This window comes from Oncorhynchus keta, unplaced genomic scaffold, assembly GCF_023373465.1.
Source record: "Oncorhynchus keta strain PuntledgeMale-10-30-2019 unplaced genomic scaffold, Oket_V2 Un_contig_1748_pilon_pilon, whole genome shotgun sequence".
Taxonomy (NCBI): Eukaryota; Metazoa; Chordata; class Actinopteri; order Salmoniformes; family Salmonidae; genus Oncorhynchus; species Oncorhynchus keta.
The window spans coordinates 238,434-310,522 of NW_026280454.1; the positions used below are offsets into that span (position 1 = coordinate 238,434).

At 45.7% G+C, this 72,089-nt stretch overlaps 1 long non-coding RNA gene and 1 pseudogene across 1 annotated transcript; both read right to left on the reverse strand.

Annotated features, from left to right (window-relative positions):
- Positions 1-14,077: 14,077 nt before the first annotated feature.
- On the reverse strand, positions 14,078-57,289 carry LOC127919784 (ubiquitin thioesterase ZRANB1-like; annotated as a pseudogene).
- Positions 21,478-23,983, reverse strand: LOC127919781 (uncharacterized). The gene is made up of 4 exons (XR_008104036.1): positions 23,921-23,983; positions 22,623-22,746; positions 21,971-22,156; positions 21,478-21,660 (listed from the first exon to the last, which is right to left on the reverse strand). It is a non-coding gene; the product is annotated as an uncharacterized LOC127919781 (long non-coding RNA).
- Positions 57,290-72,089: the final 14,800 nt, after the last annotated feature.

Here is a 72,089-nt window from a genome sequence, read left to right on the forward strand (position 1 = left end):
ACCCGGGTCTCACCAATGAGTTCGTACCTGGGTCTCAACAATGAGTTCGTACCACCCCAATCTTAGTTGAGTATTTATTTACTAGAAAGCTAAAATGATGATAAAAGATATACATACACAAAAACACATTTTAGGCTATTGATTAGAACTTAGTATAACGGACCAACACACTATGGCGCATGTCACCCAAAATGGGATTTAAAAGAGAGAGAAAAAGAGAAAGTACACGAGAAATATTCATTTGGGTGAATTTGTCAGCTATGCTTATTCTAACCCTAGCTGTGCCCCAAACTGCCGCTCTTATGGGTCAGAATATAATGACGTAGGGAAGGTCTCCGTGGATTCTCCGCGTGGACCGTTCAGGCTGCTCAATGACGCACTTCTCCGGCGCAACTCTCTGGTCGTCCTCACGATGTCAGTGTCCTTTTGGCTTAGTGGTCTGATTCCTCGCCCTTGTTCTGGAAGGGCTCTTCTGAGGACAGACAGCTGTGTAGCTCAGCGCTCACAGCGTAGGAATGAAACAGTGTAGATACCCCGATTCGATGAGGAGTGGAGGCTAGGTGGCTCGACTTGAATTCACCCGTAGCTTGGGTAGAAAAATATTTCTTTGTCTTTAAACTTGTGTTGCGTTTTGGGTTCGTTGACTTTTTTAGACCTCGGCTGCAGCTCGGGTCACGTAGTCTTATCTGTAAATTCTTCACTCACAGTTTTTATACCCTCGGGTCAGAAGTGGGCGTAACCGCCTTTAGGGCAATTCTCTGGGCGTACCAAGTTAAGAGGCAAGGTCTAGATTTGACTCAAATCCAATTTTAGACCACAAACTTCACATTTCATCTTTACCAAAACATTCTCTTTGATTTGGACATTTTCCATACAACATACAATGTATAAACATCAAACATATACTAGGAAAACTCTTAATAAACGTTACAATATTTTCATAATAACGTCATCTATTAACCTTTAATAACAAAACAAAAATGACATACATTTTCATATTCCATCTATCGTCATGACCACCAAATGACATACATTTTCATATTCCATCTATCGTCATAACCACCAAATGACATACATTTTCATATTCCATCTATCGTCATGACCACCAAATGACATACATTTTCATATTCCATCTATCGTCATGACGACCATTGTGGCTGACGGAAACCATTGTTCCAAGGTCCCTTTATTTCATGTTTAATGTTCTGAGGCTGGTTCTCCATAGTAACAGGACAAAAGGAATTTGTCTGTGGCCTGAGACTTACCATGGGCGTGAGGGGTCATAAAACCCCACATCTTCAGACCCCTGGATCTCTCCTCCTCTGTTGGGGTTGAGAGATAATCTGTAGGGTTTTGGTCTCCTGTAACCTGACCTGATCAGGACAGTCATGACAATGCAGACAGAGAAACATTGGACAAGCAACACGTAGCATACAGACAGAGCAAAACGTAGCATGCAAACAGAGCAACATAGGACAAGCAACACGTAGCATGCAGACAGAGAAACACGTAGCATGCAGACAGAGAAACATTGGACAAGCAACACGTAGCATACAGACAGAGCAACATTGGACAAGCAACACGTAGCACGCAGACAGAACAACATTGGACAAGCAACACGTAGCATGCAGACAGAGCAACACGTAGCATGCAGACAGAGCAACACGTAGGACAAGCAACACGTAGCATGCAGACAGAGAAACACGTAGCATGCAGACAGAGCAACACGTAGCATGCAGACAGAGCAACACGTAGCATGCAGACAGAGCAACACGTAGCATGCAGACAGAGAAACACGTAGCATGCAGACAGAGCAACACGTAGCATGCAGACAGAGAAACACGTAGCATGCAGACAGAGCAACACGTAGCATGCAGACAGAGCAACACGTAGCATGCAGACAGAGCAACACGTAGCATGCAGACAGAGCAACACGTAGCATGCAGACAGAGCAAACACGTAGCATGCAGACAGAGCAACACGTAGCATGCAGACAGAGCAACACGTAGCATGCAGACAGAGCAACACGTAGCATGCAGACAGAGCAACACGTAGCATGCAGACAGAGAAACACGTAGCATGCAGACAGAGCAACACGTAGCATGCAGACAGAGCAACACGTAGCATGCAGACAGAGCAACACGTAGCATGCAGACAGAGAAACACGTAGCATGCAGACAGAGCAACACGTAGCATGCAGACAGAGAAACACGTAGCATGCAGACAGAGCAACACGTAGCATGCAGACAGAGCAACACGTAGCATGCAGACAGAGCAACACGTAGCATGCAGACAGAGCAAACACGTAGCATGCAGACAGAGCAACACGTAGCACGCAGACAGAGCAACACGTAGCATGCAGACAGAGCAACACGTAGCACGCAGACAGAGAAACACGTAGCATGCAGACAGAGCAACACGTAGCATGCAGACAGAGCAACACGTAGCATGCAGACAGAGCAACACGTAGCATGCAGACAGAGCAACACGTAGCATGCAGACAGAGCAACACGTAGCATGCAGACAGAGCAACACGTAGCATGCAGACAGAGAAACACGTAGCATGCAGACAGAGAAACACGTAGCATGCAGACAGAGCAACACGTAGCATGCAGACAGAGAAACACGTAGCATGCAGACAGAGCAACACGTAGCATGCAGACAGAGAAACACGTAGCATGCAGACAGAGCAACACGTAGCATGCAGACAGAGCAACACGTAGCATGCAGACAGAGAAACACGTAGCATGCAGACAGAGCAACACGTAGCATGCAGACAGAGCAACACGTAGCATGCAGACAGAGAAACACGTAGCATGCAGACAGAGAAACACGTAGCATGCAGACAGAGCAACACGTAGCATGCAGACAGAGCAACACGTAGCATGCAGACAGAGCAACACGTAGCATGCAGACAGAGCAACACGTAGCATGCAGACAGAGCAACACGTAGCATGCAGACAGAGCAACACGTAGCATGCAGACAGAGCAACACGTAGCATGCAGACAGAGCAACACGTAGCATGCAGACAGAGCAACACGTAGCATGCAGACAGAGCAACACGTAGCATGCAGACAGAGCAACACGTAGCATGCAGACAGAGCAATAGCACAAATAGCAACAACAAAAAATACATAAAAGAAACAGTCTTTCCACACCTCACAAGCTACAGGCAACATGGAAAGTGGCAACACACAGCTAGGAATTATGTTCACAAGGTCAAACATTTCTGGTGGCCTTCCACAAGCTTCCCACAATAAGTTGGGTGCATTTTGGCCCATTCCTCCTGACAGAGCTGGTGTAACAAAGTTAGGTTTGTAGGCCTCCTTGCCCGCACACACTTTTTCAGTTCTGCCCACACATTTTCTATCGGATTGAGGTCAGGGCTTTGTGATGCCCACTCCAATACCTTGACTTTGTTGTCCTTAAGCCATTTTGCCACAACTTTGGAAGTATGCTTGGAGTCATTGTCAATTTGGAAGGCCCAAGCTTTAACTTCCTGACTGATGTCTTGAGATGTTGCTTCAATATATCCACATAATTTCCCCTTCCTCATGAAGCCATCTATTTTGTGAAGTGCACCAGTCCCCCTGCAGCCAAGCACCCCCACAACATGATGCTGTTCTTCGGCTCCCCCTTTATCCTCCAAACATAACGATGGTCATTATGGCCAAACAGTTCTATTTTTGTTTCATCAGACCAGAGGACATTTCTCCAAAAATTACGATCTTTGTCCCCATGTGCAGTACGATCTTTGTCCCCATGTGCAGTACGATCTTTGTCCCCATGTGCAGTACGATCTTTGTCCCAATGTGTTCCCATGTGCAAACCGTAGTCTGGCTTTTTTATGGCGGTTTTGGACCAGTGGCTTCTTCCTTGCTGAGCGGCCTTTGAGTTTATGTCGATATAGGACTTGTTTTACTGTGGATATAGATACTTCTGTACCTGTTTCCTCCAGCATCTTGACAAGGTCCTTTGCTGTTGTTCTGGGATTGATTTGCACTTTTCGCACCAAAGTACGTTAATCTCTAGGAGACAGAACGCGTCTCCTTCCTGAGCGGTATGAACGGCTGCTTGGTCCCATGGTGTTTATACTTGCGTACTATTGTTTGTACAGATGAATGTGGCACCTTCAGGCATTTGGAAATTGCTCCCAAGGATGAAACAGACATTCTGAGGTCTACAACGTTCTTTCTGAGGTCTTGGCTGATTTCTTTGATTTTCCCGTGATGTCAAGCAAAGAAGTCCACGATCACCTCCTTTTTTTGTTGATGCGTTATACTTATCTTATGAAAAACAATCAATCTTCACATAATTCCAAGTGAACTACACATGATTGATGATATTACGAGGTTAACTAGCTTGACCTGCGTTGCATATAATCAATGTTATGCCTGTTAATTTATCCTCGAATCACAGCCTACTTTTATATGCCATTTAGCAGACGCTTTTATCCAAAGCGACTTACAGTCATGTGTGCATACATTCTACGTATGGGTGGTCCCGGGAATCGAACCCACTACCCTGGCGTTACAAGCGCCATGCTCTACCAACTGAGCTACAGAAGGACCATACTTCAACTTCGTCAAACGGGTGATAATTTAACAAAAACCCAAAAGTACAATCGTTGCACGAATATACCTAACCATAAACATCAACACCTTTCTTAAAATCAACACATATATATTTTTTTAAACCTGCATATTTAGTGAAAAGAAATTCATGTTAGCAGGCAATTTTAACTCTGGGAAATTGTGTCACTTCTCTTGCGTTCAGTGCAAGTAGAGTCAGGGAATATGTAACAGTTTGGGTCGCCTGGCTCATTGAACTGTGTGAAGACCATTTATTGCTAACAAAGGCCGTAATTAATTTGCCAGAATTTTAAATTGAAGGTTGTGCAATGTAACAGCAATATTTACCACTTAGGGATGCCACCCGTTCGATAACAAACAGAACGGTTCCGTATTTCACTGAAAGAATAAACGTTTTGCTTTCAAAATTATAGTTTCGGATTTGACCATATTAATGACCAAAGGCTGGTATTTTCTGTGTTTATTATTATTATAATTAAGTCTATGATATTTAATAGAGCAGTCTGACTGAGCGGTGGTAGGCAGCAGCAGGCTCGTAAGCATTCATTCAAACAGCACTTTACTGCGTTTGCCAGCAGCTGTTTAAGCCTATCAACTCCCTATCAACTCCTAAGATTAAGCTGGCAATACTAAAGTGCCTATTAGAACATCCAATAGTCAAAGGTATATGAAATACAAATGGTATAGAGAGAAATAGTCCTATAATTCCTATAATAACTACAACCTAAAACTTCTTACCTGGGAATATTGAAGACTCATGTTAAAAGGAACCACCAGCTTTCATATGTTCTCATGTTCTGAGCAAGGAACTGAAACGTTAGCTTTTAACATAGCACATATTGCACTTTTACTTTCTTCTCCAACACTGATTTTTAAATTATTTAAACCAAATTGAGCATGTTTCATTATTTATTTGAGACTAAATTGATTTTATTAATGTATTATATTAAGCTAAAATAAAACTGTTCTAGTTCCTTAAGCTTAATGATGGGCTTGGAGGGTACTATGGTGTTGAATGCTGAGCTGTAGTCAATGAACAGCATTCTTACATAGGTATTCCTCTTGTCCAGATGGGATAGGGCAGTGTGATGGCGTTTACATCATCTGTGGACCTGTTGGGGCGGTATGCAAACTGAAGTGGTTCTAGGGTGGCAGTGATATGACCCTTGACTAGTCTCTCAAAGCACTTCATGATGACAGAAGTGACGGGGCGATAACTGAACTAAATGACTGACTATCTTTGCCTTACAGCAGGGGTGTCAAAGTCAAATGGACGGAGGGCCAAATAAAAAATTTAGCTACAAGCCGAGGGCCGGACTGTTCGAATGTTCATTGAAACATTTTTAAATGACGCATATAGTCTAGTGAACCTAATTGAACCTACTGAAAACCTAACAAATATATTCCAATATGATCAGATAAATAAAGCAATATTTTCTTATGGCTCTGTCAGTAATCTTTAATTTTCAACAGACACAAAAGACAAATTTCCTTTATATAAAAATCCCCATAACATGAACATTAAATGAAAGAAACCGGTATTCAAGGCACCATCAGTAGCCTATATTTTCTATTTTAGCAAAAGTGGGCTAAATTTACTTCAAAGAAAAAAACAATAATAGCAATTTTCTATCATCCACTCAACTGAAATATTTTAAAAATATAATTGGATTGAAATACAATAAAATAAAGTGCAAAAATCTATTAATCAAAAACAACACTTTGTTTAAGGAGAAGTAACATGCAGTGAAAACAAATATTAAACTTTAACTTTTAAACTTGAACTGAGTAAAAACTCTAAATATGTGATTGCACAGTAATGTTCACTTGTTTGAGGTTGAGGGTGATACTTGGTGGTGTCCCATCTTTTCCACAAGTTCATCAATGTTCGGGGTAAGGCTCTGAGCTGAGGAAATCCTCAGAATTGAGTGGAGGTGTTCAGCAGTAAGTCGACTTCTGTGTGATGTTTTGTTCAAGTTCATCAAAGAAAACAGTTGTTCACACAGGTATGTGCTGCCAAACATAGACAACGTTTGAGCAGCCTGGATGCGCAGCTGGGGCATTGTGTCGGGGAGGAAACGGGCGAACTCCGCAGCACCCACTGCCGCATATTTTGCCCTCAGTGCATCATTGCATTGGAGGTCAATCAACTCCATTTGGAGGTTTGGTGGTGAGCTTTCCACGTCAACAGCAAATGGGTTACCGAGCAGTTCCAACCTGCTTTTTTGTGCTTCAAAGTCAGCAAATCGGCGTCGAAAGTCAGCGGCAAGCATACCTATTTTATCAGCCAACTGTGCGCTCGGGAACGCACTGGTAGAGAGCTTCTCTTTCATGGTCTGGCAGCTGGGAAAGTGGCTCAAATTTTCTTTCCGCATCTGCGTCTCCCACAGAGTCAGTTTGGTTTTAAATGCCTTCACTGTACTGTACATATCAGAGATGACACGATCCCGACCCTGCAGCTGCAAGTTCATTGCATTCAGATGACTCGTAATGTCACACAGAAAAGCCATTTCACACAGAAACATTTCGTCTCGGAGTTGTGTTGTGTCTTTCCCTTTGCTGTCCAAGAACAGACAAATCTCCTCACGAAGCTCGAAACATCTTTGAAGCACCTTTCCCTGGCTTAGCCATCGCACCTCTGTGTGATAAGGCAAATCACCATGCTCCGTTTCTAACTCCGTCAGAAATGCCTTGAACTGGCGGTGATTCAAACCTTTGGCTCTGATAAAGTTAACTGTGCGCGTGATGATGCTCATTACATGCTCCATTTTCAAGGCTTTACCGCACAACGCTTCCTGGTGTATGATACAATGATAAGCTGTCAGCTCACCTGTCGCGTTTTCCTCTTGCATCTTTTCCCGTATCTTCGCCACCAGTCCGCTCCTGTGTCCACACATCGCAGGTGCTCCGTCGGTTGTCAAACCCACGAGTTTTTCCCAAGGCAGCTCCATCTCATTTACACATCTTGACACCTCTTCATACAAATCATGCCCCGTAGTTGTGCCATGCATAGGACGTAAAGCCAAAAACTCCTCTGTCACGCTTAGGCTGGAGTCCACTCCGCGGATGAAAATTGACAACTGGGCAATGTCAGAAATGTCGGTGCTCTCATCCACAGCCAAGGAATATGCAATGAAATCTTTTCCCTTTTTCACAAGCTGCTCTTTTAGATTGATGGACAACTGGTCTACTCTCTCGGCAATGGTGTTTCTGCTCAGACTCACATTTAAAAAGAGTTGCCTTTTTCTGGGCAAACTTCGTCACAAACTTTAATCATGCAGTTTTTGATGAAATCCCCTCCGTAAATGGCCGGGCTGATTTAGCGATCTCTTCTGCCAAAATAAAACTGGCCTTGACAGCAGCCTGGCCTTGTGATTTGGCTTTTTTGAACAGAGCCTGTCGAGATTTGAGGCCTCGTTTTAATTCCTCTGCCTTTTGTAGCCTTTGTTCCATGTCCATATTCTTGTTTTTGTCCGCGTGTTTCGTTTCATAATGTCGTCTCAGATTATACTCTTTCAGTACCGCCACACTTTCTCCACACAGAAGACACACAGGTTTTCCAGCTACCTCCGTGAACAAATACTCCGACTCCCACCTTGTTTGAAACCCCGGTTCTCAGTGTCCACCTTCCGTTTTGCCATTTTTGATGGGTATCTGAAAGTTAATTTTACTGTGATGCTGACAACTGCTGTGCCAATAAATATTGAAATGAAGCAGCCTACTGCTCGGTGCGTCACCGTTGCATTGTGGGAAATGTAGTATTGGTGCGTGTAAAAGATCTGCGGGCTGCCGGCTTGCTGCGGTCTGCGGGCCGGTTCTAATAATAAATCAAGATCATCCCAGGGGCCGTAAAAAACCTTCTCGCGGGCCGGATGTGGCCCGCGGGCCTTGACTCTGACATATGTGCCTTACAGGAACAATGGTGGCCATCTTGAAGCATGTGGAGACATGCCCGTAAAACACACCTGTTCTGCTCATGCTCTGAGGACGCGGCTAGGGATGCCGTCTGGGCCAGCAGCCTTGCGAGGGTTAACACGTCTAAATGTCTTACTCTCGTCGGCCACGGAGAAGGATAGGGGGCCCGCAGTCCTTGGTAGGGGGCCGCGTCGGTGGCACTGAATAATCCTCAAAGCGGGCAAAAAGGTGTTTAGTTTGTCTGGAAGCAAGATGTCGATTTCCGTAACGTGGCTGGTTCAATCCCCCACACCGTACCAGAGGATCAACCCCCCCACACCATACCAGAGGAGGTTCAATCCCCCCACACCGTACCAGAGGAGGTTCAATACCCCCCATTTGGTTTTAATCCAGAGAGGATAGAAAAAGTATCTAGATCCTCTATGAGGCCGTGGAGGGATTCTAATTGCGGATTTAAAAGAAAACATGAATCATCAGTGTACAATGACTCCTTTGTTTTTAGTCCCTGGGTTTCTAATCCCTTAATATTATTGTAGGGTCTGATTTTAACAGCTAACATTTCGGTGGCAATAATAAATAGATATGCTGATAGTGGACAACCTTGTTTTACTCCTCTTGACAGTTTAAAACTTTGAGAAGTAGCCATTATTTGTTATTTTACACCTACTATACATAACTTTAAACCATTGTATAAGAGATTCTCCAAAATTGAAATTTTCCAGGCATTTATATATAAACTCCAGTCGTACTTTATCAAAAGCCTTTTCAAAGTCAACTCTGAATATCAAAGTTATGAAAACCAGACCTGGTTTCCCCGATATTTCATAGTATTCTATTGTTTCCAGTACTTGTCTTATATTATCTCCAATGTATCGTGTCTGTGTCTGTACGTATGTGTCTAATTAGGATGAATAAGGATGAATAATATCTGACAAAACCTTTTTTTAAATTTATGCGTCAAGCATTTTAGCATCACAACACTGTAAGAGTCCTCCAATTTTTTTAAACGGACTAGAGTTTACAATTGGCTCATTCATCCCCCTACTTTCCCCTGTAACTATTGCCCAGGTCGTTGCTGTAAATGAGAACGCGTTCTCAGTCAACTTACCTGGTAAAATAACGGATAAATAAATAAATGGATCTTTATATATACACCACTTGGATCCCGTTTCAGTAATAATGAAATCAGACCTTGTCGAGTGTCCAATAATCTACCATTCATATATAAAACATGCTAATAACGGACCTCCTCAGTATATCAAAAAAAAGTTTGGTTTACCTCCACTGGTATGTCATCCAGCCCTGGAGTTTTCCCAGAATTAAAGGCTTTAATCGCATCAAGAAGTTCCTCTGTAATTTGGCCTTCACATGAGTCTTTCTGTACAGATGTTAATTTCACGTTATTAATAGTAAAAAAATCCATACATTTAGCTTCGGTCAGTGGAGATGGAGGAGACTGAAACGAAAACATATGCTTAAAGTACTTTACTTCCTCGTTCAAAATATTGTTTGGTAATTACATCATTTTAGTTTCAGTAACTTATTTTTGGTAGCATTTCTATGTTCATATTCCATCCAGTTCGCTTTATTTTTTATAATATATTTACACTGGATCTTTCTTCAATAAGGTCCTCCGTTTCTTTGACCTGGCACTGTTTCCCAATGCTAACGTTTTAGCATTTGTGGCACACATCTCATTCGAGTCATGGTACCGATGTTAGCATTACGGTATGTACCAATCATCTAGCAGAAGAGAAGAGGCAAAACGAGAGGGTTTACTTCGCCCCGAAATCTCTCAATAAGTGTCGGATTGTCAGCAAAAAAAGTGAACTGCTAATTTCCTACGTGAGGTTTATATGCAGACTAGAGCCATCGCCCGCATGTTGATTTGGTACATCCACACCAGACGCAAATCTGGACTCGTAGGTTGAAATACCAACACAAACTCTGAACCAACCTACACAGTAATGGACATTTGGCTAGCTAGCTAGCTCACTGTTGCTAGCTAATTTGTCCTATTTAGCTAGCTTGCTGTTGCTAGCTAATTTGTCCTATTTAGCTAGCTTGCTGTTGCTAGCTAATTTGTCCTATTTAGCTAGCTTGCTGTTGCTAGCTAATTTGTCCTGGGATATAAACATTGGGTTGTTATTTTACCTGAAAATGCACAAGGTCCTATTTTTCTGGATCTTTCTAGAATTTTGACCCATTTTGAGTCACACTACATCGTGTGTTCTCTACTCGGACAATTAATCCACAGATAAAAGGGGAACCCGAGTTGGTTTATAGTAATCATTATCTTCTTCTTCTGTGGACTTTATATGGCGGTTGGTAACCAACTTTAAGGTGCATTTACCACCACCAACTGGACTTCAGTTCATCTTTCAATCATGGGTATATATGCTCCTAAAAACCAATGAGTAGATGGGAGTGGCGGGACTTGCAGCACGTCATCTAAACTACTCGCGCACATCAATGAGCTTCTGTTTGGCTACTTGGCTCTATTTCCAAACTGCCAACGCGCATCTGCATCGGTCTAGTCAGCATGTGAGGTTGTTACAAATGCACTGTTAGAAATGGACGGGGTGGCAACTGTGAAAAACAATCCATTTGAGATACTTTCAGATGATTTGGACACGATGCCGGAAAATGCTAACAACGTGAATGGGATTTGTGCCAAAAAAATGCTAACAACGTGAATGGGATTTGTGCCAAAAAAATGCTAACAACGTGAATGGGATTTGTGCCAAAAAAATGCTAATAACGTGAATGGGATTTGTGCCAAAAAAAATGCTAACAACGTGAATGGGATTTGTGCCAAAAAAATGCTAATAACGTGAATGGGATTTGTGCCAAAAAAAATGCTAACAACGTGAATGGGATTTGTGCCAAAAAAATGCTAACAACGAGAATGGGATTTGTGCCAAAAAAAATGCTAAAACAGTGTCAGGAAATAAAACCAAATCATGGATTGCCGTCATACCTTTTTCCATTAGACTGCTTACAGGGTAAAGCAAATCAATTGTGTGATTTTGTAATTTGTAATTTGGGTGACTCCTTTTTAGAAAATCAGCTGAGTTATTGAAGGCCCATCTCTTCTCCCACCATGATATCGATCCAACGCTGAAACATCAATGACGTCACACTAACAAATGGTACAGGTTTTCTCCAATGACATCACACTAACAAATGGTACAGGTTTTCTCCAATGTCTGAACACTAACAAATGGCCCCCAACTCGTACAGGTTTTCTCCAATGACATCACACTAACAAATGGCCCCCAACTCGTACAGGTTTTCTCCAATGACATCACACTAACAAATGGCCCCCAACTCGTACAGGTTTTCTCCTCACAGAAAGGATGGAAATAATCAAACAAAAACACAGGAAAACCACGAGCAGAATAAATTATAAAACTGCTCTCTCTCTGCCCCCCCCCCTCGCCCTCTCTCTGCCCCCCCCCCCCTCGCTGCCTCTCTCTTCTAAACAAATAAATATTTTTACCATCCAACTTCTCTCGCTCTCCCTGTGCCCTCTCTCCCTGTGCCCCCCCTCCTCTCTCTCCCTCTCTCTCTCTCTCTCCCTGTGCCTCTCTCTCTCTCTCTCTGTGCCCCTCTCTCTCTCTCTCTCCCTGTGCCCCTCTCTCTCTCTCTCTCTCTCCCTGTGCCCTCTCTCTCTCTCTCTCCCTGTGCCCCCCTCTCTCGCGCTCTCCCTGTGCCCCTCTCTCCTCGCTCTTCCCCTCTCTCTCTCTCGCTCTTCCTGTGCCCCTCTCTCTCTCGCTCTCCCCTCGCTCTCCCTGTGCCCCTCTCTCTCGCTCTCCCTCGCTCTCCCTGTGCCCTCTCTCTCTCTCCCTCGCTCTCCTGTGCCTCCCTCGCTCTCTCTCCCTCGCTCCCCTCTCCCTCGCTCTCTCTCCTCGCTCTCCCTCGCTCCCCTCTCCCTGTGCCTCCCTCGCTCTCTCTCCCTCGCTCTCTCTCCCTCGCTCTCCCTGTGCCTCCTCGCTCTCTCTCCCTCGCTCTCTCTCCCTCGCTCCCACTCTCCCTGTGCCTCCCTCGCTCTCTCCCCTCGCTCTCTCTCCTCGCTCCCCCTCCCTGTGCCTCCCTCGCTCTCTCCCCCTCCCCTCTCCCCTCGCTCTCTCCCTCGCTCTCCTAAACACAGTTTTAACCATCCAACTTTTTAAAGGCTTTTTGCAGAAGGGATAAAGGATCCAGAAAAACAGATGCTCTTCCTGGTGAACCTTGTAGACACATTTGTGGGATGAGAAGTCTCTTTAATAGCTCTGCTTTAGCTTTAAGCTAAATTCAGTTCTCTTTTCTCTTTAATTCAGCTCTGCTTTAAGCTAAATTCTGTTCTCTTAATAGCTCTGCTTTAGCTTTAAGCTAAATTCTGTTCTCTTTAATAGCTCTGCTTTAGCTTTAAGCTAAATTCTGTTCTCTTTAATAGCTCTGCTTTAGCTTTAAGCTAAATTCTGTTCTCTTTTAAGCTTTAAGCTCTGTTCTCTTTAATAGCTCTGCTTTAGCTTTAAGTTAAATTCAGTTCTCTTTAATAGCTCTGCTTTAGCTTTAAGTTAAATTCAGTTCTCTTTAATAGCTCTGCTTTAGCTTTAATAAATTCAGTTCTCTTTAATAGCTCTGCTTTAGCTTTAAGTTAAATTCAGTTCTCTTTAATAGCTCTGCTTTAGCTTTAAGTTAAATTCAGTTCTCTTTAATAGCTCTGCTTTAGCTTTAAGCTAAATTCAGTTCTCTTTAATAACTCTGCTTTAGCTTTAAGCTAAATTCAGTTCTCTTTAATAACTCTGCTTTAGCTTTAAGCTAAATTCAGTTCGCATTTACAAATCTTCTAAATAGAACAGTTTAATTTCATGAGTGCGGCGTCTTTTAAGTTTCTTTAAATATAACTACGGCTTCCTAAATATAGGGCTGTCACGAACCTCGCCGAAGATGGGTGCCTCTTCCTGTTCGGGCGGTGCTCGGCGGCCTATTAGCTGTCATCGATTCCCTTTCCGTTTGTTTTGGGTTATTGGGTTGGGTACACCTGTTTTGTGTTAGGGTTTGTTTGTAGGTTATTTAAGGGCACTAGGCCTGCTGGGTATTGGTGCGGGCTTCTGTTACGATCAACTAGGAGTGGTGGGTGGAATCAGGCGCAGAGAACAGAGTTCAGTCTTTCTTTCAAATGTATTCCCCAGCGCAACAAAACAGTCACGTCAACACACCGGGCGTATATAAGTTGCCAGTCCAAACAACAGGACAAAATAGTCCGGAGAATAAATACACGAATAACTCACACCATCAAACACAGAGTAACACAAACAAGCCGCACAAATACCCAGCAGGCCTAGTGCCCTTAAATACCCTACAAACAAACCCTAACACAAAACAGGTGTACCCAATTACCCAATAACCCCAAAAACAAACGGAAAGGGAATCGAATGGCAGCTAACAGGCCGCCGAGCACCGCCCGAACAGGAAGAGGCACCCATCTTCGGCGAGGTTCGTGACAAGGGCTTTTATCTCCGGTGGATGGGTGGATTGAAAACGGCAAGTATTCTTCAATAACAGAACGGGCAGCGGGGAAAACGGAGTAGAGAAACATGTGTATTAAAGTAACGTGGTTTTTCGTAGGTCGATGTCCATAGTAGTGATAGTCAATGGAGGATTCCTGTGTTCCACTTCGATGCTGGTAATCACTTTGTTTCCTAGTACATCATTTATAAAACTCATGCGTTTATTATTTTAAAGACGATTAACATTTCACAAACTATAGTTCTTTATTTGAAATATTACGGGTGGCTACTTGGTGGTCGTTGTTTGTCCTTGGGTGCGTTCGTAAAGTCACCCTGGCTGTCGACTCCCATTTCAGAACAGAATGTCGTCAGTGTGAGAGAATAACTGATTCATTTATAAACGCGCAACACACCCGTTGAATACGACCGGTGTCAGTAAACCTCTGCAAAAAAAAAACAACAACGTAATTCAATTGTTGCCGGCAGCACAGTTACAGTCACCAACGCTCTGGATAACATGTAAACAGCCTGACCAGCTCTGCTAGGGAGAGTAAAATGGTCAGAGTGAGGTGTTCTCTCATTATGTGTCTGGAAGTAGCTAGCAAGCTAACCCACTTTAGCCAGTTAGCTTGTGTGCTTGATTGCCGTTGTGAGGTCAGGACGTTCAGATCAACCCTACTCCTCGGCCAGAGCGTTCCAGTGTGCGCTCTGAATTTACGAACTGACAACGCACTCCAGAGTGAATTTACTGAACTGACAACGACACTACGAACCAGAGTGATTTACGAACTGACAACGCACAGAGTGAAACGCACCCATTGTTGTTGCCATGGTTTTGTTGAGGAGATTCTAGAATGTGTTCCAAGAGTTCTTTCAGAACCAGAGCAGGTCTCCTCTCTTCAGTGCTTCTGAGACGGCAGAGTGAGAGACCATCGATCGCTCCGCCTGCATCCCAAATGCCAACCTATTCCCCTATATAGTGCGCACTACTTTTTTGACCAGAACCCTATGTGCTTTGGGATACAGCCTCAGACGGCAGCGCAGAAGACCGTGGATCCTCTCTCTCTGAGGTGAGGAGGCGTATGGTACCGTATGAAGGATGCTAGTGGTCTCGAGTCCCATCCAGTGACGCCACATCATCCTCTTGGTCACCCTCTCCTGTGTCTGTGTCACTGTGTCCTTCCCTCCTTCACTCATCTTCCTCCTCCTCCTCCTCCTCCTCCTCCCCGTCGGAGAGAGAGGCGCAGGGACAGATCTGTCGGTATCCATCCAGCCAGTTCTCCACCATTTGTGTGACCAGTGGGTGGTTGCGTCGACGGGACGACTTCTGCATTGCGGCCAACATGCCTCCCTCCGTTACACAGCAGTCCAGCCACTCCCTCAACAACTTCTCCTGCTGCTCCTCGTTACCCATCTAGACAGAGAGAGAGAGAGAGAGAGAGAGACACACATTGGAAAGAATTGGCAAAAGAATTATTTGGCCCTAAACAAAATACACAGCAAACTACCTGAATGCTGATTTGACCCTAAACAGAGAGTACACAGCGGCAGAATACCTGACCACTGTGACTGACCCAAACTTAAGGAAAGCTTTGACTATGTATAGACTCAGTGAACATAGCCTCGCTATTGAGAAAGGCCGCCGCAGGCAGACATGGCTCTCAAGAGAAGACAGGGAGGAGGCGTGTCTACAGAGACACTGTATTAATGAAGGTGGGGAGGAGGAGGCGTGTCTACAGAGACACTGTATTAATGAAGGTGGGGAGGAGGAGGCGTGTCTACAGAGACACTGTATTAATGAAGGTGGGGAGGAGGAGGCGTGTCTACAGAGACACACACCATATTAATGAAGGTGGAGGAGGAGGAGGCGTGTCTACAGAGACACCATATTAATGAAGGTGGAGGAGGAGGAGGCGTGTCTACAGAGACACCGTATTAATGAAGGTGGGGAGGAGGAGGCGTGTCTACAGAGACACTGTATTAATGAAGGTGGGGAGGAGGAGGCGTGTCTACAGAGACACTGTATTAATGAAGGTGGGGAGGAGGAGGCGTGTCTACAGAGACACACACCATATTAATGAAGGTGGAGGAGGAGGAGGCGTGTCTACAGAGACACCATATTAATGAAGGTGGGGAGGAGGAGGCGTGTCTACAGAGACACCGTATTAATGAAGGTGGGGAGGAGGAGGCGTGTCTACAGAGACACTGTATTAATGAAGGTGGGGAGGAGGAGGCGTGTCTACAGAGACACTGTATTAATGAAGGTGGGGAGGAGGAGGCGTGTCTACAGAGACACCGTATTAATGAAGGTGGGGAGGAGGAGGCGTGTCTACAGAGACACTGTATTAATGAAGGTGGGGAGAAGGAGGCGTGTCTACAGAGACACCGTATTAATGAAGGTGGAGGAGGAGGCGTGTCTACAGAGACACTGTATTAATGAAGATGGGAGGAGGCGTGTCTACAGAGACACCGTACTAATGAAGGAGGGAGGAGGCGTGTCTACAGAGACACCGTACTAATGAAGATGGGAGGAGGCGTGTTTACAGAGACACCGTACTAATGAAGGAGGGGGAGGAGGCGTGTCTACAGAGACACCGTACTAATGAAGGAGAAGGAGGCGTGTCTACAAAGACACTGTATTAATGAAGGAGAAGGAGGCGTGTCTACAAAGACACCATATTAATGAAGGTGGGGAGGAGGAGGCGTGTCTACAGAGACACCGTACTAATGAAGGAGAAGGAGGCGTGTCTACAGAGACACCGTACTAATGAAGGAGAAGGAGGCGTGTCTACAAAGACACTGTATTAATGAAGGAGAAGGAGGCGTGTCTACAGAGACACTGTATTAATGAAGGTGGGGAGAAGGAGGCGTGTCTACAGAGACACTGTATTAATGAAGGTGGGGAGGAGGAGGCGTGTCTACAAAGACACCGTATTAATGAAGGTGGGGAGGAGGAGGCGTGTCTACAGAGACACTGTATTAATGAAGGTGGGGAGAAGGAGGCGTGTCTACAGAGACACCGTATTAATGAAGGAGAAGGAGGCGTGTCTACAAAGACACTGTATTAATGAAGGTGGGGAGGAGGAGGCGTGTCTACAGAGACACTGTATTAATGAAGGTGGGGAGGAGGAGGCGTGTCTACAGAGACACCGTACTAATGAAGGAGAAGGAGGCGTGTCTACAAAGACACTGTATTAATGAAGGAGGAGGAGGCGTGTCTACGGAGACACTGTATTAATGAAGGTGGGGAGAAGGAGGCGTGTCTACAGAGACACCGTATTAATGAAGGAGAAGGAGGCGTGTCTACAAAGACACTGTATTAATGAAGGTGGGGAGGAGGAGGCGTGTCTACAGAGACACTGTATTAATGAAGGTGGGGAGGAGGAGGCGTGTCTACAGAGACACCGTACTAATGAAGGAGAAGGAGGCGTGTTTACAGAGACACCGTACTAATGAAGGAGGAGGAGGCGTGTCTACAAAGACACTGTATTAATGAAGGAGGAGGAGGCGTGTCTACAAAGACACTGTATTAATGAAGGAGGAGGAGGCGTGTCTACAAAGACACTGTATTAATGAAGGTGGGGAGGGAGGAGGCGTGTCTACAGAGACACCGTACTAATGAAGGAGAAGGAGGCGTGTCTACAAAGACACTGTATTAATGAAGGAGGAGGAGGCGTGTCTACAAAGACACTGTATTAATGAAGGAGGAGGAGGCGTGTCTACAAAGACACTGTATTAATGAAGGAGGAGGAGGCGTGTCTACAGAGACACCGTACTAATGAAGGAGAAGGAGGCGTGTCTACAAAGACACTGTATTAATGAAGGAGGAGGAGGCGTGTCTACAAAGACACTGTATTAATGAAGGAGGAGGAGGCGTGTCTACAAAGACACTGTATTAATGAAGGAGGAGGAGGCGTGTCTACAAAGACACCGTATTAATGAAGGTGGGGAGGAGGAGGCGTGTCTACAGAGACACCGTACTAATGAAGGAGAAGGAGGCGTGTCTACAAAGACACCGTATTAATGAAGGTGGGGAGGAGGAGGCGTGTCTACAGAGACACCGTACTAATGAAGGAGAAGGAGGCGTGTCTACAGAGACACTGTATTAATGAAGGTGGAGGAGGAGGCGTGTCTACAGAGACACCATATTAATGAAGGTGGGGAGGGAGGAGGCGTGTCTACAGAGACACTGTATTAATGAAGGTGGGGAGGAGGAGGCGTGTCTACAGAGACACTGTATTAATGAAGGTGGGGAGGAGGAGGCGTGTCTACAGAGACACCGTATTAATGAAGGAGAAGGAGGCGTGTCTACAAAGACACCGTATTAATGAAGGTGGGGAGGAGGAGGCGTGTCTACAGAGACACCGTACTAATGAAGGAGAAGGAGGCGTGTCTACAAAGACACTGTATTAATGAAGGAGGAGGAGGCGTGTCTACAAAGACACTGTATTAATGAAGGAGGAGGAGGCGTGTCTACAAAGACACCGTATTAATGAAGGTGGGGAGGAGGAGGCGTGTCTACAGAGACACCGTACTAATGAAGGAGAAGGAGGCGTGTCTACAAAGACACCGTATTAATGAAGGTGGGGAGGAGGAGGCGTGTCTACAGAGACACCGTATTAATGAAGGAGAAGGAGGCGTGTCTACAAAGACACCGTATTAATGAAGGTGGGGAGGAGGAGGCGTGTCTACAGAGACACTGTATTAATGAAGGAGAAGGAGGCGTGTCTACAAAGACACTGTATTAATGAAGGTGGGGAGGAGGAGGCGTGTCTACAAAGACACCGTATTAATGAAGGTGGGGGAGGAGGAGGCGTGTCTACAGAGACACCGTATTAATGAAGGAGAAGGAGGCGTGTCTACAAAGACACCGTATTAATGAAGGTGGGGAGGAGGAGGCGTGTCTACAGAGACACCGTACTAATGAAGGAGAAGGATGCGTGTCTACAAAGACACTGTATTAATGAAGGAGAAGGAGGCGTGTCTACAGAGACACCGTACTAATGAAGGAGAAGGAGGCGTGTTCACGGAGACACTGTATTAATGAAGGAGAAGGAGGCGTGTCTACAGAGACACTGTATTAATGAAGGAGGAGGAGGCGTGTCTACAGAGACACTGTATTAATGAAGGTGGGTGGAGGAGGCGTGTCTATGGAGACACTGTATTAATGAAGGAGAAGGAGGCGTGTCTACGGAGACACTGTATTAATGAAGGAGAAGGAGGCGTGTCTACAGAGACACCGTATTAATGAAGGTGGGAGGAGGCGTGTCTACAGAGACACTGTATTAATGAAGGTGGGGAGGAGGAGGCGTGTCTACAAAGACACTGTATTAATGAAGGTGGGGAGGAGGAGGCGTGTCTACAAAGACACTGTATTAATGAAGGTGGGGAGGAGGAGGCGTGTCTACAGAGACACTGTATTAATGAAGGTGGGTGGAGGAGGCGTGTCTATGGAGACACTGTATTAATGAAGGTGGGGAGGAGGCGTGTCTACAGAGACACTGTATTACTGAAGGAGGAGGAGGCGTGTCTACAAAGACACTGTATTAATGAAGGTGGGAGGAGGCGTGTCTACAGAGACACTGTATTAATGAAGGAGGAGGAGGCGTGTCTACAAAGACACTGTATTAATGAAGGTGGGTGGAGGAGGCGTGTCTACGGAGACACTGTATTAATGAAGGAGGAGGAGGTGTGTCTACAAAGACACTGTATTAATGAAGGTGGGTGGAGGAGGCGTGTCTATGGAGACACTGTATTAATGAAGGAGGAGGAGGCGTGTCTACAAAGACACTGTATTAATGAAGGAGGAGGAGGCTATTTGATGAGAACTAGGTGATAAGAGCTAGGTGATAAGAGCTAGGTGATGAGAGCTATTTGATAAGAGCTAGGTGATGAGAGCTAGGTGATGAGAGCTATTTGATAAGAGCTATTTGATAAGAGCTAGGTGATGAGAGCTATTTGATAAGAGCTAAGTGATAAGAGCTAGGTGATGAGAGCTATTTGATAAGAGCTAGGTGATGAGAGCTAGGTGATGAGAGCTAGGTGATAAGAGCTATTTGATAAGAGCTATTTGATAAGAGCTAGGTGATAAGAGCTATTTGATAAGAGCTAGGTGATAAGAGCTAGGTGATGAGAGCTAGGTGATGAGAGATATTTGATAAGAGCTAGGTGAATGAGTAAACCGTTTGGATAAAGGGATTGTAAATAAAAATGACAATTGTTTTAAATACACACTGAGTGTACAAAACAAATAACTGTCACTTTACTGTCAGTTATACCCACATACATTAATAACTGTCAGTTATACCCACATACATTAATATCTGTCACTTTACTGTCAGTTATACCCACATACATTAATAACTGTCACTTTACTGTCAGTTATACCCACATACATTAATAACTGTCAGTTATACCCACATACATTAATAACTGTCACTTTACTGTCAGTTATACCCACATACATTAATAACTGTCAGTTATACCCACATACATTAATAACTGTCAGTTATACCCACAGACATTAATAAATGTCACTTTACTGTCTGTTATACCCACAGACATTAATAAATGTCACTTTACTGTCTGTTATACCCACAGACATTAATAACTGTGAGTTATACCCACAGACATTAATAAATGTCACTTTACTGTCAGTTATACCCACATACATTAGTACTGTCAGTTATACCCACATACATTAATAACTGTCACTTTACTGTCAGTTATACCCACACACATTAATAACTGTCAGTTATACCCACATAGATTAATAACTGTCACTTTACTGTCAGTTATACCCACATACATTAATAACTGTCAGTTATACCCACAAACATTAATAACTGTCAGTTATACCCATACATACATTAATAACTGTCTCTTTACTGTCAGTTATACCCACATAAATTAATAACTGTCAGTTATACCCACATACATTAATAACTGTCTCTTTACTGTCAGTTATACCCACAGACATTAATAACTGTCACTTTACTGTCAGTTATACCCACATACCCACATACATTAATAACTGTCATGTTATACCCACATACATTTATAACTGTTACTTTACTGTCCCACTTTTCACTGTAGATGCGGAAGGTCGATATCGGCGGGTTGAGACACCAAAAAACAACATCTCTCTAGTTTAAACAGATGGATTTTAATATTATGTCATTAGATTTCCTCTGGGGGGGGTGGACAATGTAGGCTAAGAGTTAATGTTACCTCTTGTGCAGACAGGAAATGTACGTGCAGCAGTTTTCTCTCGCTGTCCACCAGCGGCAGGAAGGTTACGGTGACGTCATCGTCAGTGTTAAGGTTGGCGCCCGCGCCGCGATTGTCGTAGCCGTCGTTCTCCATGGCGACCAGGGCAGAGAAGTGTCCGCGTGTGTAACCCAGGGCGATGGGACTTTTCCAACAGAAGCTCTGCTCCCACAACAGGGGCAAGTACACACCTGTACAGGTAGAGACACAGGTCAGTCTCAGACAGGTACACACCTGTACAGGTAGAGAGACAGGTCAGTGTCTCTATCAGTTAATCAAATGGCTACCCGGACTTTATGCCTTTCTCTCCTACTATGTACATAGTACTAAAAATAACCTGACCAAACCTACACGTACATATTACCTCAATAACTCTCCCAACTACCTCGTACCCCAGTACCCCGACTCACTACTACCTCGTACCCCAGTACCCCGACTCACTACTACCTCGTACCCCAGTACCCCGACTCACTACTACCTCGTACCCCAGTACCCCGACTCACTACTACCTCGTACCCCACTACCCCGACTCACTACTACCTCGTACCCCACTACGCCGACTCACTACTACCTCGTACCCCACTACGCCGACTCACTACTACCTCGTACCCCACTACCCCGACTCACTACTACCTCGTACCCCAGTACCCCGACTCACTACTACCTCGTACCCCAGTACCCCGACTCACTACTACCTCGTACCCCAGTACACCGACTCACTACTACCTCGTACCCCAGTACCCCGACTCACTACTACCTCGTACCCCAGTACCCCGACTCACTACTACCTCGTACCCCAGTACACCGACTCACTACTACCTCGTACCCCAGTACCCCGACTCACTACTACCTCGTACCCCAGTACCCCGACTCACTACTACCTCGTACCCCAGTACCCCTACTCACTACTACCTCGTACCCCAGTACCCCGACTCACTACTACCTCGTACCCCAGTATATCGACTCACTGCTAGGGCCCTTCTATTAACTGTAGTCTATTTTGAACATGAAAGGAAATGGATTTACTACTATGTTGTTTTAATGTTACCCAGCAACCATGCATGGCGACCCCACTCCTGGGCCCCTCGCGCCCACAACCCACATACATCTCTGCTCATGGGCTAATATGTTGTTCCTCATATGTAGGCCCAGAGACACTACACACACACCTCATTACAGCTTCCTCTGGTCTAATACTCCAGGACCCAGACTCACTACTACCTTACCCCAGTAACACACAGTCTCTATCTACAGCTACCTCTGGTCTAATCCCAGGACCCTGACTCACTACTACCTCGTACCCCGACTCACTACTACCTCGTACCCCAGTACCCGACTCAATACTACCTCGTACTCCAGTACGCCGACTCACTACTACCTCGTTCCCCAGTACACCGACTCACTACTACCTCGTACCCCAGTACCCCGACTCACTACTACCTCGTACCCCAGTACCCCGACTCACTACTACCTCGTACCCCAGTACCCCGACTCACTACTACCTCGTTCCCCACTACTACCTCGTACCCCAGTACCCCGACGCACTACTACCTCGTTCCCCAGTACCCCGACTCACTACTTCCTCGTACCCCAGTACCCTTGACTCACTACTACCTCGTACCCCAGACCCGACTCACTACTACCTCGTACCCCAACTCACTACTACCCGTTTGACTCACTACTTCCTCGTACCCCAGTACCCCGACTCACTACTACCTCGTACCCCAGTACCCCAACTCACTACTACCTCGTACCCCAGGACCCTGACTCACTACTACCTCGTACCCCAGTACCCTGACTCACTACTACCCTCCCCAGGACCCTGACTCACTAATATCCCAGTACCCCGACTCACTACTACCTCGTACCCCAGTACCCCAACTCACTACTACCTCTTTCCCAGGACCCTGCCTCACTACTACCTCGTACCCCAGTACACCGACTCACTACTACCTCGTACCCCAGTACCCTGACTCACTACTACCTCGTTCCCCAGTACCCTGACTCACTACTACCTCGTACCCCAGTACCCCGACTCACTACCCTCGTACCCCAGCACCCGACTCACTACTACCTCGTACCCCAACTCACTACTACCCGTTCCCCAGTACCCGACTCAACTACCTCGTACCCCAGTATCAACTCACTACTACCTCGTTCCCCAGGACCCTGACTCACTATTTTACCCCAGTACAAATGACTCACTACTACCTTTCCCCAGGACCCTGACTCACTAATATCCCAGTTACTCACTACTACCTCGCACTACCCCAGTACCCCAACTCACTACTACCTCTTTCCCCAGGACCCTGCCTCACTACACCTATTACACCGACTTTTATTAAGATTTTATTTGATACCCAAAATAACCCCGATCACTACTACCTCGTACCCCAGAGGGCGACTCACTAGTGGTCCTTACCGTGACTCACTACTACCTCTGCATTGACTTGCTAGGGCCCGTACCCTAGTACCCCGACTCACTACTACCTCTACCCCAGAACATGACTCACTACTATGGATACCCCAGTACCCCGGATCAGCTACTGTTGTTTAATGTTACCCAGCGACCCATGGCAACCCCGACTCACTGCCCCTACCACGACTCACACTACCTCTACCCCAGTACCCCGACTCACTACTACCTCGTACCCCAGTACCCCGACTCAATACTACCTCGTACCCCAGTACCCTGACTCACTACTACCTCATATGTAGCCCAGTTTACCGTGACTCACTACTACCTCGTACCCCAGTACCCCGACTCACTACTACCTCTATCCCCAGCTTCCCTGACTCACTACACCTCACCCCAGTACCCCGACTCACTACTACCTTACCCCTCTGGACTCACTACTAACGTACCCCAGTACCCTGACTCACTCTACAGCGTACCCCAGTACCGTGACTCACTACTACCTCGTACCCCAGTACCCCGACTCACTACTACCTCGTACCCCAGTACCCCGACTCACTCTACCTGCCCCCGTACCCCGACTCACACACCTCTATCTACCCGACTCACTACTACCTCGTACCCCAGTACCCCGAATCACTACTACCTCGTAACCCGACTCAGTCTACTATCTCGCTTCCCCTGGACTCACTACTACCTCACCCCAGTACCTCGACTCACACTTCCTCTGGTCTAATACCCCGACTCACTACTACCTCTACCCCAGCTTCCTCTGACTCTAATACCCCAGTACACCACACACTCTCTCATTCCCCAGGACCCTGACTCTAATACCCCAGTACCCCACTCTCTATCTACCCCAGCCCCGACTCAATACTACACAGTTCCCCAGGACCCTGATCACTACAGCTCATACCCCAGTACCCCACGCACTTTTACTACCTCGTTCCCCAGTCCCTGACTCACTACAGCTTCCCCAGGACCCTGAATCACTACACCCAGTCTCTATCACTACTACCTTACCCCAGTACCCTGACTCACTACTAACACCACAGTACCTCTATCACTACACCTTCCCTGGTCTAATAACAACACACACAGTCTCTATCTACAGCTTCCTGGTCTAACTCAACTACCTCGTACCCCAGTACCCCGACTCACTACTACCTTACCCCAGTACCCGACTCAATAACACACCCCAGTCCCTACTCACTAGCTACCTCTGGTCTGACTCAACTACCTCACCCAGTCTCTACTCACAGCTTCCTCTGGTCCATACCCCGACTCACTACTACCTCGTACCCCAGTACCCCGACTCACTACTACCTCTACAGCTTCCTCTACTACCTAATAACACCGAATCACTACTAGTCTATATCTACAGCTTCCTCAGTACTAATAACCCCACAGACTCACTGCTATCTACAGCTTCCTCTGGTCTAATAACACACTCAGTCTCTATCTACAGCTTCCTCTGGTCTACTATAACACACAGTCCCTATCTACAGCTTCCTCTGGTCTAATAACAACACTCACAGTCTCTATCTACAGCTTCCCTGACTCACTACTACCTCGTACCCCAGTACCTCGACTCACTACTACCTCGCACCCCAGTCTCTAATCACTACTAGTCTTATCCCCTACTGGACTACTAACAACACACACAGTCTCTATCTACAGCTTCCTCTGGTCTAATAACACCACAGTCTTTATCTACAGCTTACCCCTACCTGGTCTAATACTACCTCACACAGTCTCTATCTACAGCTTCCTCTGGTCTAATAACAACACCACAGTCTCTATCTACAGCTTCCTCTGGTCTACTAATACCACAGTCTCTATCTACTACTTCCTCTGGTCTAATAACACTCACACTACAGTCTCTATCTACTCACTACTCTGGTCCAATAACCCCGACTCACTAGTCTCTATCTACAGCTTCCTCTGGTCTATTCCCCAGGACCCTGACTCTCTATCTACAGCTTCCTCTGACTCACTACTACCAGCACCCCAGTCTCTACTCACTACAGCTTCCCCTGGTCTCACTACTACCTCATACCCACAGTCTCTATCTACAGCTTCCTCTGGTCTAATAGGACCCTGACTCACTACCCCTCTAGTCCCCAGGCTGAATCCTCTGGTCTACCCCAGGACCCTGACACACAGTCTCTATCTACAGCTTCCTCTGGTCTAATGACTCACACTCTCTATCTACCCAGCTTCACTACTCTAATAACCCCAGACCCTGACTCACTACTACCTCTGGTCTCAATAACACACAGTCTCTATCTACCCCAGGACCCTGGTCTAATAACACACAGTCTCATCTACAGCTTCCTCTGGACCCTGACTAACACACAGTCTCTATCTACAGCTTCCTCTGACTCACTACTATATCCCAGGACCCTGACTCTACACCTTCTGGTCTAATAACACACAGTCCCTGACTCTACTACCTTCCCCAGTGCCCCTAATAACACACAGTCTCTATCTCACAGCTTCCTCTGGTCTAATGAACACACACAGTCTCTATCTACAGCCCCTCTGGTCTAAGGACACCAGTCTACTACCTCTACAGCTTCCCTACCTCTGTAGCCCCAACACACACAGACCCTGACTCACTATCTCCCCAGACCCTGGTCTCATAACAACACCACAGTCTCTATCTACAGCTTCCTCTGGTCTGTATACACACACACAGTTATTTTATCTACAAAGCTTTTTTCAATTTTCTAATTTTCATACTTTTAACTGCACTGTTGGGAAAGGGCTCTAGGTAAGCATTTCACGGTAAAGTCTAATACAACATTACAGTTTTATTAAGATTTTATTTGATCAAAATAATTGCAAATGAAAACACATTCCCCCAACTAGGGCCAGTGGTCTTTCATGATCTAGTGTTGCTGCATTGGTTCTGGCCCTTCTATTAACTGTAGTCTATTTTGAACAGGTCTGATTTCTGGACAGCTATGTTGTTTTAATGTTAACACACCAGTCATAACCCCAGCTTCCTCTGGTCCCATAAACCACATACAACTCTGCTATCTACAGCTTCCTCTGGTTTAATATGTAGGCTCAGTCTTAGATCACAGACAGAGACTGGTCTAATACACACACAGTCTCTATCTACAGCTTCCTCTGGTCTAATAACACACAGTCTCTATCTACAGCTTCCTCTGGTCTAATAACACACAGTCTCTATCTACAGCTTCCTCTGGTCTAATAACACACAGTCTCTATCTACAGCTTCCTCTGGTCTAATAACACACAGTCTCTATCTACAGCTTCCTCTGGTCTAATAACACACAGTCTCTATCTACAGCTTCCTCTGGTCTAATAACACACAGTCTCTATCTACAGCTTCCTCTGGTCTAATAACACACAGTCTCTATCTACAGCTTCCTCTGGTCTAATAACACATAATAACACCCATCAGTCTCTATCTCTCTCTCTACAGGTCTGAGGTCAGACTGACTGGTCTACTTATATAGATTTGAGTTATAGCTAGAACCCGTTACGTAGCTGCCCATTAGTCTCTATCTCTCTTCCTCTGGTCTGGGGTCAGACTGACTGGTCTCTATCTACAGTGAGTTATAGCTGGTCTAAGCTGCCCACAGTCTCTATCTCTCTCTCTCTACAGGTCTGGGGTCAGACTGACTGGTCTAATAAGATGTGAGTTATAGCTAGAACCCTTACCTCTGCCCATTAGTCTAATAACTCTGTCTCTCTACAGGTCTGGGGTCAGACTGACTGGTCTAATAAGACACAGTTCTAGCTAGAACCTGGTCGTTACGTAGCTGCCCATTAGTCTCTATCTCTCTTCCTCTACAGGTCTGGGGTCAGACTGACTGGTCTACTTATATAGATGTGAGTTATAAGAACCCACAGTCTCTCTACTCACCTTGGTCTAGCCTTGGAAACGAGTGTAGCCTAACGTCTCTCCACTCACCTTGGAATCTACAGCCCCGTCTCTCCACTCACCTTGGAAACAGTGTAGCCTAACGTCTCTCTACTCACCTTGGAAGCGAGTTAGCCTCTGGTCTCTCCACTCACCTTGGAAACAGTGTAGTCTCTCTCCACTCACCTTGGAAACGAGTGTAGCCTAACGTCTCCCTACTCACCATGGAAACCAGTGTAGCCTAACGTCTCTACTCACCTTGGAAACAGGTGTAGCCTAACGTCTCTCCACTCACCTTGGAAACGAGTGTAGCCTAACGTCTCTCTACTCACCTTGGAAACGAGTTGTAGCTTAACGTCTCTCCACTCACCTTGGAAACGAGTGTAGCCTAACGTCTCTCTACTCACCTTGGAAACGAGTGTAGCTTAACGTCTCTCCACTCACCTTGGAACCCAGCCTAACGTCTCTCTACTCACCTTGGAAACGAGTGTAGCCTAACGTCTCTCCACTCACCTTGGAAACGAGTGTAGCCTAACGTCTCTCCACTCACCTTGGAAACGAGTGTAGCCTAACGTCTCTCTACTCACCTTGGAAACGAGTGTAGCCTAACGTCTCTCCACTCACCTTGGAAACGAGTGTAGCCTAACGTCTCTCCACTCACCTTGGAAACGAGTGTAGCCTAACGTCTCTCCACTCACCTTGGAAACGAGTGTAGCCTAACGTCTCTCCACTCACCTTGGAAACGAGTGTAGCCTAACGTCTCTACTCACCTTGGAAACGAGTGTAGCCTAACGTCTCTCCACTCACCTTGGAAACGAGTGTAGCCTAACGTCTCTCCACTCACCTTGGAAACGAGTGTAGCCTAACGTCTCTACTCACCTTGGAAACGAGTGTAGCCTAACGTCTCTCTACTCACCTTGGAAACGAGTGTAGCCTAACGTCTCTCTACTCACCTTGGAAACGAGTGTAGCCTAACGTCTCTCTACTCACCTTGGAAACGAGTGTAGCCTAACGTCTCTCTACTCACCTTGGAAACGAGTGTAGCCTAACGTCTCTCCACGGAAACTCTTGTAATACTTCACTCCGTACACGATGATTGGTCGACGAAGAATGTGGGCTAGAACAAAGATGTGAGTCTGTTCCAGGCTGGCACCAGGCTGTGGGGAAGACAGACAGACAGACAGACAGACAGACAGACAGAAACAGACAGACAGACAGAGACAGACAGGAAGACAGACAGACAGACAGAGGCAGACAGGAAAACAGAGGCAGGAAGACAGACAGGCAGACAGACAGACAGAAAAACAGACAGGAAAACAGGCAGACAGGCATGAGATTGACGATATTCATTAGGAGATATTCAATGTACTTCAGTCTCCTCACAATGGAAGGCTTAAAGGGATAGTCTACCCAAATTACACTGGTTTCCTTATCCTGTCAGCAGTCCATGGACAGGGTACGACAGCAATCCGTGCTCCGCTTTAGTTTCCATGGCACTTTTTACACATGCTAATGTTTTTAGCATTGGGGACACAAATCCCATTCAAGTCACTGGACTGCCATTAGCATTTCGATCCATTTGAGGTGCTTTCACATGATTTGGTCATTATAGTGACAGTGTGTGTGTGTGTGTGTGTGTGTGTGTGTGTGTGTGTGTGTGTGTGTGTGTGTGTGTGTGTGTGTGTGTGTGTGTGTGTGTGTGTGTGTGTGTGTGTGTGTGTGTGTGTGTGTGTGTGTGTGACAGCTGCATATTCTAGACCTCTGATCAGATAAACAAAGTACCTCCAATAATAATATTACATTTTATAACACAGGGGATAGAAAGGCTGTGTGTGTGTGTCTGTCTGTCTGTCTGTCTGTCTGTCTGTCTGTCTGTCTGTCTGTCTGTCTGTCTGTCAGTCAATCTGTGTGTGTGTGTGTGTGTGTGTGTGTGTCTGTCTGTCTGTCTGTCTGTCTGTCTGTCTGTCTGTCTGTCTGTCTGTCTGTCTGTCAGTCAATCTGTGTGTGTGTGTGTGTGTGTGTGTGTGTGTGTGTGTGTGTGTGTGTGTGTGTGTGTGTGTGTCTGTCTGTCTGTCTGTCTGTCTGTCTGTCTGTCTGTGTTAGTTAGTTAGTTAGTTAGTTAGTTAGTTAGTTAGTTAGTTAGTTAGTTACCTGGCTGGCAAGAGAGAGTATGAAGGCCCAGTCCTCCTGCCACTGTTCTTCTCGGAGGGAGAAGTGGAGACCAAAGCTCTGAGAATACCAGGACTCCCACTCCTTCCACCGTGTGTAGAACCTGGAACACAGAACAAACATCTCAATACCAGGACTCCCACTCCTTCCACCGTGTGTAGAACCTGGAACACAGAACAAACATCTCAATACCAGGACTCCCACTCCTTCCACCGTGTGTAGAACCTGGAACACAGAACAAACATCTCAATACCAGGACTCCCACTCCTTCCACCGTGTGTAGAACCTGGAACACAGAACAAACATCTCAATACCAGGACTCCTTCCACCGTGTGTAGAACCTGGAACACAGAACAAACATCTCAATACCAGGACTCCCACTCCTTCCACCGTGTGTAGAACCTGGAACACAGAACAAACATCTCAATACCACGACTCCTTCCACCGTGTGTAGAACCTGGAACACAGAACAAACATCTCAATACCAGGACTCCCACTCCTTCCACCGTGTGTAGAACCTGGAACACAGAACAAACATCTCACTACCAGGACTCCCACTCCTTCCACCGTGTGTAGAACCTGGAACACAGAACAAACATCTCAATACCAGGACTCCCACTCCTTCCACCGTGTGTAGAACCTGCAACTCAGAACAAACATCTCACTAGCTTTGCCTACCAGGGATCCAATACAACCCAATGTAACAGCCTACCAGGGATCCAATACAACCCAATGTAACAGCCTACCAGGGATCCAATACAACCCAATGTAACAGCCTACCAGGGATCCAATACAACCCAATGTAACAGCCTACCAGGGATCCAATACAACCCAATGTAACTGCCTACCAGGGATCCAATACAACCCAATGTAACAGCCTACCAGGGATCCAATACAACCCAATGTAACAGCCTACCAGGGATCCAATACAACCCAATGTAACAGCCTACCAGGCAATACAACCCAATGTAACATCCATCTCCAATACAACCCAATGGAACAGCCTACCAGGGATCCAATAAAACCCAATGTAACAGCCTACCAGGGATCCAATACAACCCAATGTAACAGCCTACCAGGGATCCAATACAACCCAAAGAACCAGCTATACAGGCAGTAGCCATCATCTCATCTCCTACGGATGGAACTGCCTACCAGGGATCCAATACAACCCAATGTAACTACCTACCAGGGATCCAATACAACCCAATGTAACTACCTACCAGGGATCCAATACAACCCAATGTAACTCCCTACCAGGGATCCAATACAACCCAATGTAACTACCTACCAGGGATCCAATACAACCCAATGTAACTACCTACCAGGGATCCCAATACAACCCAAAGAACCAGCTAAATTCCAGACGTGTTTCCATCTGTAGCTTGTTTTCCATCTTCTTTTAGAATAGTGAGCCAACGTGTTTTCAGCTCTTTCATTTCCCTGACTGATCAGAACTCGTGTTCTCCTGCTCCCTGTCTCTCATGTAGCGAGCCGTATGTTTGGAACATCGAAGCGGGGCGGGGGTCACTAACATAATGAACAATAAAGTTATATTGTATTGTATTGGCCACAGTGTGTGGTATTCCAGTGTGTGGATAGGGGGCCAGAGCCCAGCCACAGTGTGTGGATAGGGGGGCCAGAGCCCAGCCACAGTGTGTGGATAGGGGGGCCAGAGCCCAGCCACAGTGTGTGGATAGGGGGGCCAGAGCCCAGCCACAGTGTGTGGATAGGGGGGCCAGAGGCCAGCCACAGTGTGTGGATAGGGGGGCCAGAGCCCAGCCACAGTGTGTGGATAGGGGGGCCAGAGCCCAGCCACAGTGTGTGGATAGGGGCCCAGAGATGGCCACAGTGTGTGGATAGGGGGCCAGAGCCCAGCCACAGTGTGTGGATAGGGGGGCCAGAGCCCAGCCACAGTGTGTGGATAGGGGGCCAGCCACAGTGTGTGGATAGGGGGGCCAGAGCCCAGCCACAGTGTGTGGATAGGGGGGCCAGAGCCCAGCCACAGTGTGTGGATAGGGGGGCCAGAGCCCAGCCACAGTGTGTGGATAGGGGGGCCAGAGCCCAGCCACAGTGTGTGGATAGGGGGCCAGAGCCACCCAGCCACAGTGTGTGGATAGGGGGCCAGAGCCCAGCCACAGTGTGTGGATAGGGGGCCAGAGCCCAGCCACAGTGTGTGGAGCCCAGCCACAGTGTGTGGATAGGGGGCCAGGGCCACAGTGTGTGGATAGGGGGCCAGAGCCCAGCCCCAGAGCCCAGCCACAGTGTGTGGATAGGGGGCCAGAGCCCAGCCACAGTGTGTGGATAGGGGGCCAGAGCCCAGCCACAGTGTGTGGATAGGGGGCCAGAGCCCAGCCACAGTGTGTGGATAGGGGGCCAGAGCCCAGCCACAGTGTGTGGATAGGGGGCCAGGCCCAGCCACAGGGGCCAGAGCCCAGCCACAGTGTGTGGATAGGGGGCCAGAGCCCAGCCACAGTGTGTGGATAGGGGGCCAGAGCCCAGCCACAGTGTGTGGATAGGGGGCCAGAGCCACAGTGTGTGGAGCCCAGCCACAGTGTGTGGATAGGGGGCCAGAGCCCAGCCACAGTGTGTGGATAGGGGGCCAGAGCCCAGCCACAGTGTGTGGATAGGGGGGGGCACAGAGCCCAGCCACAGTGTGTGGATGGGGCCCAGAGCCCAGCCACAGTGTGTGGATAGGGGGCCAGAGCCCAGCCACAGTGTGTGGATAGGGGGCCAGAGCCCAGCCACAGTGTGTGGATAGGGGGGCCAGAGCCCAGCCACAGTGTGTGGATAGGGGGGCCAGAGCCCAGAGTGTGTGGCCCAGCCACAGTGTGTGGATAGGGGGGCTAGAGCCCAGCCACAGTGTGTGGATAGGGGGCCAGAGCCCAGCCACAGTGTGTGGATAGGGGGGCCAGAGCCCAGCCACAGTGTGTGGATAGGGGGGCCAGAGCCCAGCCACAGTGTGTGGATAGGGGGCCAGAGCCCAGCCACAGTGTGTGGATAGGGGGCCAGAGCCCAGCCACAGTGTGTGGATAGGGGGCCAGAGCCCAGCCCAGTGTGTGGATAGGGGGGCCAGAGCCCAGCCACAGTGTGTGGATAGGGGGCCAGAGCCCAGCCACAGTGTGTGGATAGGGGGGCCAGAGCCCAGCCACAGTGTGTGGATAGGGGGCCAGAGCCCAGCCACAGTGTGTGGATAGGGGGGCCAGAGCCCAGCCACAGTGTGTGTAATTCTCAACAGGGAGAGCAGTTGTGCAGTCTGTCCTGTAAATCTTTGCAGGGGCCAGTGTGTGTGTGTGTGTGTGTGTGTGTGTGTGTGTGTGTGTGTGTGTGTGTGTGTGTGTGTGTGTGTGTGTGTGTGTGTGTGTGTGTGTCCCATATCCCTGTGTTTCTTACCAGTGAGAGCAGTCGTGCAGGCTGTCGTGGAGGGTCTTGCGGAGGACTGAGTCCTTGTCGTATATCCCCCAGGTAGCCTGCAGTACTGAGTCTAACAGGCAGTCTCCCTGTGTACGGTTCCACAGGGCATACAGTCTGCTGTCCAGCCTGGTACCCAGCTCCAAGGACCAGTTGATGATGGGAGACTCCTCCTCTAGCTCTGTGGAGACACACACACACACAGACAGAAAGGACACACACACACACAGAGAGAAAGGACACACACACACACAGAGAAAGGACACACACACACACAAAGAGAAAGGACACACACACACACACACAGAGAAAGGACACACACACACACAAAGAGAGAGAGAGAGAGAAAAGACACACACAGACACACACACACCCACAGAGAAAGGACACACACACACACACACACACACACAAGAGAGAGAGAGAAAAAGACACACACACACACACACACACACACACACACACACACACACACACAGAGAAAGGACACACACACACAGAGAAAGGACACACACAGACAGAGAGAAAAGACACACACACACAGACACACACACACAGAGAAAGGACACACACAGACAGAGAGAAAAGACACACACAGACACAGAGAGGACACACACACACAGAGAGGGAAGGACACACACAGACAGAGCAACAAAAGACATCCTACACACACACAGACTGAAACACACACACCTCCGAGACCACACACACCTGGGAGAATCATTGACACACACAGACACAGAGCTGAACACACACACAGAGTTAGGACCACACACACACAGAGAAAGGACGGTGAGGTAACTACAGCTGGTGACACACAGACACAGAGTGAGGACAACAGAGCAGAGAGGAGAAAGGTAACTAGCACTGAGGAGACACAGGTAACACAGCTGGGGAGAGGTAACACAGAGGACACACACACACAGGACAGGGAGTGAGGTAACAGCTACACAGACAGAGAGAAAGGACACTAGCAGCTGACAGGAGACACACAGGTAACACACAGGGGAAAGGAGACACACAGACAGAGCTAGCTGGTGAGGTAACTAGCTAGAGGAGGAAGGACACACACACACACAGACACACACAGCTAGCACAGGACACACAGAGGAAATGACAACACAGACTGGAGAAAGGAGAAGGCGGTGACAGACACACACACAGAGAAAGGACAGGTAACTAGCACAGAGAGAGAAAGGACACACACACACAGACACACACACACAGAGAAAGGACACACACAGACAGAGAGAAAAGACACACACAGACACAGAGAGGACACAGACATTGTTTGCCATTTAGAGAGGGAGGGAGAGAGAGGACACAGCAACTCAATTACTTCATTCTTCCCTCGTCTCCCCTTGGCCCTGCAACAACCAACTGGAGCATCCTATTTCTCCCATGTAACCCAATTACACGACGAGCTGAAATGGGTCACACGACACCTCCGAGACCGAGACACACCTGGGAGAATCATTGGGGTAAGCGAACAGTCAATAAGGACGTAGAGCTGAAACGTCTGTGTAGTTAACCCTGATGGTAACTAGCTAGCTGGTGAGAGGAGAGGGCGGTGAGGTAACTAGCTAGCTGGTGAGGTAACTAGCTAGAGGAGGAGAGGAGAGGGAGGTGAGGTAACTAGCTAGCTGGGGAGAGGAGAGGGTGGTGAGGTAACTAGCTAGCTGGGGAGAGGAGAGGGAGGTGAGGTAACTAGCTAGCTGAGGAGAGGAGAGGGAGGTGAGGTAACTAGCTAGCTGAGGAGAGGAGAGGGTGGTGAGGTAACTAGCTAGCTGGGGAGAGGAGAGGGCGGTGAGGTAACTAGCTAGCTGAGGAGAGGAGAGGGAGGTGAGGTAACTAGCTAGCTGAGGAGAGGGAGGTGAGGTAACTAGCTAGCTGAGGAGAGGGAGGTGAGGTAACTAGCTAGCTGGTGAGAGGAGAGGGCGGTGAGGTAACTAGCTAGCTGAGGAGAGGAGAGGGAGGTGAGGTAACTAGCTAGCTGAGGAGAGGGAGGTGAGGTAACTAGCTAGCTGAGGAGAGGAGAGGGAGGTGAGGTAACTAGCTAGCTGAGGAGAGGAGAGGGAGGTGAGGTAACTAGCTAGCTGAGGAGAGGAGCAGATTGGGGCTCCTAAAAGGAGGACTCTTCGGTTTCTACCTGCTCATCTGAAAGATTGACTGACGTGAGAATTATCACCCACAAAATTCACACCTAACATACACTGAGTGCACAAAACATTAGGAACACCTGCTCTTTCCATGAGAGGGCCTGACCAGGTGGATCCAGGTGAAAGCTATGATCCCTTATTGATGTCACTTGTTAAATCCACTTCAATCAGTGTAGATGAAGGGGAGGAGGACTCTTCGCTTTTAGATGAAGGGATTGAGACACGTAGATGAAGGGAGGAGACATGTAGATGAAGGGGAGGAGACATGTAGATGAATAACAGGGAGGAGACATGTAGATGAAGGGGAGGAGACATGTAGATGAAGGGGAGGAACACTTCAATCAGTGTAGATGAAGGGGAGGAGACATGTAGATGAAGGGGAGGAGACACGTAGATGAAGGGGAGGAGACATGTAGATGAAGGGGAGGGGACATGTAGATGAAAGGGAGGAGACATGTAGATGAAGGGGAGGAGACATGTGGATTTAAATTGAATTGAAGTGGATTTAACAAGTGACATCAATAAGGGATCATATCTTTCACCTGGATTCACCTGGTCAGAGACGGGTTAAAGAAGGATTTTAAAGACTGGAGACAATTGAGGCATGGATTGTGTATCTGTGCCATTCAGAGCATGAATGAGCAAGACTAACTAAATATTTAAGTGCCTTTTGAACAGGGTGTGGTAGTAGGGTCCAGGGCGCACCGGTTTGAGTGTGTCAAGAACTGCAACGCTGCTGGGTTTTTCCACACTCAACAGTTTCCCCGAGTGTATCAAGAACGGTCCACCACCCAAAGGATATCGAGCCAACATGACACAACTATGGGACACATTAGAGTCAACATCCTCCAGCAGCCCTGTGGAACTCATTCAATACTTTGTGTCGAGTCCACGACCCAATGAATTGAGGCTGTTCTAAGGGGCTAAAGGGGGTGCAACTCAATATTGGGAAGGTGTTCCTAATGTTTTGTACACGGTGTATATTTGGCACAGAGTTGACTCTCATGGAACAGCGTGTGGTCTTAAAGGAGCTTCTCTCTTTCATCACTTTGCAACTGGTCATCTGAGACGGACGCGAAAGGATCAACGCACACACACACACACACACACACACACACACACACACACACACACACACACACACGCACACACACACGCACACACACACACACTTGATTCTAATGGTAAATATTCAACATGCAGTACGCATCCCTGGCATGGGGTTGATGGGAGATATTGAGAAATATGATATCAAGAATCCTCTGAGATCTTTTTACCTTTCTGTACACTAACACCTCGTCAAACAGCTTCTCCTGGACTGCAGTGGGCAGGTCTTCGATGTCTGCAGAAACACACAACGAGAGAGAGAGAGCGAGAGAGAGACAGAGAGAGAGAGAGAGAGAGAGAGAGAGAGAGAGAGAGAGAGAGAGAGAGAGAGAGAGAGAAGAGAGAGAAACAGAAACAGAGAGAGAGAGAGAGAGAGAGAGAGAGAGAGAGAAACAGAGAGAGAGAAACAGAGAGAGAGAGAGACAGAGAGAGACAGAGAGAGAGAGAGACAGAGAGAGAGAGAGAGAGAGAGAGAGAGAGAGAGAGAGAGAGAGAGAAACAGAGAGAGAGAAACAGAGAGAGAGAGAGACAGAGAGAGAGACAGAGAGACAGAGAGTGACAGAGAGAGAGAAAAAAACTGCAAATATTATTATCAGCTAGATTACAAAATTACCCCTGTTCACATTTGCCTATACTGACTGCCAAAGACCCCCCAAATCAAAACGGTCATAGTGAAACCAGAAAACAGCACTGAGAAGAGATGCTTGTAATAAAACCTTCAGAAAATGATCTCCATTTTGCCAATTGGTGACTGAACAGTAAACATGCTGTTCTTGCCCGATAGCTCAGTTTGGTCAGACAGCCAGCTCTAGGCAGAGTCTGGGTAGTTCAATATGTTTTCCATTTCCCAATGATGGAAACTTTCAAGACTCTAGTAATTGTTTTATACCCTTCCCCAGATATGGGGGCGGCAGGGTAGCCTAGTGGTTAGAGTGTAGAGGGTAGCCTAGTGGCAGGGTTGCCTAGTGGTTAGAGTGTAGAGGCGGCAGGGTAGCCTAGTGGTTAGAGTGTAGAGGCGGCAGGGTAGCCTAGTGGTTAGAGTGTAGAGGCGGCAGGGTAGCCTAGTGGTTAGAGTGTAGAGGCGGCAGGGTAGCCTAGTGGTTAGAGCGTTGGACCCCCGAGCTGACAAGGTACAAAATCTGTCGTTCTGCCCCTGAACAGGCAGTTAACCCACTGTTCCTAGGCCGTCATTGAAAATAAGAATTTGTTCTTAACTGACTTGCCTGGTTAAATAAAGGTTAAAAAAAATATATACATATCTACGGAGAGTTCCTTGGACTTCCCGGTGTAGGAACATGCGCTGTCACCTATGGGACCCTATATAGACAGGTGTGTTTCTTTCTAAATAGATGTCCAAACCATTTAAAATTGGCCACAGGTGGACTCCAAATAAAGATGCAGTGACATCAAGAACGACGAAAGGAAATTGGATGAACCCGAGCTCAATTTGGTGTGTCGTAGCAAAGGGGTCTGAATACTTATGTAAATGACGTTTCATTTTCAATATATTTATATATATATTTTTAACATGTCTTCACTTTGTCATTGTGGAGTATTGTGTTTAGATGGTTGAGAAAAAGGAAAAACAAATCCATTCTGAATTCAGGCTGTAACAACAATAGATGGAATAAATCAAGGGGTGTGAATACATTCTGAAGGCTAACAGTAGCTGCACGGCTAACTGCATACACAGAAGAGAACCCTGGTGACCATTCTCTGGCTCAATAGTGAATACACTGGGGAGGGGGGAGAGAAACCGAGAGAGAGGGAGAGAGAGAAAGAGAGAGAGAGAGAGAGAGAGGGAGAGAAACCGAGAGAGAGAGAGAGAGAGAGAGAGAGAGAGAAAGGAGAGAGAGAGAGAGAGAGAGAGAGAGAGAGAGAGAGAGAGAGAGAGAGAGAGAAAGAAAACGAGAGAGAGAGAGAGAGAGAGAGAGAGAGAGAGAGAAACCGAGAGAGAGAGAGAGAGAGAGAGAGAGAGAGAGAGGGAACGGGAGAGAGATGGAGCGAGAGAGCAGGAGAGAGAGACCTCTCACTGTAATGGCCTGAAGCCAAGCTCTGCCTGCACAGAAATACTAGCCTGCTCTGAAACAGAATACAACCAGGAACTCTACAGTATGTGTGTGTGTGTGTATGTGTGTGTGTGTACAGTTAAGTGCACATCTCTGAAATCTCAATGACGATATTATGCAGGCGGGAAAAGACTGGATGCAGTCTCTCTCTCCCTCACTAAGACTAGCTACTGTTCTACAAGACTGGATACAGTCTCTCTCTCCCTCACTAAGGCTAGCTACTGTTCTACAAGACTGGATACAGTCTCTCCCTCACTAAGACTAGCTACTGTACTACAAGACTGGATACAGTCTCTCCCTCACTAAGACTAGCTACTGTACTACAAGACTGGATACAGTCTCTCCCTCACTAAGACTAGCTACTTTACTACAAGGATGGATACAGTCTCTCCCTCACTAAAACTAGCTACTGTTCTACAAGACTGGATGCAGTCTCTCCCTCACTAAGACTAGCTACTGTTCTACAAGACTGGATACAGTCTCTCCCTCATTAAGACTACCTACTGTTCTACAAGACTGGATACAGTCTCTCCCTCACTAAGACTAGCTACTGTTCTACAAGACTTGATGCAGTCTCTCTCTCCCTCACTAAGACTAGCTACTGTTCTACAAGACTGGATGCAGTCTCTCCCTCACTAAGACTAGCTACTGTTCTACAAGACTGGATGCAGTCTCTCCCTCACTAAGACTAGCTACTGTACTACAAGACTGGATACAGTCTCTCCCTCACTAAGACTAGCTACTGTACTACAAGACTGGATACAGTCTCTCTCTCCCTCACTAAGACTAGCTACTGTACTACAAGACTGGATACAGTCTCTCCCTCACTAAGACTAGCTACTGTACTACAAGACTGGATACAGTCTCTCTCTCCCTCACTAAGACTAGCTACTGTTCTACAAGACTGGATACAGTCTCTCTCTCCCTCACTAAGACTAGCTACTGTACTACAAGACTGGATACAGTCTCTCTCTCCCTCACTAAGACTAGCTACTGTACTACAAGACTGGAATACAGTCTCCCTCACTAAGACTAGCTACTGTACTACAAGACTGGATACAGTCTCTCCCTCACTAAGACTAGCTACTGTACTACAAGACTGGATACAGTCTCTCCCTCACTAAGGCTAGCTACTGTACTACAAGACTGGATACAGTCTCTCCCTCCCTCACTAAGACTAGCTACTGTTCTACAAGGATGGATGCAGTCTCTCCCTCACTAAGACTAGCTACTGTTCTACAAGACTGGATACAGTCTCTCCCTCACTAAGACTAGCTACTGTTCTAAAAGACTGGATGCAGTCTCTCTCTCCCTCACTAAGACTACCTACTGTTCTACAAGACTGGACTGATGCAGTCTCTCCCTCACTAAGACTAGCTACTGTTCTACAAGACTGGATGCAGTCTCTCCCTCCCTCACTAAGACTAGCTACTGTACTACAAGACTGGATACAGGTCACTCTCCCTCACTAAGACTAGCTACTGTACTACAAGACTGGATACAGTCTCTCTCACTAAGACTAGCTACTGTACTACAAGGATGGATACAGTCTCTCTCTCACTAAGACTAGCTACTGTTCTACAAGACTGGATACAGCTCCCTCACTAAGACTAGCTACTGTACTACAAGACTGGATACAGTCTCTCTCTCCCCAACTAAGACTAGCTACTGTTCTACAAGACTGGATACAGTCTCTCTCTCCCCAACTAAGACTAGCTACTGTTCTACAAGACTGGATATAGTCTCTCCCTCACTAAGACTAGCTACTGTACTACAAGACTAGATGCAGTCTCTCCTCACAAAGACTAGCTACTGTTCTACAAGACTGGATACAGTCTCTCTCTCCCTCACTAAGGCTAGCTACTGTTCTACAAGACTGGATACATGTCTCTCTCCCTCACTAAGACTAGCTACTGTTCTACAAGGATGGATATAGTCTCTCCCTCACTAAGACTAGCTACTGTACTACAAGACTGGATGCAGTCTCTACCTCACAAAGACTAGCTACTGTTCTACAAGACTGATGCAGTCTCTCCCTCACTAAGACTAGCTACTTTACCAAGGATGGATACAGTCTCTCCCTCACTAAGACTAGCTACTGTTCTACAAGACTGGATGCAGTCTCTCCCTCACTAAGACTAGCTACTGTACTACAAGACTGGATACAGTCTCTCCCTCACTAAGACTAGCTACTTTACTACAAGGATAACCTACATTGTTAATGCATACACTTAAACATACTTCCTAAATGTGTTTTATATACAGAACAACTTGAAATTGGATTAAACATTTCTGTCATTTTGCAAATTTTTATAATGATGAACAAATCTCCCTCTGACATTAAGCTTGTTAACCAGTTGAACCTATGGGGACGCTATTTCATTATTGATAAAAAAAACGTGCCCGTTTTAAGCGCAATATTTTGTCACGAAAAGATGCTCGTCTGCTGCATATAATTGGCAGCTTTGGAAAGAAAACACTCTGACGTTTTCAAAGCTGCAAAGATATTATCTTTGGGTGCCCCAGAACTGATCTTACAGCGAAACCAAGATGCAACCTCAAACAGGAAATGAGCAGGATTTTTGAGGCTCTGTTTCCCATTGTCTCCTTATATGGCTGTGAATATGCTGTGAACGAGCTTATGCGCTCTGCCGTTGCCAAGATGTCTGCAGCATTGTGACGTATTTGTAGGCATATCATTGGAAGATTGGCCATAAGAGACTACATTTGCCAGGGGCCCGTCCGGTGTCCTTTGTCTACGTTGGTGCGTAACTCTCAGCGGCAAAAATTTTACCATGCGATACAGACAGCGAAGTATCGTTCCTGGAAGTGTGCATCATTGAAGAGATATGTGAAAAACACCTTGAGGATTGGTTCTAAACAACGCTTGCCATGTTTCAGTCAATATTATGGAGTTAATTTGGAAAAAAGTTTGGCGTTTGAATAACTGAATTTTCGTTTTTTTTTTTGGTAGCCAAACCGCACCAAACGGACCGATTTCTCCTGCACAAAAAATCTTTCAGGAAAAACTGAACATTGCTATCTAACTGAGAGTCTCCTCATTGAAAACATCCAAAGTTCTTCAAAGGTAATAGATTTATTTGAATGTTTTTGCTGGTTTTTGTGAAAAAGTTTCCTGCTGATGCTAATGCTAAATGCTACGCTAGTTATCAGTAGTTACACAAATGCTAGTTTGCTATGTTTGAGAAGCATATTTTTGAAAATCTGAGATGACAGTGTTGTTAAGAAAAGGCTAAGCTTGAGAGTTAGCATATTAATTTAATTTCATTTGCGATTTTCATGAATAGTTAAAGTTGCGTTATGGTATTGAGCTTGAGGCTATGATTAACCGGATCCGGCATGGCTCAGCGCAAGAAGTTAACCATCAATTCAACATCCCTGAGGGACACTGACGACAAAGAGCAAGATGTACAGTAAGGACAGGGCAGGAAGGTCACCTGCCGGGCAGAGTGAAGGTCACCAGGTCAGAGAGGAAGTAACAGTTGAAGTAAACGTTGGTGAAGAGGCAGCGATCTGCCTTGGCGGATCTGTTCTGTCAGCTCACCACACACCATGGAAGGGATACACTTAGCTGCCTGCTGGGACACCTGCACGGGGATGGAGGGAGGACAGACTCATTATGACAAGACAGCTTTTCATTTCAGTAATTTCAGTCACTGTAGTAGCTGAAGTGTATAGTGTTGAGTCATTACTCAAAGCCAGTGGCATGTCATTAGTAAAGATTGAAAAGGTGCCTAGGCAGCTGCCCTGGGGAATTCCTGATTCTACCTGGACTTTGTTGAGAGGCTTCCATTAAAGAACACCCCACTGGAAACAAGGGTTTCGTGTTGTAGTAGGGGCTTGGGGGCTTGAGGGCACACACTTAATGCATTTTGAAATATGTTGTGAATGTATTGTAATGTTTTTAAAATTGTATAACTGCATTAATTTTGCTACACCCCAGGATGAGTAGCTGCTGCTTTTGGCAGGAACTAATGGGGATCCATAATAAACCCCAGGAAGAGTAGTTGCTGCCTTGGCAGGAACTAATGGGGATCCATAATAAACCTCAGGAAGAGTAGCTGCTGCCTTGGCAGGAACTAATGGGGATCCATAATAAACCCCAGGAAGAGTAGCTGCTGCCTTGACAGGAACTAATGGGGATCCATAATAAACCCCAGGAAGAGTAGCTGCTGCCTTGACAGGAACAAATGGGGGTCCATAATAAACCCCAGGAAGAGTAGCTGCTGCCTTGGCAGGAACTAATGGGGATCCATAATAAATACAAACCAAAATGTTTCTCATGTTTCTCAAACTATGCTAGTTGTAGCCATGCAAGCATCTTTAGATCTCCCCTTCCTTATTTTCTAACAGATATTTTCATCTCTGTCACATGAAACCATTCACACATGCGGTATGCTTTAGAGAACAATGTTTCTCTGCTAATTGCCATTTGAAAGATTTGGGCATACAGCCACGTGCGTATTGTTGAGCTTATAATATGAATAAATAAATCTCGAACAACATTTTAAGCGAAACGATCTGATATGTTGCATCAGCCTCATTGCTTTAAAAAAAAAATATATATATATATAAGAGTACTTGGATTAGTAAAAAAATAATAATAAATCTGTCCTACTTGCAAAAAATATTTTAAATGTGACACGTTTCCGGACACTTGTGTTGGATTTCAAGATGTCTGATTCGGGAAACGAATGAGTACAGTTGCTTGTTTATATGTGAATTACAGTTGTGCTGCATCTGACCGTGAGTCAGACGCCATTTTGTTTTTTTCCCTTTCTGGATTCTTTGTCTCCCTGACTTGTAATCACTTTACGTTCGAGCCATTCGGATAATTGGTACTGTTCCAAATAGCTAGTCGGTCCATGTGAGGGACAAAAATTGATTCGAATCTGGACATTCACCCTAACTCTTTATGTGTTTCAAAAACAAATGTAACTTTACCTCAGTGAGAAGGATGGCCAACATGTCTTGTCTCTGGAAGCGGATGGCCAGGTGAACTAGCGTAAAGCCATCGTTGAAGGCAGTGGCGCGGTTCAGGAGACGGACCTCGTCTGAAGTCAGCTGACGGGCGATGTCACCGCCGGACGACTTGTAGGCCTCGACAGCAGCCATGTTCCCCTCCACCACACCTGCAGCACACACATTTTTTTGTTTTTACCATTTAGGCAACATTTTTTAAAATCATAAGCAGACACCTAGGCTACATTTAGACAGAATTCTGATTTTAAAAATGTATATATAGAGTGGGGCAAAAACATATTTTTTTGCAAATAAATTCATTAAAAATCCTACAATGTGATTTTCTGGAGAGAAAAAAATGCTAATTTTGTCTGTCATAGTTGAAGTGTACCTATGATGAAAATTACAGGCCTCTCTCATCTTTTTAAGTGGGAGAACTTGCACAATTGGTGGCTGACTAAATACTTTTTTTTGCCCCACTGTATGTTTTGCTTTGAAAAGAGCTGACGTGATTGGTCAAAAGAAGATCAGAATTGGGCTGCCTGTCTAAAGGTAGCCAGATAGACAGAGACAGGGAGGGAGGAACTCATTACTGGGTCGCTATCTCCCTGCTTGCTAATTCGGCCTGCTAACGGCTAGCTTGTCTAGCCCGGGCCTACGAACTGTTAGCTTGTTAGCACAGGCCTGCTAACCATCTGGCTCACTGCATTCTAAACACTCTGAACCCATTTACTTTCTATCTCTCTTTGATTTTTATTTTGTTTATACCTTCCGGAAACCTGCCTCACCCACTGTGATACGGAATCGCTATCACCTTTAATTTTTATTTTATTTTTATGACACACTCAAGAACCTCCAGACGCTAACCAGCTAACTAGCTACAAGCTATTTAGTCATTGTTAGTTTTTTTAAACCTGGATAACACTCGCCAGCCCAGCTTCCCTGCCCATCCACCGCTGCCCCCTGGACACTGATCTCTTGGCTACATAGCTGATGCACGCTGGACTGTCCATTAATCACGGTACTCCATTCTGCTTGTTTGTTTTATCTGTCGACCCAGTTGCCTAGTCAACGCCATTTTACCTGCTGTTTGTTGTGCTAGCTGATTAGCCTCGCCTACTGTTTTTAGCTAGCTTTCCCAATTCAACACCTGTGATTACTGTATGCCTCGCTGTATGTCTCTCCCAAATGTCAATATGCCTTGTATACTGTTGTTCAGGTTAGTTATCATTGTTTTAGTTCACAATGGAGCCCCTAGATCCACTCTGCATACCCCTGTTACCTCCTTTGTCCCACCCCCCACACATGCGGTGACCTCACCCATTACAACCAGCATGTCCAGAGATACAACCTCTCTCATCATCACCCAGTGCCTGGGCTTACCTCCGCTGTACCCGCACCCCACCATACCCCTGTCTGCGCATTATGCCCTGAATATATTCTACCATGCCCAGAAACCTGCTCCTCTTATCCTCTGCCCCCAACGCTCTAGGCGACCAGTTTTGATAGCCTTTAGCCGCACCCTCATACTACTCCTTCTCTGTTCCGCGGGTGATGTGGAGGTAAACCCAGGCCCTGCATGTCCCCAGGTACCCTCATTTGTTGACTTCTGTGATCGAAAAAGTCTTGGTTTTATGCATGTCAACATCAGAAGCCTCCTCCCTAAGTTTGTTTTACTCACTGCTTTAGCACACTCTGCTAACCCTGATGTCCTTGCCGTGTCTGAATCCTGGCTCAGGAAGGCCACCAAAAATTCAGAGATTTCCATACCCAACTATAACATCTTCCGTCAAGATAGAACTGCCAAAGGGGCGGAGTCGCAGTCTACTGCAGAGATAGCCTGCAAAGTAATGTCATACTTTCCAGGTCCATACCCAAACAGTTTGAACTACTAATTTTGAAAATTACTCTCTCCAGAAACAAGTCTCTCACTGTTGCCGCCTGCTACCGACCCCCCGTCAGCTCCCAGCTGTGCCTGGACACCATTTGTGAATTGTTCGCCCCCCATCTAGCTTCAGAGTTTGTCCTGTTAGGTGACCTAAACTGGGATATGCTTAACACCCGGCAGTCCTACAATCTAAGCTAGATGCCCTACAATCTCACGCAAATCATCAAGGAACCCACCAGGTACAACCCCTAACTCTGTAAACAAGGGCACCCTCATAGGCGTCATCCTGACCAACTGGCCCTCTCAAATATACTCCGCTGTCTTCCAACCAGGATCTCAGCGATCACTGCCTCATCGCCTGTATCCGCCCACGAACCGCAGTCAAACGACCACCTCATCACTGTCAAACGCTCCTAAAACACTTCTGTAGAGCAGGCCTTTCTAATCGACCTGGCCCATTGTATCCTGGAAGGACATTGACCTCATCCCGTCAGTTGAGGATGCCTGGTCATTCTTTAAAAGTAACTTCCTCACCATTTTGGATAAGCATGCTCCGTTCAAAAAATGCAGAACCAAGAACAGATACAGCCCTTGGTTCTCAGGCCTGACTGCCTCGACCTTTTAAAAAAACATCCTGTGGCGGACTGCAATAGCATCGAATAGCCCCGTGATATGCAACTGTTCAGGAAGTCAGGAACCCATGCACGCAGTCAGTCAGGAAAGCTAAGGCCAGCTTCTTCAGGCAAAAGTTTGCATCCTGTAGCTCCAACTCCAAAAAGTTCTGGGACACTGTGAAGTCCATGGAGAACAAGAGCACCTCCTCCCAGCTGCCCACTGCACTGAGGCTAGGAAACACGGTCTCCACCGATAAATCCATGATTATCGAAAACTTCAATAAGCACTTCTCAACGGCTGGCCATGCCTTCCGCCTGGCTACTCCAACCTCGGCCAACAGCTCCGCCCCCCGTAGTTCCTCACCCAAGCCTCTCCAGGTTCTCCTTTACCCAAATCCAGATAGCAGATGTTCTGAAAGAGCTGCAAAACCTGGACCCGTACAAATCAGCTGGGCTTGACAATCTGGACCCGCTATTTCTGAAACTATCTGCCGCCATTGTCGCAACCCCTATTACCAGCCTGTTCAACCTCTCTTTCATATCGTCTGAGATCCCCAAGGATTGGAAAGCTGCCGCAGTCATCCCCCTCTTCAAAGGAGGAGACACCCTGGACCCAAACTGCTATAGACCTATATCCATCCTGCCCTGCCTATCTAAGGTCTTCGAAAGCCAAGTCAACAAACAGGTCACTGACCATCTCGAATCCCACCGTACCTTCTCCGCTGTGCAATCTGGTTTCCGAGCCGGTCACGGGTGCACCTCAGCCACACTCAAGGTACTAAATGATATCATAACCGCCATCGATAAAAGACAGTACTGTGCAGCCGTCTTCATCGACCTCGCCAAGGCTTTCGACTCTGTCAATCACCAAATTCTTATCGGCAGACTCAACAGCCTCGGTTTTCGGATGACTGCCTTGCCTGGTTCACCAATTACTTTGCAGACAGAGTTCAGTGTGTCAAATCAGAGGGCATGCTGTCCGGTCCTCTGGCAGTCTCTATGGGGGTGCCACAGGGTTCAATTCTCGGGCCGACTCTTTTCTCTGTATATATCAATGATGTTGCTCTTGCTGCGGGCGATTCCCTGATCCACCTCTACGCAGACGACACCATTCTATATACTTTCGGCCCGTCATTGGACACTGTGCTATCAAACCTCCAAACGAGCTTCAATGCCATACAGCACTCCTTCCGTGGCCTCCAACTGCTCTTAAACGCGAGTAAAACCAAATGCATGCTTTTCAACCGATCGCTGCCTGCACCCGCATGCCCGACTAGCATCACCACCCTGGATGGTTCCAACCTTGAATATGTGGACATCTATAAGTACCTAGGTGTCTGGCTAGACTGCAAACTCTCCTTCCAGACTCACATCAAACATCTCCAATCAAAAATCAAATCCAGAGTCGGCTTTCTATTCCGCAACAAAGCCTCCTTCACTCACGCTGCCAAGCTTACCCTAGTAAAACTGACTATCCTACCGATCCTCGACTTCGGCGATGTCATCTACAAAATGGCTTCCAACACTCTACTCAGCAAACTGGATGCAGTCTATCACAGTGCCATCCGTTTTGTCACTAAAGCACCTTATACCACCCACCACTGCGACTTGTATGCTCTAGTCGGCTGGCCCTCACTACATATTCGTCGCCAGACCCACTGGCTCAGGTCATTTACAAGTCCATGCTAGGTAAAGCTCCGCCTTATCTCAGTTCACTGGTCACGATGGCAACACCCATCCGTAGCACGCGCTCCAGCAGGTGTATCTCACTGATCATCCCTAAAGCCAACACCTCATTTGGCCGCCTTTCGTTCCAGTACTCTGCTGCCTGTGACTGGAGCGAATTGCAAAAATCGCTGAAGTTGGAGACTTTTATCTCCCTCACCAACTTCAAACATCAGCTATCCGAGCAGCTAACCGATCGCTGCAGCTGTACATAGTCTATAGGTAAATAGCTCACCCTTTTTCACCTACCTCATTCCCATACTGTTTTTATACTGTTTTTATTTATTTACTTTTCTGCTCTTTTGCACACCAATATCTCTACCTGTACATGCCCATCTGATCATTTATCACTCCAGTGTTAATCTGCAAAATTGTATTATTCGCCTACCTCCTCATGCCTTTTGCACACATTGTATATAGACTGCCCATTTTTTCTACTGTGTTATTGACTTGCTAATTGTTTACTCCATGTGTAACTCTGTGTTGTCTGTTCACACTGCTATGCTTTATCTTGGCCAGGTCGCAGTTGCAAATGAGAACTTGTTCTCAACTAGCCTACCTGGTTAAATAAAGGTGAAATAAAAATAAAAATAAATAAATAAAAATAAAAATATTAAATTAAAACTTTATTTGTCTCTGAGGAGAAATTGATTGTGCAGCCAGGAGAAGGCTACACAAAACAACAAATAGTACTACAGTTTACACGTTTAAAACAACAAATAGTACTACAGTTTACACGTTTAAAACAAAAAATAGTACTAAAGTTTACATGTTTAAAACAACAAATAGTACTAAAGTTTACATGTTTAAAACAACAAATAGTACTAAAGTTTACATGTTTAAAACAACAAATAGTACTAAAGTTTACATGTTTAAAACAACAAATAGTACTACAGTTTACACGTTTAAAACAACAAATAGTACTACAGTTTACACGTTTAAAACAACAAATAGTACTACAGTTTACACGTTTAAAACAACAAATAGTACTAAAGTTTACATGTTTAAAACAACAAATAGTACTAAAGTTTACATGTTTAAAACAACAAATAGTACTAAAGTTTACATGTTTAAAACAACAAATAGTACTACAGTTTACACGTTTAAAACAACAAATAGTACTACAGTTTACACGTTTAAAACAAAAAATAGTACTAAAGTTTACATGTTTAAAACAACAAATAGTACTAAAGTTTACATGTTTAAAACAACATATAGTACTACAGTTTACACGTTTTAAAAAATATATAATAAACAAATCCACTGACTTCACTGAACACAGCACACTGTGTATCTGCCACTGTGAGACTGTCAAGATAAATAAAAATTCTGTACAGACATTGTGTTCCTCCCTCGCTTCTACAAACACTGTTCTGCTGTCAGATCCTGACTGTCATCTCTCCCTACTCTTGTCATCCACAGAATGGGAAACATTAGAGCTGTCAGTGAACAGTCAGGCTGTCAGGCTGGTCATTGTTAAGAGATATACCGTAGGTCGAGGCCTGTAGAGCTGGCAGTGAACAGTCAGGCTGGTCATTGTTAAGAGATATACTGTAGGTCGAGGCCTGTATGCTTGCTTCGCTTTGTGTAGGCCTTACGCCTAGATAACGTCCCTCAATGTACTTTGAAATACATCCAACCCGTGAACCAAGTTTCTATCAACAACATCCATGTCATTGCAGACAGATACATGAGCTTTCCATTTGAAATATGATGTCTAACGTGGCCATTAAAATAACCAATATTGTACATGGACATTGTCAAGAGATATAGTCCTACTACATTGCTTTGTGTGTAGCCCAGGTAATAAAAAAATATATATATCCCTTGATGTTGAAATACCATCTGTAAGGAAAGTTTAAAATCGTCAAACATTCATATCATTGCAGACAGATGTCGAAGCGTTCCCATTTGAAATATTATATCCCAAATGTGCTGCTCTTGCAACCGTATCCGAATGGATTAAAGCTCAGATCGGCTCCTGAGGTACGTCCCCATACAGACAGATGGTTATAAAACGCTAGACGTAATTGACCGGCTGTGGTGTTCATTAAAAGACCTCCACATCATTATCCATCACATACTGAATGGGCTCCATGCTGTTTCTAGTCACTGCTAATTAATCTACAGGCCTTATGTAGGTTAGTATGCATTATTCTAGTCCTTAAGTAGGTTATAAGGCATTAGTGAAGTCATTATGTAGGTTAGTAGGTGGTATGAAGTCTTTATGTAGGGTGTTATAGTCCCATTATGTAGGTTTATTTATGAAGTCATTATGTAGGTTAGTAGGCTTTATGAAGTCATTATGTAGGTTACTGTTATTCTAGTCCCAGTAGGTTATAAGGCATTATGTAGGGCTTTATGTCAAGTTAGTATGCATTATTAAGCCTTTTGGGAGGTGTTCCTAGTCCCCGTGGGATCTCATTTGAGTGAGGAGGATTATGAGGAGGAGTAGGCTTTATAACCATTAAATATTACAGCAGGGGTGGAAAAGGAAATGAATTAGGGCTACTTGAGTCAAAAGTAAAAGATACCTTAATAGAAAATGGAGGTAAAAATGAAAGTCAGGAAGAGGAGTAAAACACTACTTATGTAAGGGGTGGAAGTATTTGGAAATGATACTTATCAGTATCAAAAGTAAAAGTATAAAAATACCTTAATAGTAAATGTAAATGTAACTCAAGTAAAATTAGAAAGTCTTATATAAAACACTACTTAGAGGGCACAATTTTATTTTTATTGATGGATAGCCAGGGGTTTTTAAAGATACTTAAGTATACAAAAGCATTTGTGTTAAAAATAAAAAATCAGATGTAGTAGGGATGACCAGGGATGTTAAAGTGATTTCAGATTTCAGAGGCAGTAGGGACCCAGGGCACAATTTTATTTTTTATTGAGGGATGACCAGGGATGTTCTCCAACACCCAGATCAAGAGGCAGTAGGGATGACCAGGGATGTTTGTGTTTTAGTGAGTCCTCAGATCAGAGGCAGTAGGGATGACCAGGGATGTTCTCTGTTTAGTGATTCCTCCAGATCAGAGGCAGTAGGGATGACCAGGATGTTCTCTGTTTAGTGAGTCCTCAGATCAGAGGCAGTAGGGATGACCAGGGATGTTCTCTGTTTAGTGAGTCCTCAGATCAGAGGCAGTAGGGATGACCAGGGATGTTCTCTGTTTAGTGAGTCCTCCAGATCAGAGGCAGTAGGGATGACCCAGGGATGTTCTCTGTTTAGTGAGTCCTCAGATCCAGAGGCAGTAGGGATGACCAGGGATGTTCTCTGTTTAGTGAGTCCTCCAGATCAGAGGCAGTAGGGATGACCAGGGATGTTCTCTGTTTCTGTTTAGTGAGTCCTCCAGATCAGAGGCAGTAGGGATGACCAGGGATGTTCTCTGTTTAGTGAGTCCTCCCAGATCCAGAGGCAGCCAAGGGATGACCCAAATGTTTATAGAACGAAAAAAAACATGTTTTTAAATAGGGATGACCAGGGATTGTCACTGTTTATGAGTAAAATCGCCGATTTAACATGGGAGTAAAGGGGATGTTCTCTGTTTAGTGAGTCCTCCAGATCCAGAGGCAGTAGGGACGACCAGGGATGTTCTCTGTTCAGTGTGAATAAATGTATTAGGCTCAGTGCATATCCCAAATGTTTATATGAACGAAAAAAACATGTTTTTAAATAAACTACAGCCGTTCAGTATGAATAAATGTCGATTTAAACAGTCCCATGTTGAATCGTTCGGGTGTGGTAACATTAGGCCAGTCCCGTGTACATCCGTTCAGTGTGAATAAATGTATTAGGCTCAGTCCCATGTTGAATCGTTCAGTATGAATAAATAAATGTATTAGGCTCAGTGCCATGTTGAATCGTTCAGTATGAATAAATAAATGTATTAGGCTCAGTCCCATGTTGAATCGTTCAGTGTGAATAAATGTATTAGGCTCAGTGCCATGTCCAGTGTGAATAAATGTATTAGGCTCAGTCCCATGTTGAATCGTTCAGTATGAATAAATAAATGTATTAGGCTCAGTGCCATGTTGAATCGTTCAGTATGAATAAATAAATGCTATTAGGCTCAGTCCCATGTTGAATCGTTCAGTGTGAATAAATGTATTAGGCTCAGTGCCATGTTGAATCGTTCAGTATGAATAAATAAATGTATTAGGCTCCAGTCCCATGTTGAATCGTTCAGTGTGAATAAATGTATTAGGCTCAGTCCCATGTTGAATCGTTCAGTGTGAATAAATGTATTAGGCTCAGTGCCATGTTGAATCGTTCAGTATGAATATAAATGTATTAGGCTCAGTCCCATGTTGAATCGTTCAGTATGAATAAATGTATTAGGCAGTGCCATGTTGCGTTCAGTGTTGAATAAATGTGAATAAATAGGCTCAGTCCCATGTTGAATCGTTCAGTGTGAATAAATGTATTAGGCTCAGTGCCATGTTGAATCGATTCAGTATGAATAAATGTATTAGTCTCAGTGCCATGTTGAATCGTTCAGTGTGAATAAATGTATTAGGCTCAGTCCCATGTTGAATCGTTTTGAATAAATGTATTAGGTCAGTGCAAATGTTAATAGTATCAGTCACAATAACTGCATTGTCAGTGCCATGTTTTCCCAACTCGTTCAGTGTGAAAAATGTAGCGTGTTCAAAGTCCCATGACTTGACACCTATTAATCACACAGAATAGTCGGTTTGACAAACAGGCTAATAGTATTGCTCTGCACTGCATTGTGTAACATTTTTTCCCAACTTCATTTCAGTTCAAACACACAACGTGTTGATTTGTCTAATCTTGACAAATATAATCAGCTAGCTACATAGCCGGTTGGATCAGCGGATACATTGCATAATTATCGTATGTATAACTTTTTCATTACATTTCATTACTGCTATTCGCCCAGGATTTGTCTAATCTTAGCAATTCTTCTTAGCTAGCTAACGTCCTTGTATCAGAGATAATTGCATAATTATTAGCATCTTCACTGCTATTCGCCCAGGAGCTAGCTAAGTAGCTATTCACTGTCAACAACTGTACGACTTGATTGGTTTACTGTTAGCTAGCTACATAATCTTAGCAATTCTTCTTAGCTAGCTACATAGCCGTCCTTGTATCAGAGATAATTGCATAATTATCGTATTTCGTATTTCGTCGCCCTAAGTAGCCTTCACTGCTATTCGCCCAGGAGCTAGCAACGCTAGCTATGCACACAGATTAGCATCACTGTAGTGCTATTCACTCAACTGTACGACTTGATTAGTTCAGTGTTAGCTAGCTACATAGCTGTCTTTGTTTCAAGATAATTGTGTAGTTTAGTGTGTGTAGCCTTGGAGTGATTATCTTAATTCACTGAGGCTATTTTCGTCCCTTAACGTAGGAGACTCTGCTAGTAGCCAACGTCACCCCTTACTGACGAATTCAATCACAGGCGGTCAGCTAACAGCTAGCCAACGAGTATCACATTTTCATTTCATGACAGTACAACGGTTTGATTTGTTTGATATGTAGCTAGCTACATAGCTAGCTACATAGCCGTCTTTGTTTCAAAGATAATTGTGTAGTCTAGACCGATTTCCTAGGTTAGCTAGCCAGCTATTGTCGTTCTTTTAACTCAACGTAACGTAAACAACACTGCTAGCTAGCCAGCTGGCCCCGAATAGCAGCACTGTAGAAATTATTATTACACTCAGACGACTTGATTAGTGTAGTGCCAACAACGCAGCTACTGCTTGGCCCTGGCCTACTTTAGCAGTACTGTATCATTTTAATCATTTAGTCAATAAGATTCTTGCTCGTAAGCTTAACTTTCTGAACATTCGAGGCGTGTAGTCCACTTGTCATTCAATTTCCTTGCATTAGCGTAGCCTTTTCTGTAGCCTGTCAACTATGTCTGTCTATCCCTGTTCTGTCTCCCTGTTCTCTCTCTCTGCAGACCATACAAACGCTCCCCACCGCGTGGCCGCGACAACCTAATCTGGTGGTCCCAGCGCGTACGACCCACGTGGAGTTCCAGGTCTCCGGTAGCCTCTGGAACTGCCGATCTACGGCCAACAAGGCAGAGTTCATCTCAGCCTATGCCTCCCTCAGTCCCTTGACTTCTTGGCACTGACAAACATGGATCACCACAGATAACACTGCTACTCCTACTGCTCTCTCCTCGTCCGCCCACGTGTTCTCGCACACCCGAGAGCTTCTGGTCAGCGGGGTGGTGGCACGGGATCCTCATCTCTCTCCCAAGTGGTCTTTCTCTCTTTCTCCCCTTACCCATCTGTCTATTGCCTCCCTTTGAATTCCATGCTGTCACAGTTACCAGCCCTTTCAAGCTTAACATCCTTATCATTTATCGCCCTCCAGGTTCCCTCGGAGAGTTCATCCAATGAGCTTGATGCCTTGATAAGCTCCTTTCCTGAGGACGGCTCACCTCTCACAGTTCTGGGCGACTTTAACCTCCCCACGTCTACCTTTGACTCATTCCTCTCTGCCTCCTTCTTTCCACTCCTCTCCTCTTTTGACCTCACCCTCTCACCTTCCCCCCTACTCACAAGGCAGGCAATACGCTTGACCTCATCTTTACTAGATGCTGTTCTTCCACTAACCTCATTGCAACTCCCTCAAGTCTCCGACCACTACCTTGTATCCTTTTCCCTCTCGCTCTCATCCAACACTTCCCACACTGCCCCTACTCGGATGGTATCGCGCCGTCCCAACCTTCGCTCTCTCTCCCCCGCTACTCTCTCCTCTTCCATCCTATCATCTCTTCCCTCTGCTCAAACTTTCTCCAACCTATCTCCTGATTCTGCCTCCCTCAACCCTCCTCTCCTCCCTTACTGCATCCTTTGACTCTCTATGTCCCCTATCCTCCAGCCGGCTCGGTCCTCCCCCTCCCCGCTCCGTGGCTCGCGACTCCTTGCGAGCTCACAGAACAGGGCTCCGGGCAGCCGAGGCGGAAATGGAGGAAAGCTTCTCGCCTCCCTGCGGACCTGGCATCCTTTCCTCCCCTCCCCTCTCTACATTTTCCTCCTCTGTCTCTGCTGCTAAAGCCACTTTCTACCATTCTAAATTCCAAGCATCTGCCTCTAACCCTAGGAAGCTCTTTGCCACCTTCTCCTCCCTCCTGAATCCCCCCTCCTCCCTCTCTGCAGATGACTTCGTCAACCATTTTGAAAAGAAGGTCGATGACATCCGATCTCGTTTGCTAAGTCAAAACGACACCGCTAGTTCTGCTCACTGCCTACCCTATGCTCTGACCTCTTTCTCCCCTCTCTCTCCAGATGAAATCTACGTCTAGTGACGACGGACGCCCAACAACCTGCCCGCTTGACCCTATCCCTCCTCTCTCTTCTCCAGACCATTTCCGGAGACCTTCTCCCTTACCTCACCTCGCTCATCAACTCATCCCTGACCGCTGGCTACGTCCCCTCCCCGTCTTCAAGAGAGCGAGTTGCACCCCCCTTCTGAAAAAAACCTACACTCGATCCCTCCGATGTCAACAACTACAGACCAGTATCCCTTCTCTCTTTTCTCTCCAAAACTCTTGAGCGTGCCGTCCTTGGCCAGCTCTACCGCTATCTCTCTCAGAATGACCTTCTTGATCCAAATCAGTCAGGTTTCAAGACTAGTCATTCAACTGAGGCACTAACTCTTCTCTGTATCACGGAGCGCTCCTTTCACTAAAGCTAACTCTCTCCTCTGCTCTCATCCTTCTAGACCCTGCTCGGCTGCCTTCGATACTGTGAACCATCAGATCCTCCCCTCTCCACCCTCTCCAGTTGGGCATCTCCGGCGCGGCCCACGCTTGGATTGCGTCCTACCTGACAGGTCGCTCCTACCAGGTGGCGTGGCGGAGAATCTGTCTCCTCACCACGCGCTCACCACTGGGTGTCCCCCAGGGCTCTGTTCTAGGCCCTCTCTTATTCTCGCTATACACCAAGTCACTTGGCTCTGTCATAACCTCACATGGTCTCTCCTATCATTGCTATGCAGACGACACACAATTAATCTTCTCCTTTCCCCCTTCTGACCAGGTGGCGGAATCGCATCTCTGCATGTCTGGCAGACATATCAGTGTGGATGACGGATCACCACCTCAAGCTGAACCTCAGCAAGACGGGCTCCTCTTCCTCCCGGGGAAGGACTGCCCGTTCCATGATCTCGCCATCACGGTTGACAACTCCATTGTGTCCTCCTCCCAGAGCGCTAAGAACCTTGGCGTGATCCTGGACAACACCCTGGCGTTCTCAACTAACATCAAGGCGGTGTCCCGTTCCTGTAGGATTTCATGCTCTACAACATCCACGGTACGACCCTGCCTCACACAGGAAAGCGCGCAGGTCCTAATCCAGGCACTTGTCATCTCCCGTCTTGATTACTGCAACTCGCTGTTGGCTGGGCTCCCTGCCTGTGCCATTAAACCCCTACAACTCATCCAGAACGCCGCAGCCCGTCTGGTGTTCTTCCCAAGTTCTCTCACGTCACCCCCGCTCCTCCGCTCTCCACTGGCTTCCAGTTGAAGCTCGCATCCGCTACAAGACCATGGTGCTCGCCTACGGAGCTGTGGGGGAACGGCACCTCAGTACCTCCAGGCTCTGATCCAGGCCCTACACCCAAACAAGGGCACTCGTTCATCCACCTCTGGCCTGCTGCCTCCCTACCACTGAGGAAGTACAGTTCCCGCTCAGCCCAGTCAAAACTGTTCGCTGCTCTGGCCCCCAATGGTGGAACAAACTCCCTCACGACGCCAGGACAGCGGAGTCAATCACCACCTTCCGGAGACACCTGAAACCCCACCTCTTCAAGGAATACCTAGGATAGGGTAAGTAAGGGTAAGTAATCCTTCTCACCCCCCTTCTCCCCCCAACAAGATTTAGATGCAAGTGGCTGTTCCACTGGTTGTCATAAAGGTGTTTGCATTAACAAAAGTTACTGTTGTTGGCTTTACTGAAAGCAGACAATATTACACAAACACCGCCTGCTTCCTGCTATGGAAAACCAATGAGATCCTCCGATCAGAGTTCTCCTTCAGAACAACCAATGAGATCCTCCGATCAGAGTTCTCCTTCAGAACAACCAATGAGATCCTCCGATCAGAGTTCTCCTTCAGAACAACCAATGAGATCCTCCTATCAGAGATCTCCTTCAGAACAACCAATGACATCATCTGATCAGCTTCCTTCAGAATAACCAGTACTGAAACTAAAACCAATGAGATTCTCCGATCAGCTTCCTTCAGAATAACCAGTACTGAAACTAAAACCAATGACATCATCTGATCAGCTTCCTTCAGAATAACCAGTACTTTGAAACTAAAACCAATGAGATCATTGGATCAGAGTTTTCTTCAACCTGTGCTCTAATATTAGTCACTAAGTCAGATAATAAACTGTAAAAGTGATGTCTGGTGTTTGATTGGCCTCATTTGCACCTGAGTGGCACAGTGGTCTAAGACACTACATTTGCAGGACTCGTCACTGCAGTACCTGGTTCGAATCCAGGCTGCATCACATCCGACCGTGGTTGGGAGTCCCCGCACAAACGGCTCAGGTTTGGCCCGGGGAAAGGGTAATGCCGTCATCGTAAAAAAAATAATGTGTTCTTAACTGACTTGCCGAGTTAAATAAATACAAAAAGAAAGCCTAACCTAATAACCCAGACAATATCACATTCATTGGTCAATATGCATGTCCCAAGACAATATTGTGTCTCAACAAACTCTCTGCCAGACTTATGACAGTATTGTATCTCAACAACAAACTCTCTAGCCAGACTTATGTAGGCTATAACACCGTTTAACGTCCCATCCGAGAAGAAAGCACCCCTACACAGGGCAATGTCCCCAATCACTGCCCTGGGGCATTGGGGATATTTTTTTAGACAGAGGAAAGAGTGCCTCCTACTGGCCCTCCAACAACACTTCCAGCAGCATCTGGTCTCCCATCCAGGAACTGACAAGGACCAACCCTGCTTAGCTTCAGAAGCAAGCCAGCAGTGGTATGCAGGGTGATATGCTGCTGAAGTCATTATGTAGGTTAGTAGGTGTTATGAAGTCATATATTATTATTATTATTATTATTATATTATAAGTCATTATGTAGGTTAGTAGGTGGTATGAAGTCATTATGTAGGTTAGTAGGAGTTATGACATCATTATGTAGGTTAGTAGGCATTATGAAGTCATTATGTAGGTTAGTAGGTGTTATGAAGTCATTATGTAGGTTATATGGCATTATGAAGTCATTATGTAGGTTAGTAGGTGTTATGAAGTCATTATGTAGGTTAGTAGGTGTTATGAAGTCATTATGTAGGTTATATGGCATTATGAAGTCTTTATGTAGGTTAGTAGGTGGTATGAAGTCATTATGTAGGTTAGTAGGTGTTATGAAGTCATTATGTAGGTTTATGGATTATGAAGTCATTATGTAGGTTAGTAGGTGGTATGAAGTCATTATGTAGGTTAGTAGGTGTTATGAAGTCATTATGTAGGTTAGTAGGTGTTATGAAGTCATTTTGTAGGTTAGTAGGTGGTATGATAAGACAGTCAAATGATTGTGGTCACCGTAATAGCTGTTCGAATAGCATTTTAACACGTTTTTAAACGTGTTTTCTCCAATCCGCCTCCTCGTTTATTGATGTACATTTTCTCCAATCCCCGCCTCCTCTCATTTTATTGATGTACATTTTTTCTCCAATCCCCAGCCTCCTCTCATTTTATTGATGTACATTTTCTCCAATCCCCCGCCTCCTCTCATTTTTATTGATGTACATTTTTCTCCAATCCCCCGCCTCCTCTCATTTTATTGACGTACATTTTCTCCAATCCCCCGCCTCCTCTCATTTTATTGACGTACATTTTCTCCAATCCCCCGCCTCCTCTCATTTTATTGACGTACATTTTCTCCAATCCCCCGCCTCCTCTCATTTTATTGATGTACATTTTCTCCAATCCCCGCCTCCTCTCATTTTATTGACGTACATTTTCTCCAATCCCCCGCCTCCTCTCATTTTATTGATGTACATTTTCTCCAATCCCCCGCCTCCTCTCATTTTATTGATGTACATTTTCTCCAATCCCCGCCTCCTCTCATTTTATTGACGTACATTTTCTCCAATCCCCCGCCTCCTCTCATTTTATTGACATACATTTTCTCCAATCCCCCGCCTCCTCTCATTTTATTGACATACATTTTCTCCAATCCCCCGCCTCCTCTCATTTTATTGACATACATTTTCTCAATCCCCCGCCTCCTCTCATTTTATTGATGTACATTTCTCCAATCCCCAGCCTCCTCTCATTTTATTGATGTACATTTTCTCCAATCCCCGCCTCCTCTCATTTTATTGATGTACATTTTCTCCAATCCCCCGCCTCCTCTCATTTTATTGATGTACATTTTCTCCAATCCCCAACCTCCTCTCATTTTATTGATGTACATTTTCTCCAATCCCCCGCCTCCTCTCATTTTATTGATGTACATTTTCTCCAATCCGCCTCCTCTCATTTTATTGATGTACATTTTTCTCCAATCCCCCGCCTCCTCTCATTTTATTGACTACATTTTCTCCAATCCCCGCCTCCTCTCATTTTATTGATGTACATTTCTCCAATCCCCGCCTCCTCTCATTTTATTGATGTACATTTTTCTCCAATCCCCGCCTCCTCTCATTTTATTGATGTACATTTCTCCAATCCCCCGCCTCCCTCTCATTTTATTGATGTACATTTTTCTCCAATCCCCGCCTCCTCTCATTTTTATTGATGTACATTTTCTCCAATCCGCCTCCTCTCATTTTATTGACATACATTTTCTCCAATCCCCGCCTCCTCTCATTTTATTGATGTACATTTTCTCCAATCCCCGCCTCCTCTCATTTTATTGATGTACATTTTCTCCAATCCCCCGCCTCCTCTCATTTTTATTGATGTACATTTTCTCCAATCCCCAGCCTCCTCTCATTTTATTGACATACATTTTCTCCAATCCCCGCCTCCTCTCATTTTATTGATGTACATTTTCTCCAATCCCCCGCCTCCTCTCATTTTATTGATGTACATTTTCTCCAATCCCGCCTCCTCTCATTTTATTGATGTACATTTTCTCCAATCCCCCGCCTCCTCTCATTTTATTGATGTACATTTTCTCCAATCCCCCGCCTCTGACTGCATGTGCTGCCATAGAAATATAATGAATAGAATGGGAATCCTCATTCAGGAGCAAAAGCAGGAAGAAATCTGAGCCATGTGATTTGTTGATTCAACTCAACTGACATTACAAAACTCCCATGGGGTGGTATGAAAACTCCACCGTGAGGGTGGTATGAGGGCCCCGGCGTCCACAGGTGGGGTTGTGCTTACAGCCCAACACCGTGAGGGTGGTATGAGGGCCCGACGTCCACAGGTGGGGGTTGTGCTTACAGCCCAGCACCGTGAGGGTGGTATGAGGGCCAGACGTCCACAGGTGGAGGTTGTGCTAGCCCAACACCGTGAGGTGGTAGTATGAACGTCCACAGGTGGGGTTGTGCTTACAGCCAACACCGTGCAGGACGTTTGGCTAGAGAACACCAAGATTGGTAAATTCACCACTGGCGCCCTGTGCTCTTCACAGATGAAAGCAGGTTTACACTGAGCACATGTGACAGAGACGTGACAGTCTGGAGACGCCATGGAGAGCGTTCAGCAGCCTGCAACATCCTCCAGCATGACCCCGGTTTGGTGGTGGGTCAGTCACGGTGTGGGGTGGCATTTCTTTGGGGGCCGCACAGCCCTCCATGTGGACGCCAGAGGTAGCCTGACTGCCATTAGGTACCGAGATGAGATCCTCAGATCCCTTGTGAGACCATATGCTGGTGCGGTTGGCCCTAGGTTTCCTCTAATCCCAAGACAATGCTAGACCTCATGTGGCTGGAGTGTGTGAGCAGTTCCTGCAAGAGGAAGGCATTGATGCTATGGACTGGCCCGCCCCGTTCCCCAGACCTGAATCCAATTGAGCACATCTGGGACATCATGTCTCGGTCCATCCTCCATGCACCACAGAATGTCCAGGAGTTGGCGGATGCTTTAGTCCAGGTCTGGGAGGAGATCACTCAGGGAGACCATCCACCACCTCATCAGGAGCATGCCCAGGCGTTGTAGGGAGGTCATACAGGCACGTGGGAGGACACACACACTACTGAGCCTCATTTGGACTTGTTTAAGGTAATTACATCAACGTTGGATCAGCCTGTAGTGTGGTTTTCCTCTTTAATTTTGAGTGTATTTCTGTTTATGACGTTATTTTATTTCATGACAGTCTTCATCCATAACTGTCAGTTATACAGTAATAGTACCAGCCCTAGTCATGAAGTCATTGGGTCAGTCACTGTAGCCCCTAGAGGTCAGTTATTAACTGTACCAGCCCTAGTCATGAAGTCATTAGGAAATTATACCAGGCCCTAGTCATTAGGTCAGTTAGTAGGTAATTGTACCAGCCCTAGTCATTAGGTCAGTTAGTAGGTAATAGTACCAGCCCATTAGTCAGTTAGTAGGTAATAGTACCAGCCCTGGTCATTAGGTCAGTTGGTAGGTAATAGTACCCAGCCCCTAGTCATGAAGTCATTAGGTCAGTTAGTAGGTAATTACCAGCCCCTAGTCATTAGGTCAGTAGTAGGTAATAGAGCCAGGTCATTAGGTCAGTTGGTAGGTAATAACCAGCCCCTAGTCATGAAGTCATTAGGTCAGTTGTGTTAATAGTACCAGCCCCTAGTCATTAGGTCAGTTAGTAGGTAATAGTACCAGCCCTGATATGAAGTCATTAGGTCAGTTTAGTAGGTAGTGAACCAGCCCCTAGTCATTAAGGTCAGTTGGTAGGTAATAGTACTTGGCCCCTAGTCATTAGGTCCGGTTAGTAGGTAATAGAACCCAGCCCCTAGTCATTAGGTCAGTTAGTAGGTAATAGTACCAGCCCCTAGTCATTAGGTCAGTTAGTAGGTAATAAGACCAGCCCCTAGTCATTAGGTCAGTTAGTAGGTAGTACCAGCCCCTAGTCATTAGGTCAGTTAGTGATAATAGTATGACCCCTAGTCATGAAGTCATTAGGTCAGTTAGTAGGTAATTGAACCAGCCCCTAGTCATTAGGTCTCAGTTAGTAGGTAATAGTACCAGCCCTAGTCATGAAGTCATTAGGTCAGTTAGTAGGTAATAGAACCAGCCCCTAGTCATTAGGTCAGTTAGTAGGTAATAGTACCGGCCCCTAGTCATTAGGTCAGTTGGTAGGTAATAGTACCGAAGCCCTACTCATGAAGTCATTAGGTCAGTTAGTAGGTAATAAGACCAGCCCCTAGTCATTAGGTCAGTTAGTAGGTAATAGTACCAGCCCCTAGTCATTAGGTCAGTTAGTAGGTAATAGTACCAGCCCCTAGTCATGAAGTCATTAGGTCAGTTAGTAGGTAATAGTACCAGCCCCTAGTCATTAGGTCAGTTAGTAGGTAATAGAACCAGCCCTAGTCATTAGGTCAGTTAGTAGGTAATAGTACCAGCCCCTAGTCATTAGGTCAGTTAGTAGGTAATAGTACCAGCCCTAGTCATTAGGTGAGTTAGTAGGTAATAGTACCAGCCCCTAGTCATTAGGTCAGTTAGTAGGTAATAGAACCAGCCCCTAGTCATTTCAGTTGGTAGGTAATAGAACCAGCTAGTCATTAGGTCAGTTAGTAGGTAATAGTACCAGCCCCTAGTCATGAAGTCATTAGGTCAGTTAGTAGGTAATAGTACCAGCCCCTAGTCATTAGGTCAGTTAGTAGGTAATAGTACCAGCCCCTAGTCATGAAGTCATTAGGTCAGTTAGTAGGTAATTGAACCAGCCCCTAGTCATTAGGTCCAGTTAGTAGGTAATAGTACCAACCCCTAGTCATGAAGTCATTAGGTCAGTTGGTAGGTAATAGTACCAGCTAGTCATTAGGTCAGTTAGTAGGTAATAGAACCAGCCCCTAGTCATGAAGTCATTAGGTCAGTTAGTAGGTAATAGTACCAACCTAGTCATGAAGTCATTAGGTCAGTTAGTAGGTAATTGAACCGGCCCTAGTCATTAGGTCAGTTAGTAGGTAATAGTACCGGCCCCTAGTCATGAAGTCATTGGTCAGTTAGTGGGTAATGGTATAGCCCCTAGTCATTAGGGTCAGTTAGTAGGTAATAGAACCAGCCCCTGGTCATTAGGTCAGTTGTAGGTAATAGAACCAGCCCCTAGTCATTAGGTCAGTTAGTAGGTAATAGTACCAGCCCCTAGTCATTAGGTCAGTTGGTAGGTAATAGAACCAGCCCCTAGTCATTAGGTCAGTTGGTAAGGTAATAGTACCAGCCCCTAGTCATTAGGTCAGTTGTAGGTAATAGTACCAGCCCCTAGTCATGAAGTCATTAGGTCAGTTAGTAGGTAATAGTACCAACCCCTAGTCATTAGGTCAGTTAGTAGGTAATTGAACCAGCCCCTAGTCATTAGGTCAGTTAGTAGGTAATAGTACCAGCCCCTAGTCATGAAGTCATTAGGTCAGTTAGTAGGTAATAGAACCAGCCCCTAGTCATTAGGTCAGTTAGTAGGTAATAGTACCAGCCCCTAGTCATTAGGTCAGTTAGTAGGTAATAGTACCAGCCCCTAGTCATGAAGTCATTAGGTCAGTTAGTAGGTAATTGAACCCAGCCCCTAGTCATTAGGTCAGTTGGTAGGTAATAGTACCAGCCCTAGTCATGAAGTCATTAGGTCCAGTTAGTAGGTAATTGAACCAGCCCCTAGTCATTAGGTCAGTTAGTAGGTAATTGAACCAGCCCCTAGTCATTAGGTCAGTTAGTAGGTAATAGAACCAGCCCCTAGTCATTAGGTCAGTTAGTAGGTAATAGTACCAGCCCCTAGTCATTAGGTCAGTTAGTAGGTAATAGAACCAGCCCCTAGTCATTAGGTCAGTTAGTAGGTAATAGTACCAGCCCCTAGTCATTAGGTCAGTTAGTAGGTAATAGTACCAGCCCCTAGTCATGAAGTCATTAGGTCAGTTAGTAGGTAATAGTACCAACCCCTAGTCATTAGGTCAGTTAGTAGGTAATAGTACCAGCCCCTAGTCATTAGGTCAGTTAGTAGGTAATAGTACCAGCCCCTAGTCATGAAGTCATTAGGTCAGTTAGTAGGTAATAGTACCAACCCCTAGTCATTAGGTCAGTTAGTAGGTAATAGTACCAGCCCCTAGTCATTAGGTCAGTTAGTAGGTAATAGTACCAGCCCCTAGTCATGAAGTCATTAGGTCAGTTAGTAGGTAATAGTACCAGCCCCTAGTCATTAGGTCAGTTAGTAGGTAATAGTACCAGCCCCTAGTCATGAAGTCATTAGGTCAGTTAGTAGGTAATAGAACCAGCCCCTAGTCATTAGGTCAGTTAGTAGGTAATAGTACCAGCCCCTAGTCATTAGGTCAGTTGGTAGGTAATAGTACCACCCCTAGTCATGAAGTCATTAGGTCAGTTAGTAGGTAATAGAACCAGCCCCTAGTCATTAGGTCAGTTAGTAGGTAATAGAACCAGCCCCTAGTCATTAGGTCAGTTAGTAGGTAATAGTACCAGCCCCTAGTCATTAGGTCAGTTAGTAGGTAATAGTACCAGCCCCTAGTCATTAGGTCAGTTAGTAGGTATAGTACCAGCCCCTAGTCATTAGGTCAGTTAGTAGGTAATAGAACCAGCCCCTAGTCATTAGGTCAGTTAGTAGGTAATAGTACCAGCCCCTAGTCATGAAGTCATTAGGTCAGTTAGTAGGTAATTGTACCAGCCCTTAGTCATTAGGTCAGTTAGTAGGTAATATTACCAGCCCCTAGTCATGAAGTCATTAGGTCAGTTAGTAGGTAATAGTACCAGCCCTTAGTCATTAGGTCAGTTAGTAGGTAATATTACCAGCCCCTAGTCATGAAGTCATTAGGTCAGTTAGTAGGTAATAGTACCAGCCCTTAGTCATTAGGTCAGTTAGTAGGTAATATTACCAGCCCCTAGTCATTAGGTCAGTTAGTAGGTAATAGAATGACCCTAGTCATTAGGTCAGTTAGTAGGTAATATTACCAGCCCCCCTAGTCATGAAGTCATTGGGTCAGTTAGTAGGTAATAGAACCAGCCCCTAGTCATTAGGTCAGTTAGTAGGTAATTGAACCAGCCCTAGTCATTAGGTCAGTTAGTAGGTAATAGAACCAGCCCCTAGTCATTAGGGTCAGTTAGTAGGTAATAGTACCAACCCCTAGTCATTAGGTCAGTTAGTAGGTAATAGTACCAACCCCTAGTCATTAGGTCAGTTAGTAGGTAATAGTACCAACCCCTAGTCATGAAGTCATTAGGTCAGTTAGTAGGTAATAGTACCAGCCCCTAGTCATTAGGTCAGTTAGGTAGGTAATAGAACCAGCCCCTAGTCATGAAGTCATTAGGTCAGTTAGTAGGTAATAGTACCAACCCCTAGTCATGAAGTCATTAGGTCAGTTAGTAGGTAATTGAACCAGCCCCTAGTCATTAGGTCAGTTAGTAGGTAATAGTACCAGCCCTAGTCATGAAGTCATTAGGTCAGTTAGTAGGTAATAGTACTCAGCCCCTAGTCATTAGGTCAGTTAGTAGGTAATAGAACCAGCCCCTAGTCATTAGGTCAGTTAGTAGGTAATAGAACCAGCCCTAGTCATTAGGTCAGTTAGTAGGTAATAGTACCAGCCCCTAGTCATTAGGTCAGTTGGTAGGTAATAGAACCAGCCCCCTAGTCATTAGGTCAGTTAGTAGGTAATAGTACCAGCCCCTAGTCATTAGGTCAGTTAGTAGGTAATAGTACCAGCCCCTAGTCATGAAGTCATTAGGTCAGTTAGTAGGTAATAGTACCAACCCCTAGTCATTAGGTCAGTTAGTAGGTAATTGAACCAGCCCCTAGTCATTAGGTCAGTTAGTAGGTAATAGTACCAGCCCCTAGTCATGAAGTCATTAGGTCAGTTAGTAGGTAATAGAACCAGCCCCTAGTCATTAGGTCAGTTAGTAGGTAATAGTACCAGCCCCTAGTCATTAGGTCAGTTAGTAGGTAATAGTACCAGCCCCTAGTCATGAAGTCATTAGGTCAGTTAGTAGGTAATTGAACCAGCCCCTAGTCATTAGGGTCAGTTAGTAGGTAATAGTACCAGCCCCTAGTCATGAAGTCATTAGGTCAGTTAGTAGGTAATTGAACCAGCCCCTAGTCATTAGGTCAGTTAGTAGGTAGCCAATTGAACCAGCCCTAGTCATTAGGTCAGTTAGTAGGTAATAGAACCAGCCCCTAGTCATTAGGTCAGTTAGTAGGTAATAGTACCTAGCCCCTAGTCATTAGGTCAGTTAGTAGGTAATAGAACCAGCCCCTAGTCATTAGGTCAGTTAGTAGGTAATAGTACCAGCCCCTAGTCATTAGGTCAGTTAGTAGGTAATAGTACCAGCCCCTAGTCATGAAGTCATTAGGTCAGTTAGTAGGTAATAGTACCAACCCCTAGTCATTAGGTCAGTTAGTAGGTATAGTACCAGCCCCTAGTCATTAGGTCAGTTAGTAGGTAATAGTACCAGCCCCTAGTCATGAAGTCATTAGGTCAGTTAGTAGGTAATAGTACCAACCCCTAGTCATTTAGGTCAGTTAGTAGGTAATAGTACCAGCCCCTAGTCATTAGGTCAGTTAGTAGGTAATAGTACCAGCCCCTAGTCATGAAGTCATTAGGTCAGTTAGTAGGTAATAGTACCAGCCCCTAGTCATTAGGTCAGTTAGTAGGTAATAGTACCAGCCCCTAGTCATGAAGTCATTAGGTCAGTTAGTAGGTAAAGAACCAGCCCCTAGTCATTAGGTCAGTTAGTAGGTAATAGTACCAGCCCTAGTCATTAGGTCAGTTAGTAGGTAATAGTACCAACCCTAGTCATGAAGTCATTAGGTCAGTTAGTAGGTAAGGAACCAGCCCCCAGTCATTAGGTCAGTTAGTAGGTAATAGAACCAGCCCCCTAGTCATTAGGTCAGTTAGTAGGTAATAGTACCAGCCCTAGTCATTAGGTCAGTTAGTAGGTAATAGTACCAGCCCCTAGTCATTAGGTCAGTTAGTAGGTAATAGTACCAGCCCTAGTCATTAGGTCAGTTAGTAGGTAATAGAACCAGCCCCTAGTCACAGGTCAGTTAGTAGGTAATAGTACCAGCCCCTAGTCATGAAGTCATTAGGTCAGTTAGTAGGTAATTGTACCAGCCCTTAGTCATTAGGGTCAGTTAGTAGGTAATATTACCAGCCCCTAGTCATGAAGTCATTAGGTCAGTTAAGTAGGTAATAGTACCAGCCCTTAGTCATTAGGTCAGTTGGTAGGTAATATTACCAGCCCCTAGTCATGAAGTCATTAGGTCAGTTAGTAGGTAATAGTACCAGCCCTTAGTCATTAGGTCAGTTAGTAGGTAATATTACCAGCCCCTAGTCATTAGGTCAGTTAGTAGGTAATAGAACCAGCCCCTAGTCATTAGGTCAGTTAGTAGGTAATATTAACAGCCCCTAGTCATGAAGTCATTAGGTCAGTTAGTAGTAATAGAACCAGCCCCTAGTCATTAGGTCAGTTAGTAGGTAATTGAACCAGCCCCTAGTCATTAGGTCAGTTAGTAGGTAACAGAACCAGCCCCTAGTCATTAGGTCAGTTAGTAGGTAATAGTACCAACCCCTAGTCATTAGGTCAGTTAGTAGGTATGTGCCACCCTAGTCATTAGGTCAGTTGGTAGGTATAGTACCAACCCCTAGTCATTAGGTCAGTTAGTAGGTAATAGTACCAGCCAGTCATTAGGTCAGTTAGTAGGTACAGTACCAGCCCTTAGTCATTAGGTCAGTTAGTAGGTAATAGAACCAGCCCTAGTCATTAGGTCAGTTAGTAGGTAATAGTACCAGCCCCTAGTCATTAGGTCAGTTAGTAGGTAATAGTACCAGCCCTTGGTCATTAGGTCAGTTAGTAGGTAATAGAACCAGCCCCTAGTCATTAGGTCAGTTAGTAGGTAGTACCAGCCCCTAGTCATTAGGTCAGTTAGTAGGTAATAGTACCAGCCCCTAGTCATGAAGTCATTAGGTCAGTTAGTAGGTAATAGAACCAGCCCCTAGTCATTAGGTCAGTTAGTAGGTAATAGTACCAAGCCCTAGTCATGAAGTCATTAGGTCAGTTAGTAGGTAATAGTACCAGCCCTAGTCATTAGGTCAGTTAGTAGGTAATAGTACCAACCCCTAGTCATGAAGTCATTAGGTCAGTTAGTAGGTAATAGTACCAGCTCCTAGTCATTAGGTCAGTTAGTAGGTATAGAACCAGCCCTTAGTCATTAGGTCAGTTAGTAGGTAATAGTACCAACCTAGTCCTAGTCCTAGGAAGTCATTAGTCATGCGTGCAACCCCTAGTCATGAAGTCATTAGGTCAGTTAGTAGGTAATAGTACCAGCCCCTAGTCATTAGGTCAGTTAGTAGGTAATAGAAACCACCCTTAGTCATTAGGTCAGTTAGTAGGTAATAGTACCAGCCCCTAGTCATTAGGTCAGTTAGTAGGTAATAGTACCAACCCCTAGTCATGAAGTCATTAGGTCAGTTAGTAGGTAATAGTACAGCCCCTAGTCATTAGGTCAGTTAGTAGGTAATAGTACCAACCCCTAGTCATGAAGTCATTAGGTCAGTTAGTAGGTAATAGTACCAGCCCTAGTCATTAGGTCAGTTAGTAGGTAATAGAACCAGCCCTTAGTCATTCATTAGGTCAGTTAGTAGGTAATAGTACCAACCCCTAGTCATGAAGTCATTAGGTCAGTTAGTAGGTAATAGAACCAGCCCCTAGTCATTAGGTCAGTTAGTAGGGGTAATAGTACCAACCCCTAGTCATGAAGTCATTAGGTCAGTTAGTAGGTAATAGAACCCCTAGTCATGAAGTCATTAGGTCAGTTAGTAGGTAATAGAACCAGCCCCTAGTCATTAGGTCAGTTAGTAGGTAATAGTACCAACCCCTAGTCATGAAGTCATTAGGTCAGTTAGTAGGTAATAGAACCAGCCCTAGTCATGAAGTCATTAGGTCAGTTAGTAGGTAATAGTACCAACCCCTAGTCATGAAGTCATTAGGTCAGTTAGTAGGTAATAGAACCAGCCCCTAGTCATTAGGTCAGTTAGTAGGTAATAGTACCAACCCCTAGTCATGAAGTCATTAGGTCAGTTAGTAGGTAATAGAACCAGCCCTTAGTCATTAGGTCAGTTAGTAGGTAATAGTACCAACCCCTAGTCATGAAGTCATTAGGTCAGTTAGTAGGTAATAGAACCAGCCCCTAGTCATTAGGTCAGTTAGTAGGTAATAGTACCAACCCCTAGTCATGAAGTCATTAGGTCAGTTAGGTAGGTAATAGTACCAGCCCTAGTCATTAGGTCAGTTAGTAGGTAATAGTACCAGCCCTAGTCATAGTCATTAGGTCAGTTAGTAGGTAATAGTACCAGCCCCTAGTCATTAGGTCAGTTAGTAGGTAATAGTACCAGCACCTGAAGTCATTAGGTCAGTTGTAGGTAATAGTACCAGCTAGTCCTAGTCATTAGGTCAGTTAGTAGGTAATAGTACCAGCCCTTAGGTCATTAGGTCAGTTAGTAGGTAATAGTACCAACCCTAGTCATGAAGTCATTAGGTCAGTTAGTAGGTAATAGAACCAGCCCCTAGTCATTAGGTCAGTTAGTAGGTAATAGTACCAACCCCTAGTCATGAAGTCATTAGGTCAGTTAGTAGGTAATAGTACCAGCTCCTAGTCATTAGGTCAGTTAGTAGGTAATAGAACCAGCCCTTAGTCATTAGGTCAGTTAGTAGGTAATAGTACCAACCCCTAGTCATGAAGTCATTAGGTCAGTTAGTAGGTAATAGAACCAGCCCTTAGTCATTAGGTCAGTTAGTAGGTAATAGTACCAACCCCTAGTCATGAAGTCATTAGGTCAGTTAGTAGGTAATAGAACCAGCCCCTAGTCATTAGGTCAGTTAGTAGGTAATAGTACCAGCCCCTAGTCATTAGGTCAGTTAGTAGGTAATTGAACCAGCCCCTAGTCATTAGGTCAGTTAGTAGGTAATAGTACCAGCCCCTAGTCATTAGGTCAGTTAGTAGGTAATTGAACCAGCCCCTAGTCATTAGGTCAGTTAGTAGGTAATAGTACCAGCCCCTAGTCATGAAGTCATTAGGTCAGTTAGTAGGTAATAGTACCAGCCCCTAGTCATGAAGTCATTAGGTCAGTTAGTAGGTAATTGAACCAGCCCCTAGTCATTAGGTCAGTTAGTAGGTAATTGTACCAACCCCTAGTCATGAAGTCATTAGGTCAGTTAGTAGGTACCCCTTCAAGGTGTTCGCCAACTTCGTCTCAACAAAGACTCAAGACATTATTTTACCTGAACAACAAACTCCCTAGCCGGACAGAGACAGACATCGAACCATAGAGGGGAAAGGGAGAGGTTAGCCGACCTAATGTTCACCAGCAAGGTCAAATAATAAACTGTGATCATAAACTGTGATCTGATGTCAAAGGCCTGATTAATATTTTATTTTGATATATATTGACTGTGTCTCAGAGAACAGTAAATGTATTTATATCACCCAGTCATTGGTCAATATGAATGTCCCAAGACATTATTATTTGTGTCTCAATAACAAACTCCATAATTGGACAGAGACATCTGCCGTAGAGAGAGAGAGAGAAGAGAGAGAGAGAAAGAGAGAGAGACAGAGAGAGACAGACAGAGAGAGACAGAGAGAGACAGAGACAGAGACAGAGAGAGAGAGAGAGAGAGAGAGAGAGAGAGAGAGAGAGAGAGACAGAGACAGAGAGAGACAGAGGACAATACATGTATTCATCACTAAGTTAGATGAGCTGTGAGGTGGTGAGAGAGTTGACAGCCCTCACAGAGCCCTCTGAAACCCTCACAGAGCCCTCACAGAGCCCTCACCCAGTCAACATCAGTCATTGGTCAATATGCACGTCCCAAGACAATATTATTTGTGTCTCAACAACAGACCGTCTGACTGTGGACAGAGGGGAGTAATCAGAGCCAAGGTCAGACTGTCACAGTGTTGTCATGTGTTGTGCTCATGTTATGTCAAGGCTATTTTTAACTTCCTGCTAGGATGGATGGGTGACTGCTTGGTCCAGCAGAGCAGTCAGCACTAACCAGTTTAAAGAAGCATCAGTGAGTTATGTTTACATGAATATTAATATATATATATATAATTTTTTTTTACCTTTATTTAACTAGGCAAGTCAGTTAAGAACAAATTCTTATTTACAATGACGGCCTAGGAACAGTGGGTTAACTGCCTGTTCAGGGGAAGAACGCCAGATTTGTACCTTGTCAGCTCGGGGATTTGAACTTGCAACCTTCCGGTTACTAGTCCAACGCTCTAACCACTAGGCTACCCTGCCGCCTCTACACTCTAACCACTAGGCTACCCTGCCGCCTCTACACTCTAACCACTAGGCTACCCTGCCGCCTCTACACTCTAACCACTAGGCTACCCTGCCACCTCTACACTCTAACCACTAGGCTACCCTGCCGTCCCTACACTCTAACCACTAGGCTACCCTGCCGCCCCTACACTCTAACCACTAGGCTACCCTGCCGCCTCTACACTCTAACCACTAGGCTACCCTGCCGCCTCTACACTCTAACCACTAGGCTACCCTGCCGCCCCTACACTCTAACCACTAGGCTACGCTGCCGCCTCTACACTCTAACCACTAGGCTGCCCTGCCACCTCTACACCCTAACCACTAGGCTCCCCTGCCGCCTCTACACTCTAACCACTAGGCTACCCTGCCGCCTCTACACTCTAACCACTAGGCTACCCTGCCGCCCCTACACTCTAACCACTAGGCTACCCTGCCGCCTCTACACTCTAACCACTAGGCTACCCTGCCGCCTCTACACTCCAACCACTAGGCTACCCTGCCACCTCTACACTCTAACCACTAGGCTACCCTGCCGCCTCTACACTCTAACCACTAGGCTACCCTGCCGCCCCAACACTCTAACGACTAGGCTACCTGCCGCCTCTACACTCTAACCACTAGGCTACCCTGCCGCCTCTACACTCCAACCACTAGGCTACCCTGCCATCTCTACACTCTAACCACTAGGCTACCCTGCCGCCTCTACACTCTAACCACTAGGCTACCCTGCCATCTCTACACTCTAACCACTAGGCTACCCTGCCGCCTCTACACTCTAACCACTAGGCTACCCTGCCGCCCCAACACTCTAACGACTAGACTACCTGCCACCTCTACACTCTAACCACTAGGCAACAGAGATGTTAGCATGTTCCAGATTTCTGTAAGTCTTTAGTTGACACTCTAGGATTCTTCTTAACCTGTTACTCCTACCCCCTACTTTTTCA